The sequence below is a fragment of the Cryptomeria japonica genome, chromosome 6 (assembly GCF_030272615.1).
Source record: "Cryptomeria japonica chromosome 6, Sugi_1.0, whole genome shotgun sequence".
NCBI lineage: Eukaryota > Viridiplantae > Streptophyta > Pinopsida > Cupressales > Cupressaceae > Cryptomeria > Cryptomeria japonica.
The window spans coordinates 109836263-109908351 of NC_081410.1; positions in this window are offsets into that span (position 1 = coordinate 109836263).

A 72089-nucleotide genomic window follows, 5' to 3' on the forward strand; every position below is an offset into this window, starting at 1 on the left:
CACAAAAAAATTAAATTTAAGTAAATGATGTGTACCTATTGTTTATGGACCTAGGTGCACCATAATTGGCAACAGTGGATGCGGAAGGAAATATGACCTTCATATTTTTATCCTAAATGAGAAAGCATGGTGATTTTATAACCCAAGATAAGAAATAATACATTTTCCCCAAATGACAAGATTAATAAAAATCATAGAAAGAACAAAATGATATCATGTGTAACTATAATATGATGGACAAGAAAATCAAATGAAAATATAGAAAATATATTACCTAATAAATTTAGTGAAATAAAATTGATGTGAGTCTATCTCAGTGGACCCAAAACATGTGTCACAAAGATCAATGCATCCATGGGACTATCCTCTATAATGTATCCTACATAGATGACGATGTATGATCATAATTTTTTATTTGATAGTTCACTTGGTTGAAAAGGGTGCTAGGACATTTAATATATGACATGCCTCAAGGTGAGAAAAAATAGTGGGAAAAAATCCATAAAAATAAAAAAAATCAAGCCATTTAACCCCCTAAAATATTAAGAAAATTAGCAATACTACCAACTACCTACCTACTTTCCCTAAATGTGGGTTATGAAACCAAATCCTATCTAAGAAGGTCTAGGAATTCCAATAGGAAATAATGATCCCAATAAATTATTTCAACACCGTCCTCGTCCTTGATGCCTACACCTCTCTTGGCCACCCAATTAGTAATTGCATTGCTCAATCTCAAAACATGTTTAAACTCCATCCTCACAAAAGATAAATCCACCTCATTCTCTTCAAAGAGAATAGTATCCAAAATCCAATTCTTACAACCACTTTCATTGAGAACTTCAATGACCAAGTTGGAGTCCCCCTGAACCAATAAGTCATTCCAACTAGTATCTGTAGACAACTAAAAGTTGCACAACAAATTAAGTGAATTTTATTCATTTAATTATCCATATTTCTTCCAATTAATTAAATTAAGATTTAATTAATATCCCTATTCTTCTAAATTAGCCTATTAATCAAATTATAGATTTGATTAATATTTCCCTTCTTCTATCCTAGACATTTAATTAAATTTACTTTTAATTAAAATCTCCCTCATAGCCATTTAATTAAATTTGTATTTAATTAAAATTCCCCATCTAGCCATTTTAATTAAATCTACATTTTATTAAAACCCCTTTTGCATTTAAATAAATCTAAATTTATTTAAAAATCCCCCCACTTGCAAAATCCTACAAATGCAAGTTGCATCCCCTATTTGGCTAAAATAAATCTTTTATTTACCAAAATCGCCTATTTTCCCTCACCCACTTGCATTTTCCTACATCTCCCACTTGCCTCCTAAACCTCTTCTAGAGCCTTCTAGATTCTTTTAAACCATCTTAATTGGCCTAATCAACTCCTAATCATGTCCTTTCCCTAAGTTTGAGGAGTTCACTTCTCAAATTTGGAAAAAAGTCTTCTAAATGCATTAAAGACTTTATTTCTTCAACAAGCTAACTTGTTGAGCTTCCCCAAATTTGGATGGACCCTTACAAATTTGTCCCCAAAGTCTTCCAAACCATTAATGATTAATTCAACCTCCCTTCATGGTTAGAGACTTTCTCTCTAACTTAACCCTTATCTAACTCAAGGGTCTCATCTAACACTCATGGCTTTGACCCTAGTTGTCCTATCTAACCCTTGCACAAGAGTTTAACCCTTGGGTAAAATATTTATCCAATGGATGACCCTAACCCAACCTCAACTTTACCTCCTAAGGTAGCCTTCATGTCATCTCAGGCATTTAATGCCTCTTGCATCTCCTCTCAAGCCACCTCTTGTTGACAGTTGTCACCATTTCATTGGTGAAAATTGTAAACATGGATTGAGTAACTTTCAATCCTAACCCTTGTTGAGATTATTCAATCTTAACCATCAATTGCCTTATTTTCCCTATAAATAGAGCTCACATTCCTCATTCTCTAGATCAAGTTTTTATGCATCTACATTATAGTCTCATAATATTTAGCACATTATCTCTCTTTGATAGAATAGCAGTTTAGATTATTTTTTATAGCATTATAATCTTAGATATGTCATGTTAATCTCATATCATGTTAGCTTCATTTTAGTATCATTTTCATATTAGTTTTAGCTTCATATCTATATCTTGCGCCATATCATTATCTAGTTTCATATCTAGATCATTCGCTAGGATCATAGTTGCATCCATTTTGATCCTAGAATTATTTAAATCTCGTTCTCTAGGTTGTCATCTCGAGGATCAAGTGCTCTTCCAAGTGAGGGCCACCTTGAATCTTAGAGATCTTTAGAGATAGATGAGCATGGAATGATTTTAAAGAGTTTTGATTCATTAACTTGCTTTGTTTTGTTTTGATTTCTAACTCTAATGTAATGTTTCATGTGTATGTTTGAAGTGTTCTTCTCTATTGCAGGTTGATCCCACATTTTTGACATACATTATCTCTTACACTCTTCAAACCCCATAGAGCATCTGTATTTTTTTTCAAGTTAGAATTAATGCTAAAGTCATAGGCATGTATACTAATGGGTTGGCTTTCTTTGCTCATGAAAACACAACCACCGGCAAATTCCCCTAGAATTCATTTTCTTATACAATCAAGGTTAAATTTGATCCAACCTGGTAAGGAGGATCCCCTCCTACCTTAACGTTCATTACCTATCCCAAGCCAATACCATGCATAAGCATTTAAAATCAAGGTCAACAATCAATCCAATTATATTTTTCTCGAATACCCCACACCCCTTCAAGACATGACCTTCCTCAATCTATTTAAGGGTAGATTCAAAGACATCCCAAACCACCTACACTACTTTCTCAATATCCTAAAAATTGCATATGTGCACTCTAGCCAAATATTGTGTATCAATAATATAGGAGCACTAAATCAAGCTCAAGTGAGGATTCTTAACTCTCATATTTCATTGGAAGATAAAGCTCTAATAATTCTCTAGGTTTTCCCATTGCAAATCCCATTTGTTTAAGAACTAACTATGAAGATACAAGGAGAAGCAACAATGCAGAAATAATTGAACGTTGGTCTCCACTTGATTCTTACATAGTGAGAACCTTGAGGGACCTGATCTACCAAAATATTAAAGCCACTCCCAAGTAAGATCTTTTTGATAAATTACAAACCAATGAAAGGAATTCACCTTTTGTATACTTTTCACAACCCAAAGCTTACAACTTAAAAAGTTCACTAATCTCCTATTGTAGATAAGAAGATAGTGATGAACTAAGTTAATAGAAACATTTTCACTATTGTTCCAACCACATATCAAAGAATCAATCCTCTTATTGGAAGGATTCAACCAAATTTTTAAGGTGGATCTCAACTTAGCATAATGAATCTCAACTTTTGAGGTAGGGAAATCCAATTGTTTCTATCTTAACCCACTACTAGCTAGCTCACAATGATTCCTTAGCAAATCATTAATAGTGGCTTTAAATGGGAGTCCAAAGGCTTCAAACAATCCATATTAGTGAACTCTAAATTAATTATCTATTGATCCTTCTAGAAATGAATCTTATCTCAATTTCCCAAATTCCATCTAACATCATTCTTTATCAACTCAAGCTAGATTGGAGAAAATTCTAGATATTGGATCCATAAACAAGAGAGACCTCCTTGAAAAGAACATCCTCAACCCTCATCGAGATATATTTTACTTGGATGGTTTGACTACATAACTTATTATTTTCCAACTACACTTGCTAGGACATTTTCATACCTGATGCTTCATTCACCATTTTTTAAATTCTAAAATCGAAATTATCTTCTTTCTTAGGGAAAAAATTGTTAGGGTTTCAAGCAGATCCGAAGCAAATATGAACTAACAATTATATGTAGATTTAAATACAAAAGATAAAGAAATAAAATAGGACACAGATAACATAGAGATTTAACGTGGTTCACCCAAAATGGGTTACGTTCACCATACACAACCGTCTAATCTTTCTTATTATCCAACAAAAATAGTACATCAACATTACAATGCCTTAAGCATCCCAGCCGCTTATAACATGCATTTTTAGGGCAACAATCAAAGTCGGCCTTTTTAGGGTTTTATTACAATGTCAGTTTTCATCAACAAAAAAAGGGCAAAAATACGTGCTGAGTGTACAGTACTTTGTTGATCCGTCACCACATTTCAACAAAAATTGGCTTCCACTTGATTAAATTGTATTTATGAGTAGCGCAATGCCAAACTAGAAGAAGCTCATTTAAATCAGCTTGATGGATTTTATCACCTTACTAGGTATTTGAAAAATGGAGATGAAGTAAATCAAAATAGTGCAAAACAAACATTTAATCAAAGTGATATACCTAATAGGTGAATACACATGAAATACAAAATTTGAATATCGATGCAGCTAAGATTGAGTAAATTGAGATTGAGACTACAATTGATGTTACAAACCTAGATGTAGGATGCTAATGACTTATCACAAATTGGTTTCTTAAAATGACTTAGGGTGATGTCTTTGAATAGGAGTTCTAAGTATAGTTCAATATCTCTAACACATAAATCAATGAGAAACAATCATATTCTAGGAGATTTGACCTGAGAAGTAAGATATTTTAAACTTGAAACAAAAGGACCAATCCATTGACACAAATACATCCAAGGACATAAATGAGATGCAACGTAATCTAGGTAGGTCAAAACATTGGGAAATGGGTTAGTCATGAATTATAGGGATGGTTCAATATTAAGGTCATAGATTGTACCAAAGAAAATAGATTAAACATCAAGATAATACATCTATGACATCAACACAAAGTGACATGAAATGAAAGAATACAAATATAAGAGATATTTTAAACTTGAAACAAAAGGACCATTCCATGGACACAATTCTATCCAAAGGACAAAAATGAGATGCAACATAATTTAGGAAGGTCAAAACCTTGGAAAAATGGGCTGGTCATGATTTATAGTGATGGTTCAATATTAAGGTTATATATTTTACCAAAGAAATTATATTAAACATCAAGATAATACATCGATGGCATCCACACAAAGTGACATGAAATAAAAGAATAAAAATTTAAGATATACACTTTTACTCTCTACAACTACTAAGAAACACAAAAAAATATCATGTATAATCCTACATACAATTATTTAAAGCATTTTTTTAAAAATCAATAATAATATTAAAAATAAATTTCAGATGATAAAATCCTCTAAGAAAAAATGTATAAATTAATATAATAAAACTAGAAAAATACAACCAAATTGATTATTTGTAAATATTAAAGACCAGCAATTGCACTTGGTGTGCAATGGGTATACTAAAGAGGTGCGAAAGATCAAATAGGGAAAAAAATGGTTCATTTTTGGCATAATTTTGTGTAGTACATGAAGTCAATTGGTAGGCCATTTAAAAAATGATGTTGTTTATACAACAAAGGTCTCAATGGAGAAGTGATAGACTCAAATAAACTACGCTTTTATTTACAAGGATCCAATCATAATTGAAACAAGCTTTTGAATTGGGAAGATTATCAAGTTCCATTACCAACAGGCTCATGTTATATTTGCAATAGGTTGAGAGTGGGAGAGAGGTAGAGATAGGGATAAAAAGAGGGAGAGATAGAGGGGGGAAGAGAAAGAGGGAGAGGGGTATATAGATAAATAAGAAGAGAGAGAGAGAGAGAGAGAGAGAGAGAGAGAGAGAGAGAGAGAGAGAGAGAGAGAGAGAGAGAGAGAGAGAGAGAGAGAGGGGGAGAGAGGAATATAGAGGTAGAGATGAAGACAACGTGAGAGACAAAGAAGGAAAAAGTAGATAGAGAGATAAAGATTAAAAAATAGGGGGATAGAGATGGAGAGAGGATGAGAGAAATAGGAGGAGATATAGGGAGAGATAGACATATATTGGAAGACAAATAGAGAGAGATAGAGATATACAAGAAGAGAAAGGGAGAGCTCGAGGTGGAGATAAAGAGATAGGTAGGAAGATAGGGAGGGAATAAGGGAGGGAGAGATAGGGATAAATCTCTCTTTCTCTCTCTCTCTCATATATATATATATACACACACAAACACACATACATAAATAGAGAGAGAGGTATGTGGAGATAAAGATATAGGGGCAAGAATGAGATAAATAAGATGACATAGACAATTAATAGAGAGAGGTTTAGAGAGAAGGGGGGGTGAAAAGATAGAGAGATAGAGATAAAGATATAGAGTGTTTTTGAAAACGTGTTAGAGAGAGAGGAGTAGAGAGATATAAAAAGAGGGAGTGATGGGAGATGAGGATAAAAAGAGATAAAGAGAGATAGATAAGGATAAAAAGAGGTAGAGATACATATAGAAAGTAGAGATAGAGTTACAAATATAAATTGTGATACATATAAGGGGTGAGAGAGAGGGAGAGATGGAAGGAGATAGAAAGAGGAAGACAATGAGAGGGGTAGATAGAGAGATATAGAAAGATAAATATGTAGGAAGTAATATGTAGAGAGAGGTAGAGAGGAATACACACACACACACACATACACACACCTATATATGTATGTATGTATGTATGTATATATATATGTATGTATGCATATATATGTATGTGTGTATAAATATATATGTATGTGTATGTATATATATATATATATACATACATACATACATAGAGAGAGAGAGAGAGAGAGAGAGAGAGAGAGAGAGAGAGAATAATCAAATGACATGCTACCCTAAGCATAACTCCAAAGGAGAGAGAGAGAGAGAGAATAATCAAATGACATGCTACCCTAAGCATAACTCCAAAGGACTTGTATGTTATCCTTGAAGTATTGACATGACACAAGTAATCAAAATTTAGTTTCTCGCTCTTTTTTGTGCTCTATCACTCTAAACTTTTAATTTAGGTTTTAAGTTGAAATTATATGACAAGCCTAGCTCCTTATGGGCACAAATTATGTTTGCCAAATATTTAAATAGTGGACCAAGAGAGTACATTTTTAAAGTCTCAAATTTGCCTTTGGGTTCTACTATTTGGAATTTCCTTTGTAAATGTAGATCAGTTATTTTGCCTCATCTCTCATGGATTGTTCACAATGGTAGAAATGTCAGATTTTGGGATGAAGTATGGAATGGACACACACCTCTGGTGAATATTTGGGATTGGTCTCCTCTAATCACTATTCTTTCCTCCCTTTTGGGTGTTTTTGTAGCAGATTATTTTGAAATTGTGACTAGTGGACCCCTTAAGCTAGCTAGATGGAAGTCGATTGATTTCTTAGATGTTGATCAAAGTATGAAATTAGATTTTGGGAAGATTTTGGGGGATAGAATTGTATTTCTTTCTGATTTTGAGGATGAACTTATTTGGACAAAGAATATTTCTGGTAAGTACACTGTTAAAGATGGTTACAACTCTCTTATGGTTGCTAAAGATTTATCATTTTGGCCTTATAAATTGTTTTGGCATTCGGCTTATCTTCCTAAAGCTAGAGCCTTTGCTTGGTTGGCAGTTCAGGACAGAGTCCTTATAGGTATGAGACTTGATAGGCTTGGTATTACTGTTGTTTTCCCTTGTGTCCTTTGTAACAAAAATTTAGAATCTTCTTCACACTTGTTCCTACATTGTGATTATGTTTATGAATGTTGGCAGTGGTTGTTTGAGAAGTTAAATATATCCTTTGTTATTGGTAAGGATATCATTTCCCATTTTAGATCTTGGCCCTTTCTGTTTGCCTCATCTTTTTATGCATGCCTTTGGATCATATCTCCATCTATTGTGATTTGGAATATTTGGCTAGAGCGAAACAATAGGATATTTAAAAAAACAAGTTCTCTTGTGTCTAAGGTTCTATTAAAAATTGAGTCTTCAATCTCTGAGGTTGCTTTGTCGTTCATTTTAAAGAAATTGGACAATCTTACTTCTTTTTCGCACTGCGATAGTAGAGTTACTAGAGCTTGGAAGATGTTGTCGGTTTTACCCTCTCATGGTTCAATTTTAAAAAAGAATGATGCAATAGGTAAGAGATGCTCTGCTAGATGGAAACCTCCTCCATAGGGGCACTTTAAACTGAATTTTGATGGGGCCTCTCCTGGTAACCCTGGGCCAGCTGGGGTAGGCATGGTAATTTATGATCACAATGCAAATTTTATTCAAGCTAAGTGTCATGCTATTGGTTTTAAAACTAACAATTATGCAAAATTTCATGCTTTGTCTTTTGGATTGGATTGTTGGCAATATTACAAGGATATTGAGAAGGTTGTTGATGATTATGGACATAACTGATTAAAGATGTTTTACTATCTTGATATTTTTATTTTGTCATTGATGTCAAGAAATTGATTTTCTAATTTAGTATGATGTTGCCATATCATAAGAAATATGATATGAAGATTATAAAGAAGTCGGTAAAGACACAGGAAAGAATATGATGAATAAGGGGATAAGTTATTCAATGGGCAACTCTACCGAGTCAGACAATGATGAGATCTTGATGTTTTAGATTATTTTAACATCATACATATGTTGTAAAATGTAAAGGTTAATACTATACTATGTTATCAAGCAAAGAACCTAGTTGGTAAACCCTAAGGAACCTAGTCGGTAAACCCTAAGGTTATCGCAGTCGGTTAATGAAGACAGAATGTCTCCTGAGTGAAGTTTAGTATTCACTGAGTTGTAACCGAGCTAAAACAGAATGCATTAAATGTTTACATGTGATATTTAATGAAAGATGCTGATGAGCTAGAGCGGATCAATGATTGGCAAGTCGTAAAAGAAGTTTGTTAAACGAATCTAAGGCAAAGGAAAGTCGGCAAGAAGATCTACAGCTTAGATTGAACCACATTACCCTAACACAAGTTCCAAGGTGATTGTGCAAGTTCCAAGGTGGGGTAAAACATTTTCAGATCGAAAGATACAATGAACCTGGACAAGATTGAAGATCTGATGGCTATGATTGATCATGGGAAATGTGATCAAGGAGATTAAGCGGTTAGAAGATTGTTTATAAATAAGGAACTATTGATAAACAATGTATGTGGGCAAGTGTATGCATAGGGATGCTACATAGTGATTACCGAGCATAGATTGTATTACTATTATTTTGTGAAAGTGACAGGAAATCTCTTAACCAAGTGGACTTAACAATCTTATATGTAAATCCTCTAACAAGGTGACATTCTGATTGAGTGTTTGAAATCTTTTGACAAGGTCACTTCTAACAAAGTGAAGATCCTAACAGATCTGAGGGAAATCCCTTAACCGGGTCACATCTAGCAATGTGTTTTTAATCTTTAATAGGATTTGCTTTTTAACCGAGCATACTCTAGAAGAGTATATTTCTTAGTGGGTCCAAAATCCCACAGTGGTTTTTCCCTATTTGGGTTTCCACGTTAAATCTGGTGTTATGAGGTTTATATTGTTCATATGCTTTTGAGTTTGCATGTTTGACAGTTTTTGATTATATGACTGATATATGTTATCAAGGTTGAATCTGATATTTTTATGGATGATTAAGTTTGTATGATTCACCCTCCCCTCTCATCTTGTTGGCTATTGGATCTGTACTTATATTAAGTATCAAAACTATCAATTGGTATCAGAGCTTTGGACTCCAAAAGGAAAGTTTAAAGGCACTTGAGTTAAATATCCAAAGATGTATAAGAGGGATGCACCTAAGCTAAATAAGTCAAGTTTCTCTACATGGCATAAAATGATGAAGCTACATCTATCAGGAGTTGGAGAATATGCTATATACTATTTGGAGAATGATTTTGTTGCACTGAGCACCTATCCATTGACTATGGAAGAGATAAAGGCGAAGAAAGAACATATTCAAGCAATGATTGAAATAACATCTACATTGACCGATTCTGAGTTTAATGATCTAGAAGGCTGCAATGATGCAAAGGCAATGTGAACTAAGCTCATATCTGTATATGGAGGAGATGAACATGTTCAAAGAGAAAAAGTTGATAGTCTAAGAGGACATCTTGAATGTATGAAGATGAATGAAGGTGAGAACATAACCCAGTACAGTACAAGACCGAAGGACAAAAATGTAATCGGTACAAAGTGGATCTTCAGAAACAAGCTAAATGAGAAAGGTGAGGTCATTCAGAACAAAGCAAGATTGGTTTGCAAAGGTTATGCCCAAGAAGAAGGAATTGATTATGGTGAGACTTTTGCACCTGTTGCTAGACTTGAAGGAGTTAGAACATTGTTGGCATATGTTGCTTTCAAGAACTTCAAGGTATATCAAATGGATGTCAAATCTGCATTTCTGAATGGAATATTAGAAGAAGAAGTTTTCATTGAACAACCTGAAGGATTTGTTGATGACAATAATAAAGATCAGGTATGTAAATTGAACAAAGCTTTATATGGTCTGAAACAAGCACCTAGAGCATGGTATGAAAGATTGCACTCTTATTTGATTAAGATTGGTTTTATAAGGACAAGTGAGAACAACATGTACATGAAGAATGATGAAAATGGAATACTAATCTAGCCATATTTGTTGATGATATTATATTTTGTGGAAATGACTCTTTATGCAAGAACTTTGGAAATGAAATGAGCAAAGAATTTGAGATGTCATTAATCGGTGAGATAAAGTATTTTATAGGTTTACAGATACTGCAAATGAAAAATGAGATTTTCATTACTCAATCCAAATACATAAAGGAAATCTTGAAGAAATTTGGAATGGAGGATTCAAAGCCAGTAAGTACTCCCATGACTACCAACTGTAAACTATCAAAGAATGATGAATCTGCATCTGTTGATGAGACACTCTATTGAAACATGATTGGAAAACTACAATATGTTGTTCACAGCAGGCCAGATATAGCACATGCAGTAGGTATTGTTGCAAGATTCTCTGCAGATCCTAAGGAAATACACATGACAGCAATCAAAAGAATTTTCAGATACTTGAAAGGCACTGAAGATTATGGCTTAGTATATCAGAAAGGAAATGATTTTGATCTAAAAGTTTATACTGATGCTGATTGGGCAGGCAACATTGATGACAGAAAAAGCACAAGTGGAGGAGCTTTCTTCTTAGGAGAAAGACTAGTGAGTTGGCTTAGCAAGAAACAAGGATGTGTTTCTCAGTCAACAACCGAAGCAGAATATGTTGCAGCAACACTGAATTGTACCAACATTGCATGGATCAAACAACTGTTGGAAGGTATAAATGAGAAAGTTACCGAGCCAGTAACTATATTCTGTGACAATACTAGTGCCATTAATATTTCAAAGAACCTTGTTATGCACTCTAAGACAAAGCACATCTCTATCAAATATCATTATCTTAGAGAAGAAGCTCAAGAGAAGAAAGTGGTGTTGGAATATGTCAACACAAAGGAGCAAATAGCTGATATCTTCACCAAGCCAGTACCAAAGGACACTTTTGAATATCTCAGAAGTAAGTTAGGGGTCCTACCCCTATCTTTTACTCACTAACCGAGTTCGGTGAAAGCATCACTTCGATGACTCTATTAAATATCTTTTTGGGAGCTGATGCTAGAGTTATACACTTTAGAATGTTTTTCTGAAAGTGTATTGGAAATAATACTGGGATAATACAGAAAATGATACAGGGAATAGGAATTGTAAACAAATGCTCTGACCGAGACTCAGTTGATACACAACAACAGGAAATAACTTCTTATAGAAAGAAATTATGTTTGAGTTCTATTCTTTTTGGCATTGTTGTCAAAGGGGGAGAAGACCAAGAAGGAGAAGACCTACCCAGGGGGAGAAGACCAAGAAGGAGAAGATCTACCAAAAGGGGAGAAGACCTGAGAAGATTGAGAGAAGACTACAGATTGAAATAAAGATTGAAAACAGAAGAGAAGTTTGATGTATGGGGGAGAGCATTTCAGCATTTCAGAATCACAACAATCCGAATTTTTTAAAGGTCAAATCAATTGGTTTTGCCATCAATGCCAAAGGGGGAGATTGTTGGCAATATTACAAGGATATTGAGAAGGTTGTTGATGATTATGGACATAACTGATTAAAGATGTTTTACTATCTTGATATTATTATTTTGTCATTGATGTCAAGAAATTGATTTTCTAATTCAGTATGATGTTGCCATATCTTAAGAAATATGATATGAAGATTATAAAGAAGTCGGTAAAGACACATGAAAGAATATGATGAATAAGGGGATAAGTTATTCAATGGGCAACTCTACCGAGTCAGACAATGATGAGATCTTGATGTTTTAGATTGTTTTAACATCATACATATGTTGTAAAATGTAAAGGTTAATACTATACTATGTTATCAAGCAAAGAACCTAGTCGGTAAACCCTAAGGTTATCGCAGTCGGTTAATGAAGACAGAATGTCTACCGAGTGAAGTTCAGTATTCACCGAGTTGTAACCGAGCTAAAACAGAATGCATTAAATGTTTACATGTGATATTTAATGAAAGATGTTGATGAGCTGGAGCGGATCAATGATTGGCAAGCCATAAAAGAAGTTTGTTAAACGAATCTAAGGCAAAGGAAAGTCGGCAAGAAGATCTACAGCTTAGATTGAACCGCATTACCCTAACACAAGTTCCAAGGTGATTGTGCAAGTTCCAAGGTGGGGTAAAAAATTTTCAGATCGAAAGATACAATGAACCTAGACAAGATTGAAGATTTGATGGCTATGATTGATCATGGGAAATGTGATCAAGGAGATTAAGCGGTTAGAAGATTGTTTATAAATAAGGAACTATTGATTAACAGAGTATTGATGCCCAACAGATAGACAAGATTAGTTCTATGTCTAGATTGTATTAAACAAATTGGAATCTGCTTTAGCATTTCAAATGTGAAGTTGCAGATAGATTGTATTACTGTTATTTTGTGAAAGTGACAGGAAATCTCTTAACCGAGTGGACTTAACAGTCTTATATGTAAATCCTCTAACAAGGTGACATTTTGATTGAGTGTTTGAAATCCTTTGACAAGGTCACTTCTAACAAAGTGAAGATCCTAACAGATTCGAGGGAAATCCCTTAACCGGGTCACATCTAGCAATGTGTTTGTAATCTTTAATAGGATTTGCTTTTAACCGAGCATACTCTAGAAGAGTATATTTCTTAGTGGGTCCGAAATCCCATAGTGGTTTTTCCCTATTTGGGTTTTCACGTTAAATCTGGTGTTATGAGGTTTATATTGTTCATATGCTTTTGAGTTTGCATGTTTGACAATTTTTGATTATATGACTGATATATGTTACTGAGGTTGAATTTGATGTTTTTTATGGATGATTAAGTTTGTATGATTCACCCCCTCCCCCCCTCTCATCTTGTTGGCTATTGGATCTGTACTTATATTAAGTATCAGAACTATCATGGATATGGCAATTTCTTTGGGAATTAAGGACTTAATAATTGAAGGTGATTATTCAATGTGTTATGAAAAAGAAATCGAAATGTTGGAATTTGCAGTATATACTTGATCTAATTTTACAAAAATTAGAATTGTTTGAATCTTTCTTGTTATCCCATTGTTACAGAGAAGTTAATAAGATTGCAGATTATTTGGCAAATTTAGCCATTGATAGAAATGCTAATCAGCGAGAGGTGAGTTTTGAGGAAATTCCTTCTAGGGTATGGGAAGGTTTGCAGCAATAGTTATGTGATTTTCTTGAGTAACGTTGATTTAAAATTTTATGATGATAATTATTCTCGCTTTCCCCTTTCATTTCAAGTATTCATGTTCGTTGTCTGGAGGAGAGTTCAAGCTCATGGTATTTGATACAATAGTATTTTTCCAAAGTTTTTTTGATAATTTCTTTTTTGGCAGGATGGTTTTTGGCTCATGGGATTTGGCACAGGGCTTTGGAAAATTATGTCTTCTTCCATTGAAATCAACTATGGAGTCTACATTTGAAAATTATATGGGCTCTATGTAAAATTGACATTATATGTGTTGTGACCACATTTTGTATGTGGTTTTGCACGGGGTGTATAAACTGATCTATTAGATACTATAGGTTTATTTTATGAGCTGTGGCCGAAGGTTTTCTTCCCAGGGTTCTTTCCTCTGGTATGCTCTTTGAATCCTGTGTAAAAAATAAAAAAAATATATAATAAAAAAGTTTAGTGGAATAATCCACTTTTATTGAAAAAAAAAAAACTAATTCAAAGAAGTAGAATTAGAATAAAACTAATGAGTTGATTTAATTTTTTTCTTTCCTTAAAAAAATAATATAGAATATTCTAATAAAATAAATAATAGTAAAAGATATTCTTATCAAAAGGAGATAATAATAAAAGTTACATTTTTCTTATATGCATTTTTTCTAATTAATTAAATATATATATTAATTTTTTTATAATATTTTTTTTCGAATTTAATATAAATGTAAGAATACAGTTGAGATTAATTCTATCGTCTTACATCCTTCTTCTCAACCATTGATTTCAAAAAGTAGGTTGTCCATTTCATGTAGGGAATGCCTTCGATATAATAAAATGCAATACATTAAGACTAAAAAACCACATCGCCCTAAATAAAAAACCAACAATCCAACAAACAACATAAATAAAATAATAACCATTAACAAAACAATATTTAAATTATATGATTAAATATTTGAATAATCACCATTCTTCCCAACGCCCACACAATTAAAGAGGAGTTTATAGAAGCTCGAAAATGTCTTCTTCATGAATATATTGTAGGGCCCTCATCTTCCCATATTCCCTAAAGTGTCTTTAATCCTATTCATTATTAAATCCGAACTTCTTTAATTATCACCTACATCTTTTAGGTTAGTCTTTTGTCTATTACCACTTAATGCCATAATTAATGGTCTACATAATTATTACCTAAAAGCTCTTAAGAAATTTTTTTACTTATTATTGTATGTTTAATAAAATGTATTATTTACATTCATTATATATATATTAATGTATATATTAAAAAATAAAATTTAATACAAATAATTTAATAAAGTTTATCCTATTAAAGTGATAGCATTAAGTATTAATAGAGTCTATGTTTTCATTTATAACATGGGTAGTAGTTATTTTTTAATAAAAAGGTTGTGGGGTGGAAAAGTTTAAATTTGTTTTAGTTATTAAAGTATTAAAGATAAAAATTCAATTAATAGTATTAAATTTTATGATGTTAAAAGATATTAGATAAATAATAAAATTATTAATAAGATGTTGAAGCTATATGAATATGTTAATTATAGTTTGAAAAATATTATTTTGAATATTATATGTATGAAAGATAAATTGATCACACACATATATATAATGGTTATTAGAAGTAAGTATTTTTAGTTTAAGAAGAGACATAAAATTTGTCATCTTAATAAATTGAAGATGGATATCATTTCCTCTAACTTGTTCTAATGTAATAATAATAAGAGTACATTCACTTGTTTCATAACTCAAAATAATATTCAAGAATTTCTAACCTATAAGAAAGGAAGTGAATATAATACCGTAATTCCAACCATGTTTAATTATAAAAATAATGTTATAAATAAATTTTTAGTCCCCTTTCTATTTCATTCATTTGTATATAAATGACTAATAGCATTCTAGACACGTGATGGTGTAAAGGAACAAAAGAAATAAAAATACTTTGATGTAAGACTAATCACAATGATGATACTTCCACTTATAGATATTTTTTGAGAAAGGGATAATTGGAGGATGATAACTGCAAGAAAAGTAACTTTTTTTTAGGTTGTGCCAAGGCTTTGGGTTTTTCCCTTGTAGGTATAAGGTTCAACCTTCGCCAACTGGGTTTATTTGGTTGTTAGCTTGATTGGGTGATGAGGAGGCAACAAACTGGAAGGATAACCTTGAACCAACCAACCTCTAAGGCTCACAAACTCAACCAAAACCCTAACACCAAAGGGTCCTTACACAAAACCAAGTCAAGAAATGGTTCAATGACACTAAACAATGTCTTAGGAGACTCAAGGGCTCCAATATTTCCACTTACAAACAACAAACACTCTCAAGTCTTGTGTGACTACACACACCCTTGCATACATGAGTGGGCTACTACTAGGCTTTAGGGGTTTGAATGACCCACTTGACCAATTCAATACAACAACCCTTGGAGGGGTGTTCTCACAACACCTTAACACAAATGAAACAGGATTTAATGGTTTAGACCCACCAGAACATCAATTTTGACTCACTTGCCCACAAACAAAATCAATTGCAATTAGGCCTCCATTTGAAGGAATCGGGTGATAACTTTTGACACCCTAAGGATATAGGCAAAAAAAAATATTTTCAGATACCCTTTTGGGAGTTATCAACAATACCTCAGTTTCTGGTACTAGACCAACTTGTAGATATCCCAACCAATACTGCACTAACAGACCTAATAGGGCTATTAGGCTTATTTGACTGAACACCTGTCACAAATTTGCTTGGTTCTCCTAAAAGATGACTATCCCTGAACATGAAATGTTGTGTCAACCTCCAAAATACTCCTCTATCACATTCAAATCCCTTTCCAGTGCTCTACCACTCAATTCTCTCTCACTGCACTCATCAAACTAGTCTCACATAGAGATGCCAGACCTAGGGTTAGTTCTCCATCCTCTTCGCCCTGTTGTGTCCTCTTAATGGCTCTTGGAATTGACATATGATAAAGTGTCCTATAATCTCCTATAATGACAGAGTGTTCAGTTAAGGATTGATAGGCCAAAACACATTAAGGATTGATAGGCCAAAACCCATTATTACAATCAAACCCTAAGGGTTTGAGGGTTTTAGGCTACCCAGTAGAGATTTTCTTGTAGAATGGGGCAACGACAACTTCAAGGCTTCACACCAAATGCAAAACAAAGGTAAAAAAATCTAGTTTCAAGATCTATGTGATGACCATTCTTGCCAATCCACCTTCAGTATGCAATCAACATAAATTAGATGATTTCATACGTTTCCAACAGTTTTGATGCTTCAATTTCCTTCTCAAAATAATCAAATCAACACACACTTACATCTTTTGAGGTTTGGGGTCCTTAAAGGTGTCAACCAAAATGAACACAACCTCCTCCAACCATTTTTCAAACTAAACTGACTGTTGGAGAATCACGACTTACAAAAAGTGCAAAATTGTCATGACAACAAATTGACAATATGATAATTTTTGCATTACTCAACCAACTTAGACTCTAGAGTATCATAGTCCCCCAAAATGATTGGGTTACTTTCAAAATTTTGCTAAACCATGACCTTAAACACATTGAAATAGGTCCAAATAGACATGAACAAACCATTGGAACCAACTTTTACATTATTACATCAATTTGACCCATTTTGACTCATTTGCACAATATTGGCCAAATCAGGACCTTCCTAGGACCAACTAGACATCTTGATTGATAACTCAATGATGAATGTTGAGTACCAAACCGGTACTGAGAGGGGGGGTGAATCAGTATAGGTACAAAAACTTTTTCCTAACCGGTTTGATTGTAGACTGTAAATTACTGGCAATCTCTAACACCGGTTCAAACCAGACTACTACCGGTTAAACACAATGCGATTGTGAAAGACATGAACTGGTCAAACTTCTTAGCTTTCCACACAACCTACTTCCTCATTTCCATTTTGTCCTTATGCATAAACAAATAATCTATCATTAGAAATGTAATAACTTACTAGTATAACATGATTCACCGCTTGATAGAGAACAACAAAGCATCACATGAAAGAGGCATCACATATGACACACATATTTTTCACGTGGAAACCCAACTGGGAAAAAACCACGGTGGGGATGAATACCCACAAGCTGATTTGAAATTTTTTGAAGTCCGCTTTGTTAGAAGCCTAGTCCAATTAAAGACTGTTACAACAAGTTCTATTAGGAACCGATCCTGTTAGGGATCACCCGGTTCAGGGATGGCTAGAATACCCGGTTATGGGTTAAACCCTGTTAGAGGTTACCTTGTTAGAGGATTTTATGAACTCAATGGCTTTGAGTCACCCTGTTAAAGGATTTACAACAAGCTTGTAATGCCTCGCCAAGAACCCTAAAGGAAACAACACAACTAGGCAACTAAAGGGTGGAATAATTTTTTTTAAAGACTAAGTGCACTAACTATGACCATTGCACGTTTAATAACACAACGGAAGTCTAACATATGATTTCCTATGGGTTACCAATGAAGATTAATTCGTAGATTACATTAACACCACAGTTAATCCAATTGTCCATTTAATTAGATAAATTAAATGCTTAAGTTTAAAACTACACATACATCTAAATTCCATATTGAAGAAATGAAAGTACTCCAATGTATCCAATTTTCATAAAACAATTTAACATAAGATCAAAGCAACTGAAATAACATACATTCCACTGACATAGTATTACAATATCCATAAATACATGACTTCCAATAATGCCACAAATTACAAAGTTACAATATCAAGGTTACATAAAAGTTGATACAATGACCATAAGGTCTCAACTAAACAATGATTCCGAACATGAGTTGGTACATGATTCACGAACCAAGAAACACCAGCGAAGCCTTTCCTCGCCTGAAGATACAATCCAGAACATCCGATGGGAAGTGGCACTACCACCCGACCATGTGATCCTGAAATGGAACCACCCCACCATGCTAGGAGATAGTAGAAAACCCTCAAGCAAGCAAAGTAAGACAAATACGAAAGAACTACAAGACTCCACAAACATCCATGTAACTCAACTCACAAAACACAAGTGACTCTAAGGAGAGAGTGTTATCGCATGTCTTACGGTGGATACCATGGTACAGCCTCCATAGGTCCTGGCCCCCATCCTGGGTTTCTCCTGGTAACCACTCCCGAGCCTCCGATTCTAATTAAGTCTCATGCGGACCCTACCAATCCTTTCGTGAAGACAAGGTGGTAAGTTTGCCATTCCAGGCCTTCTCGTAGCATTATGAGCCCTGTACAAGCACTACACCTATGCACGAGGTATATTATCTTAATTAATATTTATCTCACTCCCCCCCAATATATTATTAGGTTATCACTTTTTAACTAACTTTCGATGGGTTATCCTGTCAACCACTTCAGGCACGGCCCCCACTTGAAAGCCACTCTCTCTCATAGAACACTAACAAGAAATGTCTCTCTCTACGAGAACTCTATGGTGAAACAGACAACCATAAACAATCCTGACAAAGCACAGGTGAAGGATACATAATCACTAGCCCAAGATTGACCATTTGAACAAACACACACAATGGCTCACATCAATAAGGTTATACAACAACACTTGACCAAGGAGAAATAATAACATAGGACACAACGACAATTCAACCAGAATTGCAATGAAATTAAGCTTGATTGAGAACACCATATACACAAGATCCTATTTCAGGCAATCTTTTCTTAAAACAGCCAAAAGCATAATACTTGCAAATTAAAAATTTCTAGATAACAAGAATTTACAACTATTTTAATACAAAGAAATCAAACTTGTCATTTCTCCAATAAAGTTAAATAAATTCACATATGAATTAATCTCCTAATGTGCTTACAACATAAATATGGAATCTAAAATTATAAGCTTTTCCTAGAATAACTAAATTCTAAATTAAATATTTATATAAACAAAAATATTCAATTATCAATTTCTCACATTTATATTTTACCAAAACCTCCTTTTAAATCCCAAAGCATAAAGAAATTATTTTAATTAAAAATAAGTTAAAGTAAAAACAACTATATATATATATATAATTTTATTTTATTTTATTTCTTTAAAAAAATAAAATAAAAATATATATATAAAAAAAAATTAAATTTAAATTTATTTTTGGCTACCCTATGGCAGCCAATGCTACCAATGGTAGTGTTGTTGTCATAGGTAGCAGCCGCTACCCTTGGGTAGCGCTGCACCTTTGGGTAGTGTTGCTGCCCTAAGGCAACAACCGCTACCTTAGGTAGTGCTGTGTGGGTAGAGGCAGTGCCTCCCCACAAAAATTCAATTTTTTTTTTTTAAATTTAGAAAAAAAAATAAAAAAAATAAAAATGAATTCCAGATTCATTAGAAATTTTCGACATCATAAAATGAATTTCCCATTTCAATAAAATTCTTTCCACAAAATTTTATTCTAATTTTTTTTTTTAAAAAATTTTCAGATAACCCAATAAATTTAATTCTCAATTAAATTTATTTCTAAAGTAATCAAATAATTTCACAAAGACGCCATTATTTAAAAGACTATCAGAACAAATTAAACAAGAGATAATATTTTCTCCAGTAAATACTATTTCTCACAAATCTTGCAATTTCCATGCATCATAAAATCTTGACAAATTTTCCATAATACTTTCCCTAATTTTCTCCAAATTAAGTTCTTCCCATAAACTAGAAATACACATCAGGCATGAATTTTAAAACAAAACTTTGAATTCACCAGAAGAAGGTTTTGGAATTGACAATAATTTACACACACATCTTTAAGAGAAAAATAGAAATATTTTCTAATAACCAAAAATCAAAGAAGCCATTCAATCTGGTATAGCTTTCCTGGAAGAAATTTGTAGAAAAGCCCTAATCTTTCCAATAAACTTCCAATAAATTTCTTCACCTAAATTTTTTGACCTGTTTCCTGTCTATCTAAAATAAGGACCTATTCCCCTATTTAAACTAAAATTCTAGGTTCAATAACTTATTTCTCAAAAACCTAAATTTAGAATAAAAGTAATTTTATTTTATTTTCTAATTTTATAACAAAAGATAAGCTAACATGCAATAATTAAAAATCATTATTCTTTCTTTTCTTTTCTCATGCAAATTAATTAATTTTCTAAATAAAGAAATTAAAGCAATGTTATAATTTAATGCATTCTTTTATTCATTTATTTATTCTTCCTTTTATTTATTTATTTATTTAAAATTCTAGGAAACAATAAATATAATTAATCTAATTTACTTTTCCACTAAAATTTTAATAAAATATATTTCTAACATCATGCAGCTTGCAACTTAATTTAATAATTTCTTTTTAATTAACTAAATTTATAATCTCAATGCATAAAATACATAATTCACAAGAATACCAACTATGAGATAAATCCATAAATTTAATTAATTAATTAAATCCACTAAACACACACAACTGAACAAACCTCAAGCAAATACTCATAAAAAGATCAAACGACAAAATACGAAGGCCGAACTAACTGATTGGACGACCAACTGACGACACTCACACGAGTGTAACTGAGTAAAATAGGGTCAACTACTATCTCCTCCACTTCCATCGGAAAATATAAGGCACGCTCAGACTTGTGAAGCCAGGTGGAGATGATACCCCGTACCTACCCGGTACTTGTACCTGCAATATCCTGCATCACCGAACCACACATGCATATATACAATATAGAAAACATGGTATACACACCGATGAAGGAGAATCACAACGTTCCCTATCTCACCGAAATGAGTGAAAGAAAATCGTCCCCTTGCATCCAATACACTCGCAAACACACAACATATAATTCCATATTGCATAAATAAAGTAAAATGTCAGTACATAGCAATAATCCATAAAATGCCATAAATCACAAGTACTGAAATACTGCAAATAAATTATGCATCTCATATCCAGATAAAGCATGAAATAATGTCATAAAAGTCCGAATAACACATCATGGTAATGTATCCACTGAAACTAAACAATAATAAAATATGAGTCTAATAAGTTCAAATGAGGAAGGGTACTACAAAGCTGGTTAAAGCTACCCGGTTAAGGGATTTTTCATCTGTTGAAGTAGTTAAAGATCAACAGGTATTACAATGATCTGGTAATAGCACTCAATGCCAATGCAGATCCGCTTTAGTTCCTTCCTTCTGCACACACACTATGCAGGTATCAATCCTCTCATCTGGTCTGGCAAGAATCACGTATCTCTGTACTTAGATACACACACAACATTTGCCAACATCAACAACATGAAACACAACATCGACCTTATAGAACATAGATAGGTTGGCAACATAAACCCTAAACCCTAAACACTTAGGTTGAGCAATTGATTGGTTCAATCCTGACCATTGAACACTTTGCATTTGAATACAACGGTCTTGAACAGATCTCAAGACATTCTCCATCATTCATTCTTCATCGCTTCATGGAGGCGATAACCCATCACGCGTTCTCCACCGTTTGCAAAGACTTCGCACATTCCTGAGGTAGATAGGATCAATCTCCTTCATGCAAGATCCTTCACGTGCACAAGACTGACGTGGCAACACAATCTGATCTCCATTATAATGCTAACTCATCACACAATGTCATTGGTTGAATCACACAGGCTTGGAACACTTCAACCGGAAACCCTGAAGCTAAGACTACCAACCGATAGTCCTACCACATTCCATGTACCGGTTCTCGTTTCGACATACTGGTTCACTTGGACAAGCATACCACTTCACGTGTTGCACATATACCGGTTTACACCACCATACCGGTTCTCTTTTCCAGTTGCTTAACTTCAATATACCGGTTCACTTCTTAGCATATTGGCATCAATGACAATATACAATATCATCATGTCATCATACTCTTGCACATATGCCAACATTGATTACATGAATAGTCAAATGACCTTATTACAATTCTATTGGTCTCATTAGACCTTATTTGACACAAGAAACCATCTAGAAATCAAAATGTTCATATTTGACCCCATATAGGTCATTGGAATCGAGAGGTACACTTGGTGCTACTGCACCATTGGGCCAGGTCTGCAGCCTAGGGGTTTATAGGGGGGCTTTCCTTGTCTTGATCCTACATGCAAGGTTAAATTTGAGTGGAGTTCCAAGCCGTTAGGTTATCCCTACTAATTTCCCCCTAATAAAAAAATCCTTCAATGCTTCTATGTATAACAAAAGAAAAATACATTTTGAATTGTATAATTGTATGATATATTTTAAAGGTATTGCACACGATATAAAAAGATATCAAAATTCATATTCGTAAAATAGTATCTTTTGATAGATAATATTTTAGATTACATTTAATATGTCTATATATAAAGAGAGATAAAAATATGTAAATATTTTTTTTCAACTTTTTTTATAAAATACTTTTAGGGAGGCTTTGTTGGGGTCAAGAGGAAGATTATTGAGGTTGATACATCATTTGATTATATAAAGAGAATAAAATATTAATTATTTGGTCCACATAGTGTCTATTTGCCTTTACATTAGCTAGAATAAATTTTTGGTGAGTTCTATATGAGCTAAGTATCTTCACTAGGACAATATTTAATCAAGAAATATGGCTTCACTAAAATTGTAGTTTATATTTGTATAGGATAACAATTTTTTATGGTAATGTTTCATATTTTATGTTATATTTAGTTATTTTATATTTAAATAAGTTTATAGATATTGTATTTATTAAAAATTGAAGTCTTTAAGAAGGTTAAATGAGTGGCTTGTTGGTTTACCCTATTATGGAAGAGTTGAAACTTATCTTTCATGGTGTGTTGACATGAATGTTTTTGATAGGTACCTATAATAAGATGGTTGATAGATAAATCATGTTATGCGGTAGAGTTAGATGGACAACATAGAAAAATAGTGAAGGAATGTCTAAAATTGATGATTTGAATTGCGATTAAATTAACATAATATAATCAAACACAAAGTTAACATTATGAAAATAAAATAAAAGTAATATCTTTGATTTTAAATGAATTCATCTCATATGGGATAAAATGACATAACTAAAAGCTCATATGAAGACTATAAATGATTCTTATTCATTCTGAATGTATGGAAGGTGTTGATTTTTTATTAGTTGACTCATACACTCATCTATTAAAGTCCTTATTCATTCTAAATGTATGGAAGGTGTTGCATTTTCTATTAGTTGACTCATACGCTCATATGTTAGCATGATACATCTGCTGGGATTTGAATTAATGAAATTATTACTTCTAAATATATTATTTCTTTATGGAAAGGTAAGGAAAGATTCTAGATATATAATTCTATAGAGAGAGTTGTCTTTAGTCATGCTAGTCTTAATCTATTACCCATTAAAGATAGAAATTAATTTTCATGCTTAGTGAGGATTGTTGGTTGCATGGTCTTAGAGGCCTTTAAATGGAGAAATCTTGTACAAACTAATGTTTATAGTGGGTTATTTTTATGAATTTTTTTTACATTATATTTAACTAAAGTAAATCTTTTGAATTATCTTGTATTTCTGTATATTATTTTTAATTATCCGTTCAATCATATTGTTAGAAGTTTCTAACACCCTAGACATAAGTTGAATAAATGATGTAAATGATATTATCTCTATTGTATTTCACCTGCCATGTTTCTTTATTTTTGCATAACACTAGTGAACAATAAATTCAATAATATAGGATTTATCAGTCATTCCTCTAAACAATCTATTAAGGGGCTTGCTTGCTTTGGGTGTTGGATAAATATACTAAGAAAAGATAAAAGTTAATTAAATTTACTATCATGAAGTTTATTCCCTTTGGAACTAATAATGAAGCCAAGATTATGGGTATCTTAAAAGGTCTCAAAGTGACTCATATCCTTAGTTTTTAAACCATTTAAATTAAAGAATAATTTCTTATGGTTATTTAGGATATGGTGAAAGGATAAATCACAATATGATGTCTTTAGAATTTAGATTTATCAATACCTTTGAAGAAAATCTATTAAAAAATTTATGTTTTAGACCACAATTTGTGATCCATTAATAGAATAGTGAAGGAAAATGTGATCCAAAATATTGATATAAAAATTGTTACAACATTTTCTCTAATCTTTGATAAATACATTTAACTAGACTATGAGAATTTAATGATAATAATATTAAGAAATCCTCAAAAAAGGTAACACAATGAAAATATTCAGATAAATATCCTACAAATATGGTTGAAGAGAAGCAAATAAATTATCTAATCTATTAGATATCAGAAAAGCTAATTTATCTTTAATAATTATTACCTAGATTTATTAAAATCATTTGACTCTTTTACCTCTTTATTGAAATTATTAATGATGATGTTTTTAAGCCAGGAAAGTGCTGACTTTGGTCACAATAGTGATGACTTTGGTCTAGTGTGAAGCAACTAAGAGCGTGATAAATAGGTTGAAGGCATGTAAATTAATTCACAGTATCCATCATTTGGAAGCTAGAAAGGTGGATTTTTGTTTTTTTAAAAGCCCCTAAAATTGGTACAAATTATCTATCTTCTACAAAGAAAAATCTCTAAGAACTATGGGCTAAATAGTATGATGAAACTAGGGAAGAACATGAAGGTGATTTGCTAAAATTGGAATCGGCATGAGAAACTTAAATACATTAATATTTTTTGTGATCACTCAAGAGATAAGGGGTCTCAATTTAGGTAGTAATAATTTGAAGTAAAAGTAGGATAAGACAAGGAATACACCCACCATGTGAAACTCCTCCTTTAGAAGGTTATTTATAAATTGAATTTCAATGGAGAAGTAAAAAGAAATTCAAGGTTAGCTAAAGAAATGTTTATGCTTTATATCTCATTAGGAGAAATGAAATATGGTGGATCATTATTTTTAGGCATTTTCTCTAACAATTAAGCAAAATGGGAAGCTTTGTTAGTAGGTCTAGGTGTTGTCAAAATGCTAAATAGGAGAAATATAATAGTTGTTGTAGATTCTATGATAGTAATAAATACATTGATAAAGAAAAAAAATGTCTAAGTTGGAAGCTTAATAGATTTGTGAAAAAAGAATTAAATTTGAAGTTTTTCTTTAAAAATATTTATTTTGTCCTTACCTTAAAAACCTCAATAGAATGATAAATTATTTAACAAATAAAAGCATGTTGCAAGCCACTTTAATGGTCATGCATATGCATTACCCAAGCTCTAGAGACAATTTTAATGAAATATCATCTTTCAAATACTCTTCATGGTAAAGGATTAGCTTCAAGTTCAAGGGATATAGTATTACTAGAGTGGCTATTTTTTTATGAGCAAAGGTGAAAAAGGTATCTAAGACCCAGGGTTAGTCACTGATAATTATTGAATTAGTATTTCTATTTATTACTCATTTTTTAGACATTATGATAAGGAATGTGGTACTTTGTTATACATGTGAAAGGTGTCGCTCAAATTCAAGACTATTGATCTGTGTGAGACATGATTTTATTTGCAAGTGTAGATTACTGACAAAAAAAAATTAGGATATATTATAGAGCTTAGAGTATAATTATATTTACTTCTTGTTTAAGGGTTTTTTATGTGCATTGGATTAGGCAATAAGTTTGTTGAGCAAGCCAAATAGAGGATACATCACTTGTCATAGCAGGGGATTGTTAATGTCATAAATTTTATATATAAGTATATAATGATGTTAGGATATGTAAATTTTATGTTCAGAGAAACAAATCTTAAAAATAGTTATTAGTAAAAGGTAGTATTAAAGAAAAAATTTAATAGTTAGTCTATCATCCCACTTGTCAAATTTTAAGTTTATTTTTTATTATTTTAAAAAATTATAGATCACTTTGTATGGATGATGGTGTTAGACTAAGTCAGGTAGTAAGACCTAATGTTACAACTATGGAGGAGAAGGGAGTGATCCTAGATCGACTCTATTCTCGAGGAATAAATTGAACAAAATAAACAATGTGGATAAAAATTCATGTTCTTATGGTGAATTGTAGTAATGTAGGTAGAGTTTTGTGTAGCCTACATGTTCACCATTATAGAGCAAAATTGGAGGAAGACATTAATTTCATGATCCTATATTTTATGGATCTTATGTCCATCACTCTCAATGTTGAGGATATTTAGAGTATAAGATTGATACTTGGTCATTTAACACCAACACATAATTTTGTCAAAACAAGGTATGCTTTTGAAGGGCTTGTTGGTGTTTCCAATTGATTCCATAATCACTTTTAGATATTAACCTAATTTCATGCTTAAAAAGAATTGGGAGGTTGGCTAATGAACAAGGAAAATTTTAGGTCAATTTCTTGTAGACTTCAAGCTCTACAAAACCTAGGTGGGTTGGACTCTTTTTGACATTCGTCAAGATGTTATGCCATTACCACTAAATGATGCTCATCAAATAATTTTTTATAGATTTCAAGGATTTGTAAAATATGTCACAAGAGTATACTAATTCCTTATATCGATTCAAATCTCGGTATGAGAAAATAAATAACTATGGATAAATTAGGTTAGTTTTAAGATTTATCATTTTGAATCTATTTTGACACTTGGGGAAATACTTTAATTAGAATGGTGCCTAATTAGGGATATAGAGACATCATATCCTAAAAATATTTATTTACAACAATCTAAACATATTCTAATGGTTGATTATAGAAATCATATCCTAAAAATATTTATTTACAACAATCTAAACATATTCTAATGGTTGATTATTTACATCCATTAAATTGTAATAATGTGACTTACTCATGAATAGCAATATGATCCTACTTAATAATTCAATTGTAATAAAAATATCCTCATCATTTTGACGAAAGAATTTAATTTGTTCATTAAACAAAAAGATAACAATGGAAACAACAAAGTGCAAGAAATTTGCAAGAGAGAATTCAAAAACCTTTGATTCTATTATTAAAAATAATGTTGCATTACAATTTCGAGACAATGATATATTGAAGCATGTTTCCATATTAGCTTCAACCAAATTGTACATTGCTACCGTAGAGACTTATTTACAAACTTTCAACACCATTTTTTAAAACACACTAAAGAATGAGTATTCCACCCAAAATTATAACTCTCAGATACCCTTACAAGAATGCTAGCTAAAAAGTAAGCACCCAAGAAAAAGAAGTAGATTGACACTTGTCATGTTTTACATGTGACAACCCAAAACTTTGTTGAAATGGAATGGTGTAACACCCAATGAAAAATAAATTATCCTTTTGTAATTGAAGCCAAAAAATATTGTTGGGGCCATTAGTGAGGATGTGACCTCGAATTACTAATGAAGACAAAATTTAGTGACCTAAATGGAATGACAAAGATAACTTACCCTTGATATTTCTCTACCCACAAAGCATACATTTCTTTGAAGTTGAGAGACGCTGCTACCATGTTTATATGAACAATTGCCTTGGCTTCTTTATTGAAACTATCCAAAATTGATTCCAAATTCATTAACTTTTCCATGGTATTATTCAATAAAGTTGAATTAACTTCATCACTAGAAAAAATTGAAGCACATAAAGAAGGAAAAGTATTGTTGAAATATTATTTGCATTGATTAAATTCTTTGATGTTTCTATTATTATTTAGTATCTTAGGCATCAAATCCTTTTCTAGTGCTTCAAAAGTGCTTAACTAAACTTTAAGTTGAATGTCCAAATTGGCCTAATAAGTTGATATGTCATTTAGTAATCCCAAAACTTCATAAGTGTTGGTTAATTTTAAGGGAATGCTAGGACAAAACTTTTCCTATATATATAACCTCTCATTGTCATCACACTAGGAACCCATGTTCTTAGTATATTGTTTAGATTTTCCTCATTTTTCAATTAATTGGAGTGTGCTTTCGTCAAGTTATTATAATATGCTCATGTGCCATCCATTTTGTGCATAATACATGACAATTTATACACCAACAAGTCATCAACAAAGTTGACTACCTTTTTCTTTCCCTCCTCTTTATCTATATTTGCGCTTCTTTGTTTTGTTTTAAGTTCTCCTTCAACTCTTTTATTCCTACAAAGAATGTCTCCCTATTCTAGAATTTTGTATCAATTCAACTCTGATTGAGATATAAGGCTCCAAGATAATTCTCTGACGAGGAGGGATTAAGGATTGCATCCTATTATATTCTTGCAACAACTTTACATGATCATTTTGTAGCTTGTAAAAATTAGCCTTCAATTTCCTTGTTGATTCATTGAATAAAGTAGTGCTAACAAATAAGGATGTTGCAAGAGAACTTGTATTTGTTATTCTCCTAAAAATAAGATTTTCCTCTAAGATCATTAATATCCCTTTTTACTTGAGGCTTATTTATTTCTATAGCAACTACCCATATTGCTAGAGTTTCAAACTTGGTGCTAAATCAAAATCCAAAATATAATTATTTAGCTTGCTCTTTAGATTTTAGCACATCCTTATTAGTGTCCTACCTCTTGATTATATTTATTTTAATTCTTAGAGCAATTTTCCAACCTAACAATAACAAGAAACCACTCTCCTGCACTACTTTTCTCCCACCTTGAAGTGTGATACTGTTGACATGAAATTCAACCTCTACTATAACCTTGTTGGTTACTTCTTCAACTTCTTGTGGTGATTCCGCTCCTTTTTATTTATTCAACTTCCTTAAGAAGAGCTCCATTTTGTTTTTGTTCAATAATTCCTTAAAATTCATTTGACTTAAGAAATTGGTTCCTTAACAAAAACTTAGTATTGTAAGGAATCTAAGGTAGTGGAACAACTTCCTACACTAATAGATGGTATAATTTTGTGTGAATTTTTAATTTTATGTTTTGAATCACTATCAATGATTCATCATTAGGAAGAGGAGTATTAAAAATTTTCCTACATTAATCTTGATAGGGGAGATGCATAAAAAATTCAAATATTTACAATAATTATAGAAATTAAATAGAAATACATTAATCTCATGCATAACACAACATAATGATTTACATGGGGAAAACCATTTCAAGAGAAAAACCACATAGTCAAAAAGCTACTCAATATATAATTTTGAAATCAGCAAGATTGCAATATAATTTCAAGGTAAGCTTCTCACAAAGTATCACCAACTAGAGATCTAGATGTAACTCAATAGTTTTCATACTCTCACAATCCATCATAATACCTAGTTGTAATACAATGTTGTCATAAAATAGGGTTGTCATCTAGGGAAAGCAAAGAAAACATAATACTACCATCATATCTAAGACCTAATGATGAATACTCCAAATTTACAATAATTAAAATGCATTTATTTAATATAATTACAAGTTTGAGACGCCATGTTTTCCAACAATTACATGCAAGGTCTTTGATATCATTTACTACAAGACCAAAATCCCTAAGGTATAATGCCCAATTTTTTTTGAAACAAAAACAATGCGTAAGCCATTTGAAACAAAATTTTAATGCAACAATCTTGAATTCCCTTCATGCTTAATATGATGTTAGTTGTGATTACTTGATGGTGTTACTATCACATTTGAATCAACTAAACCATTATACCACCACATCAAATAAAACAACAATGGAAGCAATAACACATATGGGCACAAGGGTAGGGAAAATAAGGGATCTACCTAATTTCATCTTCTTCACTTGAGGAAGATTGTTGTAGCTCCAAGTATCTCTCTCCATTCAGCTCTTCTTTCTACCTTTTCCCTTCTTCCTTTCTTATTATACTCTTCATTCTAAGACATGGACATCAAAACCAACAAAACTAAGGATCTTTTCCTCTAAGAGGACTTTTTTTATGTCTCATTTTTTGGAACTATGTAGAAGACTAGTCCATGTGTCACCATCACACTTGATCCTTTAGAAACCCTATCTACTTTTCTCACACATGCATGAGCACTCCTACATACCCACACCTTTCTCATCCTCTCCCTCTCAAGTGTGTGAACTTGAAATGGAAAAGGTACCCTTCCTAGAATGACTCCAAGTGTCCCCAACTTCCTCATGCCTCACCGTCTTACCCATGTGGTCAAATCATGTCACCTTTGAAAATAGTCATAGAAAATGGTATACAACACAAATTGATAAATTTAAGGTTCTCAAAATAGCCCCAACCCATAATCCTATGGTCTAGGAGATTAGTAAATACACGAGGAAGGTTAAAATAAAATAATAAACTTATTTAAACACAAGGTCAACATTAGTTTCACACAAACACTGACTGTCACATTTATCATTGAACACATTTTGACACAACCTTATACATCACATTCACATTTTACCTTATAAACGTTCCACATCACAACATTAACGTATAGCATAAGACCTTAGCCTCTCCAAATAGGCTAGGTTGGTATAGCTGGTTTAACACAAGGTCACCATGCTACCTCCCCATTCTCATTGACTATGGGTACCTAAGCACTCAAATTCAAACATTAGTCCATAATGAAACTATAATAGCCAAAGCAATAGATCATCAACAAGTAAAATTCACATAACCCATATCTATCTAATATTGCTAAATCTATTCGTCCATGATCAAATTTACATTAGTAATTTTGGTATATGCATTAAGTAAGTATCCATGTCAACTCATATATGAACGTGCACACCATAGATAACAAAATGAATTGCACACTACATTATAAATAAGAATCTCTAACAATCCTTAAGATTGATATCATCCATCATATGAACATATTCATCTTAAGTACTAACCAATTCTTGCATAATTTTACAAGCAATAACTATTTAAACTATACACAAAATAGACATCATCCATCCTATGAACATACATGTCAATTTCTAGTATTAGAAGGACCCATACATCACAATGTAACATATTCGAGTGTATCATTATTATCTATCGTCTCTATGAGACACTATCATTCTTTTGTTTCCAATCACATATTTCTAAGTTAGCTTATCATGATACCTCAGCCACATAAAGCTCATCATCATCCAAACCATCAAATTCCTAGATGTGCCCTTATTGGATGCATGTAGGTCATGGTTCCCCTTGAAAAATCCTAAAAAAATGGTCATCCCAAAATAATAGAGAATAGTAGGATTATTTTTTGATGACCAAATGCAACCCTAACACTTGAAGGTTGGTCTCACATAAGGTGAATCAACATCATGTCTTGAGGAGCATCAATAATTTGGACCCTTGGTGAAGAAGCAAGGACTCAATTCACCTTATCAATATCCATTAAATTTTCTCTCACCTCCTTTATCTTTCATAATCAAGTGAATAGTCAACCAAAGGTTGATCACCATTTGGTTATCTTGGAGTTTCTTTGGGGAAGCAAATTTGAAATTCCTATACTTTTTTCCATTATTTGTTGAGCTAGTTGTTCAACCTATTAGTACATTTTTTGTGATTTTATTTTGATATATCTTTGTGCATGTGGGGGAACCCTAGGAGCAACAATAGCAATATCATCTTAGCATATTTTGTAATTGAATGATGGAATTTGTGAATTCCCCTATATGCTCCTTGGTAGGCAGGATCAACTTAATTCCTCTTCTCTCCCCCCATAAGAATTGAACACCATTTTTATTTTCTTGCTTTAACCTCTACATTAGAGGTGCAATTCCTAATTACATCTATGTAATTATATCAAATTGATGGTAGACATTGGATTTCTTTAACCTTAGTCTATGTTGGTCTATGAAGTGCTTGGAGTCACAATTTATTTTCTTATCCACCATCATTCAATGTGCTAAGTTGGGAGTTAATAGCTCCAATCCCTCCTTGAAAGTGATTTAAAAAATAAAAAAATAATGGAGGTTGGCAAGAAAGATCCGTTCTCATGAGTTCTCAATTGAAATTTATCTGTCTCATTTAATTATGCAAAATTTCTAAGAATGTAAATCTATCAAGCACACTCTTTAGCGCTATATGTGGCTCTACTACTACACCATAAACTCATATAACTATTTTGTTTGAGTGGAGAAACCAATCACCCCAATTTTACGTCACTTATATTTGGATCTCAAGAATCTCATTATCATGTATGACAATATATTTATTGAAAGCCCAAATTCTTAATAGCTACTTGCATGAAACATTCCTCAAATATCATATAATATGAGAATTGCAATGCATGTCCCAAACGTATGTCCATCCCTAAACTAGAAATGGAACTCCCTTAGCATTATGCAAGTTCAGATGAAATGCAATAGTCTAAATATATTTTCCATTGTAAAAAATAAGACAACACAACAATGAATACCACTTGAAATACATTATAATTTCTCATCATTTTTTATTGTCATCAACTCCTTGTGCATTTCGTACGCAATGAAACCAACAAAGTCAAAACTTATGATGTTCAAAACCTTATGTTGAATGTTAGCTATCATCATTATTAGGTGAATAGATACCTATGACTTGAAGTCCACAACAAGACCTGGCATAAGGCATAATAAATGTCGATGAAGTAATCTTCAAAAATATCAAATTTGAAAGGTTCAACTTCATCTCCTCTAGTGAATCTCACAAGTTTTTTGTTTGGGGTCCTCTTCATATGATGAGGAAGCCACCTGATCCTGCAACTCTACTTGTCCCATGTATATTCTCTACACAAGAAATTGAAATCTATAGGAACATCTCAAGTCACATTTGATTTTAAAACTTTACATATAAATTATTTGTCCAACCTCATTAGAAGATGACTTATCAGTCAATATAACCTTGGATTATGACTTAGATCTTTTGGTAATTTCTCTTATTAGGTCCTGTAGCGTCCTAAAATTGTGACACTTGCAATTTTGACTGCATTTGGGTCTTCACGATGGTGATGCAACACGGAACCTGAATGGAGACCCCGAAACTTGTTCATGACATCAAAAACTGCATTTCTTAGCACCCTGGCCTGATCCTCCTTGCACCCTGCTGCCCCTGGAGGTGGGACCATGGCGCCCAGCGCCCCAGTCCTTCAGGACTAGGGCGCCTAGTGCCCTGGTCCCCCAGGACCATGGCGCCCAGCGCCCTGGTCCCTGGCCCTATTTTGGGCCCGGTCTCTTATGGGGCTTCGGGTCTTTAAGTTTGCAAATTGGAAAATAATGTTTCCTGGTCGGCCTAAGGTCGGGAAAATTAGTCTATCAGCCCTAATTGACAAGTATATAAACTACATTTCCTCTCCCATTCTGGTAGATGGAAAAAGAGGCGAAAGCAATATTCAAACATTCAAGCATTCAAGCATTCAAGCATTCCTTCAAGCAATTGATCATTCTAAGTCTCCATTCAAGGCTAAGTGTTGCATTCAAGACAAGGATTCAACCATTGAAGAGGAGATCACTTACAACACATTACATACTACATACATTACACCTTCGCATGTAAGAATACAAACATTCTTACAACAAGGTATCAGTACTTGTTTACATTACAAACATTTACATTTACAGCATTCTCATTTCTTGGTTAATTCCAAAACCGGGGTTTGACCTAAAGGCAAACCCCTCATCCCTAACCCCCCAATCGTCCTCTCTTTTCTGTGTGTAGGTTGTAGGTACGCGGCTGTAATTGAAGATCTGGAGTCCTTGTGCAGAGACGAACCGATCCCCCTTCGTTTCGCAGATTTTTCGGAGGACCGTGTGCACGCCGGGCGCCATCGTCCCGTCAACTTTCGCTCAAGTTTGTAGAACAGCACCGTCTCGACATTTGACTGCTAATTCCAGGTCCGCAGCTTCATCCCATATCCCTATGTCTGTTTATAAGCGAATCTTTCCTACTTTACATGCATTCCTAGTTCAATCTTTCTATCTACATTCTTTACAAAAGAGGGTATCCTTGATGTCTTAACCCTTGAAACTCATATAGAATCCAATCTTGTATTGCATGGGATTGGATCTTGTGGGTTTCAACCCCTCTTTTGAATGTAAAGTCTCCCCTAAGTGAAAACCATCAACCCTAGTGACTCTCCCTTTCTCTCTCCTTGGAGTTGGGGAGGGGAGAACGACTAGGGTTCGATTTTTCCGCTTTACAGGTCCACATTAAAGAAACATTTGGCACCACCAATGTCCCCAAATTGCTTCTTTTGTAAAAAAAAGTAAAAAAGATCGCAGTCTTGACTAAGTACAATTGCATCTCTTACAAACTCTGCTCTATCAATCAACCCATATGAAGGGATTACATACCCTTGAGCATGCTTTTCCCTCTTAGAATATCCTAGCAATGGGCTCAAAATATCCTCCTCCAATCCCCTTTTCATCTTTCTAGCTTGGGAGGTAGCATAGCTCATTTTAGGGTTTTCCACGAAAAAAGAGTTTTGGATAATTTAAAACCCTAACAATTGAAGCCCTCAATTAAAAACTACTTTGCAATATTTGGTCAAAATTTAGACTTATTCTTTGCACTCTAAAACCCTAATTTGTAGTCAAATCCTCTTAAAACATTTCAATAGCTTAAATTTCATTGTGTAATGCTCATTTTGATGCAAAACACAGTGAATTCAATCAATCATAATTAGAATCTGTAAAGGCTAGGTAGAAATTTGTAAACTCTACAACAATGGCTCACACAAGCAAAACTAGGGTGTCTCTTGCTAGCCATTCTTAGGTTTGGACATGGACCATTGATTTTGGTGGGATTTTATTTATTGATAACCATCACATTGTTTTCCATTTAAATAGAAAAGGTTAAAATTTCATTAACAAAGTTGCATTGTAAAGGGGATGCACATTGCAATATAAAGTGAATTCCTATCCCACTTGGGATAGGAATGAAGTCATTGGACCGTATGGACATGATGGTTAAATATGTCATACTAGTGCATTAGTGCATCTTTGAAAAGGTAAGTGTGAGGGAAACCACACTTCAAAGAATGTTTGTGCTCTAATAATATGTCACCACTTGTAGAATCACCTCTAAGTAATGGAGATAGCCCATGAATCTTTACTAGGTTCATGCACTGAGCTACACGTCAACCGAACTTTACATTGTGGCCATTGCATGTTAATTGAGCACATTAGTGTAGTCTTCAAAGACTCTTGCTTTAAGAAACTACTCTACAAAGAAATTCCACATTACAATGAGGAGTGGATATTTGGCCCCTAATTACTTGCCTACATGCTCATAAAAAACTATGAAGTCATCAGGGCCTAGTTTAGGTAAGTGATACATCTCACTATAGAATATTATTGCATGTTTATATTTGATGCAGTCAATGTAGGGAGATCCAATGAAGGACAACCCATCCTTGTAGCCTAACACAAACACCATGCAAAATATATCGGTAATACAATGCCATAAATAATAGAAAGAACAATCGATAACAACACAAAATACATAACTAGTAAACAATATGAACACTTCTTATTACAGTTTGAAGAATTACACATGCCACATGTTGGATCACAATCCATGATACAAACAATGCTTACAAAACAATTATAAGATCCGTAGATCATCCACATATCAGATCGGCCTCCAGAAACAGTTTGTCGATTCTACCCTAATCCGGACCTTAGCCCTTCCAGCTTCAGTCCACCAGACCAGAATCTTGCCGGTTCTACATCTTCACTCGATCTCTAAACTCCATCTTCTTCTACTCAAATGATTCACAAACCTCTATTTACACCATCCGCAAATCATAATAACTTGATCAAGTCGGCCCAATGACCAACCGGTTCATGAAACGTGTAACGGTAACATCTTAGCTCAAATCATTAAGAACAACTTCCAATGCACAAAACATCACGCGGTCTTCCAAGAACATCATACAAGACACAATAAATATAACTCCACGATCCACAAGTCACAAAGATAAACTGCAACCTGATCCAACTCCTCTCAACACACTGCTAGACTAACCGGTAAGAACATATCAACTGGGCCAATACCAAAATCGATAACTCATTGGGATTAAATCCAAATGTCATGAAACTCGAACATGACAAAGACCATGAACTCAAGGGATTAAACCCAAAACCACAATGCTAAACTCTCAAACATGAAGAAATTGCATGATCTCAAGCAATTCCACTGCAAACTGCTCAACCAGTAAGAACTACACGGGTGCTCTTGCATCAACATTGAACACTTTCTAATAAATTTCTCTACACTAAGAAAGTGTGTCATGAATAAGACACCACCACATGTACAAGTGTGGCCCCACATATGCATAGCAACCCAAAGAACTTGGAAGGGACACATGACAATATAGTCCATTAGTGCAAATTTAATAGGCTCAATCTTGTAAGCATTAGGTTACGATAGTCCATGTAGATGTGATTTGAGCTTTTGGATTTGGCTATGAAAACATGTATTGTGAAGAACCAACACTCTTAACAAAATGATGGCACCTCAGCATGGAAGTGGACCAAAATGCATGATGCAATTCAAAAAGAAAGCTATTGTGGAATCCATGTGTCTACGAGCATGTTAGTGCAACTTAGGATTATGCACATATCAAGAAGATATATTGTGAAGGGTAGATGTGCTTGAACAAAGAGTAACCACATGAACATGAGAGAGATCTACCATATAAGTTCATATTAAAAGAAGACTTAGCAATTTGTGAAGGTGTAGAAATAAATGGCTCAATTAAACACCAGGAAAAAGGGGTTGCTTAAGGGTGGTCAACGAGTTGAATTGATCAATAGAAAATCAAAACAATAAAGCATAGGTAAAAATAAAGGGTTTAAGGTTTTAGGCTTAAATGGACATACCTTAGGAAACTACACTAAAACACTAAGAAATTGTTAGTTTCAACAAGTCCTACTTAAAATTGCTATGTTTGGATATTTGTGTTGAAGTTGTGGTTCCTAAGGATGTTTGTTTTGTGTAAGAAAATGAGTAACCCCAGTTGTTGATAGAAATGCATGGGTATGAATATATCTATTTAATCAACTTGTGAAATGGAGAGATCTATGTAACTTGCATATCTGCCTCCTCCTAAATATGTGAACTTGTCCTTAAGGTGTTGAGTTATCACAATTTTCTCCTCCTATTTAAATTTACCATCAACTATTTCTAGTATCTAAATATAACTTATGTTTGGTTAAGATTTCTTTTGTGGATATAAGTATTTATATGGGGATCTAGTGAACTTTAACAAAAGAACAAAGGTAAACTAATATTAATCAATTTCATCTCCTTAGTTATTTCATTTATTACAAAAGTCACAATTATGCACCCCCTATCTAGAGTAGATATTAGGGATAAACCAACCATAATAGAAGTCTTGAAATTAAAATATTATTTTTCATTAGAGATTCAATGCATTAGGCTTACAAAAGGGTTTTCTACGTGTATAGACCATTTTATTTATTATTGTTAAAGATGAGAACTTGAGTAGTAAAAAATGGTATCATATATATTTTAAATTTGTTGAATGGTAAGAATGTATTTTCTCTCTTTGAAAGTCTTATAGTGAGAGGAAGAGGTCAATGTGGACAATGTAATAGATGGAAAGGATGTAGAACTAAAAAGTTAGTGATCCTCCCATCAAATGTCATGAACCTTATGGATCACCTTAGAAAGTTTTAATGAACCTACATTCAAAAAAAATGCAATCAAATTCATCCAACAATACTCCGGTGTGATGGAGGCAACAATTTCAATCAAAATGTATCATTTCAATCAAAGATTTGATGTTTAGTTGGTGAGAAAGATGGTATGTTCTAATAAATATTCACATTTTTTGGAGGTACAATCGGACCAAGTTAGATTGCTAGGTGATTTCCACTACCCCACTTATAACAAAAGATTATCTTCTAATTTAAAAAATATAATACTCGTGCAATATTATAATATGTTATATAAATATAATAATATAGATATACACACAACCTTATTACTCTTATTAAAAAATCTATATTATATTATAAAATCCTGTATTGTCTGGGAATTCATGTTTATTAAGGAATGGCGAAGAGTGTCCCCTGCCCTAAATTATTATGGAGAAGAGGCAAAGAGAAAATAAATATAGAATAATTTGTGGGCCACTAAGTTTTAGTTGTGGGTGATGGTACAGTGAATAATTTGTCTGTTGTTGGGGAGTCACGATCATTGCCATCACTTTTTCTTCACCGACATTAAGATTAGTCACGAGCACTAAATCCCCTTCATTTTTTATTCTGTCGGTGAACAATTGTCACAAGCTGGATTGCTAATTATATTACATTCAGCAAAACAAAAGAGGAGTCAAATACCAGCAGTTACAGTTGTGTAACAGTAAAAGATTAGTGCATGGTATTGAAAGTAAGTTGTATCATCGTGTCACTCGTCATATTACAAAGTTTGTGAAATAATTTAAAAAATATTATTAGTTTTATGGTTATTAAGTGAAATAATTTAAAAAATATCATTAGTTAAGTGAATTTGATTATGAGAGAAATTTTATGGTTATTAAGTGTTTGATTTGAAATAGATGACCTCCTACAAAATATTAGTTTTTAATTTGTTTGAGAATCATTGAAATGGAATAAGTGTCAAATAGACCAATCCTCGTGGTTTCCTATGAACCACTAAATATGAGCCATGAAGATTGACTATAGACAACTAAATATTGAAATGTCAAAAAGAAAAATAATTTTTCTTAGTGTTTAATCTAGATCAATTAATTAAATGCAACAATTAGGCACTAATAAACCTAGATTAATTGAGTTGCTAGAGTGGAGTGGATCAGATCAAACAATGTTAGATAGAAAGATAGAAAGCATAGTCATACCAGAAATGATAGTAAATGAAGAGAGAGAGATTGCTTAGCTTTGTGACCAAATAATGTGCGGATTGATGAAGATAATAGATCTATGTACCTCATAATCTAAAGATGTCTTACGTAGTTGTGTGTATAGATCATAGTCATAATATTTTGCCCTACTCTATGTTGGTTGCCTTCATTGTTTGGACGTAGTTTATGTTAGTGAACTCGCTCTATATCCATGAGCTTTCTTTGTATCTATAAACTTCATCTTTGATAATCTTGGATTTTAACCTACGAACACTTAGAAAATAGGCAATAAGGCAATAGTGATCCTTTTCTATCAAGCTGAAAATATTTAGAATACCTTGACATACCACACTTCTAACATGGACATAGATTCTTTAATGTTTTCTAGGTGATTCACAAGCACTAGGATGAGTATGATCAAATATGCTAAATTAATTATTTTATTTTAGAGTTTGAATACATGCAAATGATTTTTCTTGTGACAACCAATGATTATTTTTATGTAAATGAGTTCAAGTTGATGCATTTTTATACATGGACATAACACTAAAAATCAATTGTTTTAGCACAGCTAGCTTGGGACAAAAGTGTAAAAGGAGGCTAGTTGGCTAAAGTGTTTGATTTTAATTTTGTATTTAAGTGCATTAAGACTACGAGGATGACCTAACACCCACATACATGACTTGGGTAGACAAATATTTTGGATTAGAGGTAAAAAGTATTGGGTCAATCATTAGAATTACATAAATAAGGTAATTGGATTGGGATTGTTTGCACATAGGCATGGGGATACATAATATACATAGGGATAGGTGTAAACAAGGGTATGATTTAGCTATATACATGTGTCTAATAAAATTTCCCTAAAATATGCATGAAACATAATGAGAAATGCACCGAGGATACAGTTTCACCATTATATTTAACCCACTTTGAGGTCCATGTGAATCTCTAAGTATATGCATTCTCAAACATACATAACACAAATACAATAAATATGCAATCATGTAGTCTATAAATGGCATAGACTTATAACTTGCAAGATCGATTGAATACCAAAAATGAGAATGTTAGTGATCTTATATGCCAACCCTTTAATTGGTTGCTCCCATAGTGCGCACTTGGTTGAAGGAAGATCTTATTATATGCAACAATAATGAACATTAGCATATGGTAATAGATTGAAAATAGGATGTGAGATAATCATAATAATATTTATGTGATAAATCAATAACAAACGATATGCGCATGTAGGTGCCCAAAATTATCCAAGTGTTAAAATATAACAGTGATAACTAGAAGAGTGCAATATGAGAAGCTTATATTTAGTAGACAAGAGATGGAATCAGAGAAGGGATCATTGCTCACAACATGGGTATGAAAATGATGGTGCATCCCTTAGTGGCCAAAACACCTATGAATGATAAATAACCCTATGCAGCATTCCTGAGCATGGGTACAACTAGGGTAGGATCAACATGATAAACACGATTGATATAATGGTGATGTGGTCTTCTCTAGCCAATAAGACTCATGAAAGTACAATAAAAGGCCTAATGTGGCATCCATAAGCATGAAATTTATAAGGTAGGATCAATAGGATAAGAGGGATTAGTTGTGCACATCCCAATGGGATGAAAGGATTAATGACATGAAGGATTTTATAGGGGAAATCCCCAAATATAGCAAGTATGATTGTAATATGTATAGATCAATATAATCAAGTATAATAATATAGGTCATTATTATAAGGGCAAAACATGATGCCCCCAAATACAAGATCATGATGATAAAGGCGTGAAGAGAGATATGATGATGCAAATGTAATGTATAGGATCAAAGTGATATAACAATGTGACAAGACAATATAATCTCAATGTATATAGGGAAACAATATATGCTAAATTTATTTAGGGTAACTTGAGAACAATAGACGAGAGAGAATAACACATGCTCCTTGGTGTAATCATATTCAAGGATCAACAATAAATGTTCAGAGTAAGATCAAGTCATATATGATGTATGAAGAAAGATTGAGCCATAAGATCACAATACATAGCAATATGAGACCACAAGACTAGTTCTCTAAAATATGGTGAGATATATCAATGGTAGACCAAATAGCAAATGATATAGGAATGTAAGATTAATAAAATAGTATAAGTAGTGTGGCATGACAATGTGAGATTATTGTAAGAATACTATAAACTAGCAAGATAAATTAATAAGGGAACATTAATGTTCATAGTAGATAGAGAAAATAATGATAAGACATAGATCATAGACAATGATCTAGCAAGATATGAAAAGATGCGCAAAATGCTCAAATAACATATAATATTAATATAAACTTATTGGAATCAATGTAGGATTTAAGTTTATAAAGCAAGATAGATCAATGATTATTATAGGAAGCATATGGCGCCCCTTCTTGTACTATAGCAACACTAAAGTTTCATGTGCTAATGTAGGTTCAATGTGTAAGCGATAAATGCTAAGTATAATAACATAGATCATAAAATGATAAAACAAGAAATGTGTATGGCACATGTCATAAATGATGTAGGATCAATAAAATTGGATCTTATATAGCCCAAAAAATATGTCATGGTAAGTAGATAAGCCCAAGTACATGAGTCATGCATCAATGTAAATAATGTATGTCATTGTCCATGTGCTTGTTTTAGTTCATATGGCATGTGGAGATGTAAAATGTATCTTGAGTAATCATATTACATGTTATATATGCTTAAATGTAGTTTAACCTTAACAAGATGAATTAATAAATGGTCTGAAAGGGAATTCATAATTAAGATCATAAAAAACAATTGAATATGAAGCCTCATTAGGATATATAGTAGGTAAACTGCAGGGTTCTTTTCCTTTTCATTTTTTCATCTATTATGTAATCTTGTTAATTTGGTAGCCTATACCTTCTTGTTTCTTAGCTTCTTGAGGTACAATAATCTTTCTATATTCGTGTTCATGCTTATAGAGTCTAGTTCTTTTATATCCTAGACTTTTCATTAGATTATAACTAGGGCCATATATTTTCTTGAATCATTTCTTATGAGGTGATGGTGATTAGAGAGATCTATTTATTTCAAAATCACATTCACAAATGCATGTATCCATTGAATACAGATACAATTTAAGTGTTTCCCCATAAATAGAATGATCATATATAAATATGGAATATCATAAGCCTTAGAGTCCATGTGATACTTTAGAACACGACAAAGTGTAAAATATAATGGGTTGGTGGAACCTCTAAAAATTTCCTAGGCTCTTTGGATTGTCAAACCCTAGCAAAAAAATTGCCTAAGTATGGAAGCCCTAGTTCTAGCAAAAAAATTCTAAAGCCCTAAGCCTTGTGTTATTTTCCTATTCTCTTGATTTTCTCAATCACCCACCTTAAGTGTCAAGAGTCAGGCTCTTACTAGCCCCTTTGCCTAGTAACCGGTTGGCCCAATTTAGTTTTGATTTTTCCTAAGTCTTGGAGGACTATGTGATGGCCGCGGTTATTCTGGCTCCAAAAAATGCACTAATGTACCATGGAAAGTCGACTAACACGAAGTTACAGATGCATTATAGACTGTTCATCACTAAAGCTACATTGTGATTTATCGAAGGAATCAATAACATGCACAATTTTGGAGCCAAAATAGCTACGTCCCTATGTGATGAGGACTAAAATCAATGACTAACACACACTTTGTTAGAGTCAGGTTGTCGCACAATACTGTCATGTCTATCTAATAGGCTACATCCTCTCGCAAATAAGTGTAAGCATCGCATGCGATTCAACATCATTTGATTGGTTGTGCACCCTCGCGATGTCAAAAATGTATGAATCTACTTAGTTGTACGATGCTACAAGATCATGCCATGTGGAGTGGGCCCCTTATGGCCTAAAAAGTGAATATCTTATTGTGGTCCCGTAGTGTTAGATTGGTGGGTCCCAAATTCAACTATGAGAGAGCAGGATCATGACCCATGGCTATCGTGGAAATTGTTGTCTTGCATGACATGTTTTGATTGGTCCAAGTGTTTTCAAGGCATGTGAATTTTTTCAAATCTATCTTTCATCGAAAAGCTTTGGGTTATTCAAGGTGGGGAGGCTTTTTGTTGCTTCGTTGATTTCAAAAAGGCTTTTGACACTATCCCCAAGACAAGCTTTGGAATAGAATGAAAGAGATTGGAATTCCCAATGAGTATAGAGCGTTTGTTCGTAAGCTTTACAAGCAAGTCAAAGAAAAAATAAAAAGTAAGGAAGGATTTTTTGAATCCTTTGGCAGCAATATTGGGGTCAAACAAGGTTTTTCTCTCTCCCCTACATTGTTTGGTTTATATATTGATAAGATAGAAGAGTGGTTAAGCAACACTATGAGAGAGGGCATTCAGTTAGCTATATATGTGGCGAAGCTTCTCTTGTATGCAAACAATCTTATACTGATTGCAAAATTGAGAGCACTTGAAGGCTTTAGAGCTCTTTTTCCAAGAGATTGGGATGCAAATTAACACTAGAAAAATGAAAGTCAAGATCTTTTCCTTAAATCAACTTTATCTTTGAAGGAAACTCCTTGGAGGTAGTGGAAGAGTACAAGTACCTAGGAATTGATTTTCACAATAGGCTCAATTGGGAGACTTGTAAGACAAAGTGTAATGCCCCGCCAGGAAACCCCGAAGGGATTAAGCCAAATACAAGAATAGAGTGCAATAATTTTTTATTTTTTTTAAAGTTACGCCACATTAAGATACAACAAGATATCAAAGATTCAGATTACAAAGCGGAAGACATCAACTAACACCTAAAGAGTTTCCCAACGAGATTACTTAAATTTCACAGTTCACTTAACTCACACAATTAATCCAATAAGCTAACTATCTTAATAACGAGATAATTCTTAATCAGGATAATTTCTTTCAAAGGATGGAAATATAAATCACAAGCAATGACTCATCCATTAAGATCTATTCATAATCTTCATTCAAGCTTTTCATTTAAAACTACAAGCCATACATTTAATATTCTAACACACTAGAATTTCATCATAAACATAAGAGATCTTTTCCAACATATTTAATTTCCTAACCACAACTGAATAGATTTCATTACTCTAAGTTACATTCATTCATATTCCAACTTATTGCATTTTAAAAGACGATTACATACAGGCATCTATGATAAGTCTCATCTAAACCACTTATGCATTTGATCAACATGGCATACAAGAAAGAACTGCATATAAGCATTTAAAGCTAATTCCATTTATCCACTTAACCATTCTAACATAAGCTAATCATACATGATAAAGCTGAATAAAGGAAACATAAGAGAATACATCACATAACACCATAATGATCTCGGAGTTCACCCCTAAAGGGCTACATCTCCGGGTCTGCTCAACTGCAAGACCCCTCTGATAATTAATAAAGTTAAGAATACAAGAGGTTACACCAATTACAATCCAGCCATCAAGGCGAAATATAAATAATATACAAGCGATCGCATCGGTCAATCAATACATAAACGATCCCTGAAAAGAACAGGATCCAGCTGAACATAATCAAAGCTAAAACAAAGGTCCAAAAGAGCATCCACAAAACTGAGCCATCACCACCCAAGGTCTAACGTGAAACCGATACTCACAAGGGCAGAGACAAAAGGACGACCCATGAAGGTACTCCTAACAAGACAAAACGACAACACACTAGCGAACGTAGGGACAAGTGTCATCACACAACCTGGTATGGTTACCATGGCAAGTCTTCATAGGTCCCGGCCTCGTACACTGGGTTACCCTGGAAACCTAATCTGAGCTTCCGGCCCATCCAAGCCTCATGTGGACCCACACATCCTCTCGTGAAGACAAGGATGATGGTTTGCCATTTCAGGCCTTCTCACAGCATGTCGAGTCTATGTTAGCACTCGACCCATGTGTGAGGCACATTATCTTAATTAGAGATTACATTCTAATCTACTGTTAGGTTATCACTTATTAGACTCACTTTCGACGGGTTACCCAGCAGCCACTTTGGGCGCGGCCCCCAATCGAAAGCCACTTTCCCTTACGACACTAGACTATACTCAGACGAACTCAAAACCAAGGAATACACATGGTCAGACGAACGGAGTTCAAGAAGAGAGAAACAATCATCTGGTCAAACACGACTCAAAAGATGAACACTTACTGACGGTACTCTAACTAGAGACCCAACCAACAATGGTCAACCACAAATCGTCATTCGACTCACACACAGAGGATATGACCAACTATGACAACATCACAATACAACAGTCAACTCGGAATCGAGGACTGAAACAGGTACCTCAAATCATTCCATACGACAGGGTCCTATCAAACAAAGCACTCTTGCCATTTCATAATTAAAAGCGAATACAGCAGTTAAACTCGCAAAGGCAGTAAACAGAAAAGACAATATTCAACAGATGCAATCTTTCCGAATTGATCTAAACATTAAACGTAGATCAAGTTTCCTACAAGATCTAAAACAGATTACAGTTATCTACCTCATCAAGGGATAAGATGTTCTTGGTTTTCTAACTCTCTAAGGTTCAAAGCATTAAACAAACATATAAAGCCGTAAAGAGTTTTTAAACCAAATTCATATTAACAAAACTCAGACAACCATTAATCAACTAAAATAAGATATTTAATCTCCAATCAAAACGTCATTGACATACTGGTTCAAACCAACCTCTACAGTTTCATATTTTCAAACCCAGAAGCATAATACGGATCACGGAAATATAATTATAACAAGAGGATCTAATGAAGATAATCATTTCCAAAAGCACATCGTTTAAATTCAAATACCCAACGATAAATATTTCACTACTTCTCAATTACTCAAATGATATGTTCTAAGATAATATTAACATCATCAATTAGTAATTACATCGTATTTCAACGATTTTTCAATTACATACTATTCTCTATTATTTTTAAACAATACTACCTCAATTAGCCAAGTGCTCTAATCAACTAGAAGGTGAGATCTAGATTTATTAATCCAAGATCAATCAGAATATAATCAATGATATTCAGTTGCGAAGTTAACAGTTTTAGAACTTAATCAGGAAGGGAGCATAAGTCATGAAATGAGATTGAATAATTAATTCACCTATAAACTCCATTATAAAAAATTAATCAATATCCAAATAACATTTTTCAAGATAAATGCCACCATAATCATAATCAAGAAACTAATTAAAACTTAGTCATTAACAATAACTTACATTAAGATGATATTAAATACCACATGCATTTTTTTTTAATACAAAAAAAAAAATACATTAAAAAAAAAACATTTAAAAACTATGTTCTTTTTTAAAAAAAAAAAACGCATTTAAAAAACGTAGGCGAGGGCGGGGCCCACCTCCCAATTGGGATGGCTGGGCGCCCAACCCTAGCCGAGGGCAAATACTGTGCGGGCGGTGCCACTACGGTGGACGCAGGTCCCGCGGCGCCCTGCGGCCACCGCGGTCCCTGCGGCCACCGCAGTGCGCCAGCGACCGCCACGTCCAACAAACAGCGAGGGGGAATGAAGGGAATGGGGGAGGAGTAAGGGGAACGTGCGGGGAAGGGGAGGAGGAGTGGGTGGAGCTCCGCTCCCCGCCCTCCAAACCCCAACCAATGGTTTTTAAAAAAAAACCCAAAACGCACAGTTCGAATCCATATTAAAAAAAAACAATGCACAGTGATAAAAATATAATATTTTTCAAGGATTTAACACACAGGGGTATAAAATAGATATTTTACACAGTTCGAAATTCTCTTATCTTTTTTTTTTGAAACAACAACGAAATTTTTATATAAATTTAGGTTTATAATAAAATCCATTTTCAACGAAATTTGTTTTGGTATCAAGATTCTTGATGGTATTTATCCATTCCAAACACAAAAAGGGGTTTTCAAACACCCAAATAGAAATGAGGAATAACACACCTCAATTAAAATTTCCAGCCAAACTCATAATGAACAATCAAATTGATTTTTCAATAACAAATTCATTTCTTTCAACCAGAACAGTAAATTCTTTTAGCAACAAGAAAACAATTCAGAATCCTACCTTCACACGCAATCCTGGAATAGCTGAAGGAGAGCCCACCTGTCAGATCCAGCAAAACTTTCTTCCTAAAACCCCCAAAATTTCTTTCCAACCAAAATCTTCTCCAAAAATGTCCATCCTCCAAAATTTCCCCAAATTTTGGGTTATATGGAAGAATTGACCAAAATTCCATTTTGGAATTAAAATTTTTATTTAAAAATAATTCTCCAATTTAATACTTTTCTAACTATAGCAACACATTAACTTGCTTTTCAAATCCAAAATCGATTTCCTCAATCAATTCAATTTAACCTTTCAAATTTCAAAAGCCAACAGAATACAATCAATCTATTGCGATAAAAATACAAAACTTTCTTTTCAACAACATATACAAAATGCATTTAATATTCAAAATCAATCATTTAATCGAATTTACTCCCAATTAAAAATGAGCAATTCAATATCAACGAAAATCGCATAACGAAAACCCGATTAATTTAATCCATTAATCTTCAATGCACAAACGCATATTTAATCAAAATAATTACTAAGGACTAATTAATCAATTTAACCAAACACACCAAGCACGCAAATCGAGAAAGTCAACCAACCAGACAACTCGCAAACCCAAACAAAAAGGGATAACCGACGACGACTGGCGATGCTCACTTGAGCACGACTAAGGTCAACTAGGGTCTTACGACCACCTAATCCAACTCTAAGGATAAAAGAGGTACACTCAAACCTGCAAATCTAGGTGAAGACGAACCTCGCACTCATGCGGCGTTGTACCTGAAATCTCCTGCAACCAAGAGTCATACATGCATACATATATAAAATTTAATGAAAGCGTTAGCCCGATATTAATACCACGAAATAGGTACACAAAACAACTTGCATACAACTAGTGTGAAACCACATCAATAGCTATGCGTTAATTCAACATCTGACTATAACATAATATTACGATAAACTAATCAAGATTAAACCAAGATTAAAGATTGATTAGAGTAGGGGTACTACACAAAGAGGATCTAGGGGGGATGGAAAGCTTCTTACCTTCTTCAGAACAGATGTAAAAAAGTGAAACTATGAGATTGGAAGACCAAGAAAACACTTTTCGGTTTATTGGTTGCCCTGGTTGTCCTTATGGTTGCGAGGTTTTGGGGAGTATCATGTCAAACAACAAGTGGAGACAATTAGAAAGAATTCAAAAACACTTAATCACTATTAGCTTTAAAGTCAAATCAATGGTTCCATATGAGATCCTTTTAGCTGGGGCTAGTATGTTCTCAATGGAGGCTTCGGCTATAATCTGTTTGTTAAGTTACTTTAAAAAGGTTGAAAACATGGATGAACATCAATGGCCCAAAATAGTTTCTATGGAGGAGCTAAAACATAGGAAGAAGATGTGGAGAAAGCAAAATGACAAATGGATGAACAAATGGGACATTTATTGGCAAGATTGTCCTGATTCTAATGAGGAGATAAAAGTTTGGGTGCTAGAAAAATTTAGGATTGCCATGTGGACAAAGCATGATGGTCAAAAGAAGACACACAATATTAAAGAATTCAATCCTGTGTGGACACATGATGAAAATGCATACTTAAGGGCTGAAATCAAGGCTAAGGCTGGAATATTAATGGCTTAGTTGAGTGTCGAGTCACATCAACTTCGATGTGAAACGGGTAGATGGACTGTTATGTCTCGGAGACAACTGAGAGGTGGGGGGGTGAATCAGTTGTCTAATAAATTTAAACCAAAAACCAATTAACCAACTTAGTGCTTAATACTGGTAAACTAGTTAAGTGTGCCGGTAGACAGTGTTAACAGTAAATTGCTATACCGGTAGAGATTAATGCATGAAACATAAACATAGAGTCATCCACAACACATAACACCAATATTTGTACGTGGAAACCCTGTAAGGGGAAAAACCACGGTGGGAAACCTTACCCACAATCAGATGATACTACTGCAGATAGTAAGTGTACATAAATGGGGTCTGCACATGCAGAAAGGCCAACAGCCTAGAGCTCACTACTCAATCACAAAATGGGAGTCACATTGACTACAGTTGGATGGTTAAATCCAATAAGAAAGTACTGCACAAAATAACATCTTCATATGCTGGATTCAGTATCGGTGTAATGCTAATATGCTTCTACGAAAACCTAGCTTCACCTTCAAATGATGTCTTCGTGTATACCTCTGCTTAATTTCACATATACCTTCACACAATTCTTCTTCGCATTCCACATTCGATCTTACAAATAAGATCTTACATTTATACCATACCCTAAGACCAATTTTAGTAGGCTGGCTCTACAAGATATTACAATAAAAAACATTTTACATACAATATAATATCCAATGCAATAACCGATTGAACATGTCGGCTTAATGCATTTACAACAATAATAAATCATCTCTATAGCGTGCCATGCTGATCTGGAAAAGATAAACCTGCCGGTGTAACCCTAGATAACCCTGGACCTATTTGTCAGTAAAAGCAAATATGCAAATATGAATATACCAATGATTAATTCTTCAAAACAAAGTGTCCATACGATGTCTTCGACATTACCAAGTGTCTTCCATATCATTCCAAGTGCCGGTGAACATTATATCCTGTCGGTGAACCATATACCAGTAACTGTGCAATAGTTACTTGCTTGCCGGTGAATGTTGCTGGATCTCCAAAGTGCTAGTGTTTCAGTAGGTGTTGACATCAATGACAAAACCATACCAAAATACCAACATGGACAACTCCCAAAGAAGAGTGAGAAGAAATAATGTGTACCTTTTGCAATAATGGGTTTGTTGAAACTAAGTGGCATTTCATCATGGTGTGCATGGCGTATGAGGATATCCGTAAGCAGTTTGAAAATGATTGGAAGGTGGATAGTCTGAGTAAGTTGTTTGAGGAAACTAGGCTTCACAAAACTACGAATTTCTTAGTCAAGATGCATAAAAGGAGAACTGATCTGGAGAGAAACCTAAATTAGTGTAATTTTTGGAGCTCTTGGTTCCTTAGGCCGCTTGGTCTCGTGAAAGTTATTAAAATCCATTCATTCATTTGTTTGTTCGTTCATCTTGAACAATCATGATCATTGATCTTGTCACAATTTGATCACAACAATGACTCACATTCAAAGTTCAAACGACTAGTTCCAGACTCAATGTTCAAGCATGTAAGCAGTAGTGGTGAAATGACTGGTGTGGTTAGATTTTTGGTCATTTGAAGGAAATAAATACATTCATAGGATTGCCTCAACAAACGTATTTTTTTTGGTGATTGGAGCTCTTTGCAAAGTTTCCATTGAAACTAGGGTTTTCTACAAATTGGTGTGTAAGTGTTCATTCTTAGAAACATTTCACTTAAATTTTCTAAATTTGAAGTTCATGAACTTTTAATTACTGGTGAAATTTGGTTTTGTTGAAGAATTGGGTTATATTGCATAGAATTGGTAAACCCTAACTGTTCTCAAAAACCTTCTCTTTGTCGAGTCTACACAAATGAGTCAATAAACTAGACAACCTTCAACAACAAAGAGGGGACTTGATGAATATCTCTTCATACAATTCCCATATCATCAAAGAGACATGCCAATAAATACGGTTTGAGAGGTCCAAATAACAAATTGATTGGCTTTCTAGGAGTGTAGTACCCCTGCCCTAATCAATTTCTAATCTTGGTTTAATCTTGGTTAGTTTCTCTTAATATGATGTTATAGTCAGATGTTTGATTTAATGCATAGCTGTTGATGTGGTTTTCACGCTAGTTGTATGCAAGTTGTTTAGTGTTCCTATTTCGTGGTATTAATATCGGGCTAACGCTTTCATTAAGTTTATATATGTATGCATGTATGACTCTTGGTTGCAGGAGATTTCAGGTACAACACCGCATGAGTGCAAGGTTCGTCTTCACCTGGATTTGCAGGTTTGAGTGTACCTCTTTAATCCTTAGAGTTGGATTAGGTGGTCGTAAGACCCTAGTTGACCTTAGTCGTGCTCAAGTGAGCATCGTCAATCATCGTCGGTATTCCCTTTTTGTTTGGATTTGCGAGTCGTCTGTCTGGTTGACTTTCTTGGTTTGCATGTGTGGTGTGAATGGTTAAACTGATTAATTAGTCCTTAGTATTTAATTTGATTAAATATGTGTTTGTGCATTAAAGATTATGGACTAAATTAATCGGGATTTCGTTATGCGATTTTCATTGATATTGGATTGCTTGTTTTAAATTGGGAGTAAGTTCAATTAAATAGTTGATTTTGAATATTAAATGCATTTTGTTTATGTTGTTGAAAAAAGAAAAGATTTAAATTTAATTGCAATAGAATTAATTTAATCTTCTGGCATGTTGAAATAGTAAGGTTAAATTGAATTAAATGAGAAAATCAATTTTTAAATGGGAAAAGCAATTCAATTTGTTGTTATAGTTAGAAAAGAATTATTTTTGGGAAGATTTTTTTTAAATAAAAATTTTAATTCCAAAAATGGAATTTTGGTCAACTCTTCCATAAAACCTAAATTCTTGGAAAATTTGGAGGGGGGATATTTTTGGAAAATATTTGGTTGGAAAAAAAAAGATTTTGGGGATGAAATTTGGGGATTCTGGAAGGAGGAGGAATTCTTGAGCTTGCAGGTTGGGCTCTTCAGTAAATCTCTTCCAGGATTGCGTATGAAGGTAGGATTCTAAATTGTTTTCTTGTTGCCAAAAGAATTTACTGTTCTGGTTGAAAGAAATGAATTTGTTATTGAAGAATCGGTTTGATTGATTAATAGAGTAGAATGGAAATAAGATCTTGAATTATCCCTCCTTGATTTCATTCCTTGTTTTCAAATCAATTTCTGGTTTGCCAAGAATGATTTAAAATTAAATAAAATTGAAATTTAGTTGGGGGTTTGGCAAATTAGATGTTAAATTTGTGAAGATCAATCTTGTTTGACCAATATGCTGTTAGTTTTGGAGAAATTTCCCCCGTTCTTGATCTGGGTATTTTTTAAAAAGATTGCAATTTGGGTGAATAAAAATAATAAAAAAATTCATTATTCTTTAGTCTCTGGGAGACTGTTTTTTTTTAACTGTGTATTGCACAGTGATCAAATTTAAAAAATAAAAATAAAATAAAATTAAAAAAAGATTGGAAACCCCAACCACGTGGGAGAGTACCCCACCACGTGGAGGGGTGCTGCTTTCCCATTGGGCAGCAGCGCTCCCATGGGGGCTGCGTGCTCCCTTTGGGAACAACAGCGCTCCCATGGGGGTTGCGTGCTCCCATTGGGCAGCAGCATAAGCTCCTAAGGGGGGGGCCCACGTGGGGGTCCACGTGGGTACCCTCCCCCCAATTTATGTTTTGTTTTTGTATAAAAAAAAAAAGGGGAAAGAAAAGTTTTTTTTTAATGTTTTTAAAATAAAAATAAAAATTATAGTTTAATATTATTAAATTTAATTTTAAATTAAGTTTTTAATTATGTTTGATATTTTAATTAAGTTTTTTTTAATTATTATGATTAAATATTGGCATTAATTAATAATTCAAGTGTAATTTGTTATTAATTAATTGTATAAGGTTAAATATACAATAATTAATATTCAAATGTTATCTTATTATTAATGCATATTTTTTTGTAATAAAATACTTTAATTGTTAATTCTGTTATTAATTATTAATCTGTTATATTTAATTAATCGTGGATTATTAAATATATTCATTAATTAATAGTTAATTTTAGTAATTTTCTTTATATGCTCAAGGAAACAATTTGTTAATCTGGGAATGGACTTTCTTTATTTGACTTCCCTAAATATGTATATTTCCTTGATCTGTATAGTGTAAATTGGTTCTGGAAAAGACAAATGTGTAGGATTTATTTTGAACCAGTACGTCAATGATGTTTTAATTGAAAATTAAATATCTTAATTAATTGGTTAATGGTTGTTTAAATTATATTCTTGTGAAATTGGTTAAAGAACTCGTTATGGCGTATTTTTGTATGTTCGATGCAATGAACCTTAGAAAGTTAGAAAACCGAGAACAACCTGTATCTAAATGAGGTAGATAACTGCAATCTATTATAGATCATGTAGAAAACTTGATCGACTTTTAATGTTTAGATCCATTCGGAAAAGATTGTACCTGTTGAATATTACATTTGCGAGTTTAATTTCTGTATTCGCTTTTGCTTATATAATGGCAAGTCATGCTTGTTTGATAGGTCCCTGTCGTATGGATTTACTTGGGGTACCTGTATCAGTCCTCTGTTCCGAGTTGACTGTTGTTTTGTGGTGGTGTCATAGTTGGTCATATCCTTTGTGTAGGTGTCGAATGATGATTCGTGTTTGACCAAATGAGGGATGTTTCCTCCTTGAACTCTGTTCGTCTAACCATGTGTATTCCTTGGTTTTTGAGTTCGTTTGAGTATAGTCTAGTGTCATATGGGAAAGTGGCTTTCGATTGGGGGCCGCGCCCAAAGTGGCTGCTGGGTAACCCATCGAAAGTGAGTCTAATAAGTGATAACCTATCAGTAGATTAGAATGTAATCTCTAAGTATGATAATTGTGCCTCACACATGGGACGAGTGCTAACATAGACTCGACATGCTGTGAGAAGGCCTGAAATGGCAAACCATCATCCTTGTCTTCACGAGAGGATGTGTGGGTCCACATGAGGCTTGGATGGGCCGGAGGCTCGGATTAGGTTGCCAGGGTAACCCAATGTATGGGGTCGGGACCTATGAAGACCTGCCATGGTAACCATACTAGGTTGTGTGATGACACTTGTCCCTACGTTCGCTAGTGTGTTGTCGTTTGTCCTGTTAGGAGTACCTTTGTGGGTCGTCCTTTTGTCTTTGCCCTTGTGAGTGTCGGGTGTCATGTTAGACCTTGGGTGGCGATGGCTCAGTCTTATGGATGCTCTTCTGGACCTTTGTTTTAGCTTTGGTTATATTTAGCTGGATCCTTTTCTTTTCAGGGATCGTTTATGTATTAATTGACCGATGTGGTCGCTTGTATATTGTTTATGTTTCGCCTTGATGGCAGGATTGTAAATGGTGTAACCTCTTGTATCCCTAACTTTATTATTTATCAGAGGGGTCTTGCAGTTGAGCAGACCCGGAGATGTAGCCCTTTAGGGGTGAACTCCGAGATCATTATGGTGTTATGTGATGTTATTCTCTTATGTTTCCTTTAATCAGCTTTATCATGTATGATTAGCTTATGTTAGAATGGATAAGTGGATAAATGGAATTAACTTTAAATGCTTATATGCAGTCCTTTCTTGAATGCTTTTTTTGATCGAATGCATAAGTGGATTTGATGAGATTTATTGTAGGTGCATGTATGCAATCGTCTTTTAAATGCAGTAGATTGGAATATGAAAGAATGTAACTTAGAGTAATGGAATATATTCAGTTGTTGTTAAGGAAATTAAGTATTCTTGAAAAGATCTCTTATGTTTATGATGAAATTCTAGTGTGTTAGGATATTAGATGTATGGCTTGTAATTTTAAATGAAAAACTTGAATGAAGATTATGAATAGATCTTAACGGATGAATCTTTGCTTGTGATTTTTATTTCCATCTTCTGAAAGAAATTATCCTGATTATGAATTATCTCGTTATTAAGATAATCAGCTTACTGGATTAATTGTGTGAGTTAAGTGAATTGTGAAATTTAAGTAATCTCGTTGGGAAACTCTTTAGGTGTTAGTTGATGTCTTCCGCTATGTAATTTGAATCTTTGTTATCTTGTTGTATCTTAATGTGGTGTAACTTTTTTAAAAAAAAAAATTATTGCACTCTATTCTTGTGTTTTGGCTTATCCCTTCGGGGTTTCCTGGCAAGGCATTACAAGGAGGTTGCAAAGATATAGACTTACCAATGATTGGGTGGTCATTGTTTGAGCACTGGTACATGAAGAGGTTGGCTCACTTCCCTCTTCGTAATGGGTAAATTGGTGGTGCCAAAAGTGTTTGTCAATGCATATTCTCATAGTAATTGCCAAAGGTATGATGTGAAAACAAGGAGAATATAAGCATTAAATGGAGCTCAAATGATTTGTTTTCAAAAGATTTAATTTTAGATGTCTTGGTCTTAATATGGCACCAAACAAGGTTGTCAATTTTGATGCCTTCAAAGAGAAATAGAAAACACACAAGAGTGTGTATAGGTCTATTTATATCCCACGACATAGAGTAAAGGGTATAGACAAGAAATTAATCAAGACCTCACAATCTGAGAGGGAGCCCTTTAATTTTGACACCTTTGAGGACTATATTAAGACATATCACTCTTTGTGCAAAATAGTGGGAGAGGATGTAGAATTGAAGGTGCCCATCCATTTTATGTATATGGATGCAAGCATCGAAGATTCAATGGTAAACACAAAGTTTGACTTTGCTACATTTCTAGTAGGGGAGATGCATAAATAAATGGTGGCCTTAAAGGTGAATGATAAGAAGTTTGATTTCAAATAATACTCCATGTTGTATCACATGTTTTTGCATTCTGGTAGAGGTCTATGGGATAAAAGTCTATAGATCAGATATATTGATGAGCATAAGGTTCCCCTCCATGTTCAATGTTAGACATACATTTGGGACCAAGATTGTGAAAATGTTCTGTAATTTTTGAGGAACATCTTGTGAGAAAACTTCTAGTTTACTTTGGTGAAGAGTAGGTTAGAATACCCAAGGAAATAATGAATTTATTGAGACTTACAAAGAAGATCTCAAATCTTGGGATTTCACATAATTGGGGTGACTAGTTTTTGCATACCTACACCATTGCTTTCAAAGTGTATGGGAGTCCTGTGAAATAACACATTTTTTCAACAAATGTGCCAAAGAGAATTGTATGTCTACAAATTATTTGGTAATTGAATATGTCAGATAAGATTCATCTAAGAGGATAGAAGAAGTGGTATTTCTTCCTCACTTCTCTCAAGTTTTCTAACTTTTTGGCGACCAATAAGGATGGTCTATATTAAATTTATCCAATTTTGTAGTCCTACAAGATGTCCCCTAAATTCACAAGGATGTTTGATCCTAAGAATTTCATCAACCAAGTCAGGGCGAGTATTAGGAGACCTCCATTTTTTCACGAAGTGTTGTTTGATGAATATATAACTAGAAATTGCCTCACTATTGAGGAGGTGATGCAGAAGAGAAGGAAACAGGTAGGCATAATCAAGGGTGATGAGTTGATGATGAGATATAGCCCTAACTTTCCTAGCTCCTTTGCAAAGGAAAAGGATCCTATAATCAAAATTCAAAGGATGTCAGCTCATGCTAATTGATTGACTACCCCTAAAGAGTAGAGGCATGTAATTAAGAGAGATCATTTTACCCCAATTAAGCCATATGTTAGAGCACAAAGTGAGGACCCTAATGACCAATCTCAAGTTATCGTTTCCCTTAAGGAGCAACCTATTAAAAGGTAAAAGGTCATTGACCTGGAAGAGAATGGGAAATTTGTTGAGATCATAGATGTAGAGGATATAGTAGAGGAAATCACAAGACAAGAGACTTTGGAGCCTATATAATGCCCCGCCAAGAAACCCTAAAGGAAACAACTACAAACACTCGAAAAGAGTACAAAATATATATTTTTAAATAATTAGAATGCATAAACATAAAAGATAAACCTTACAATTGAAGTTGCACATGTGGAAGACTTAACTCAAACTCCTAAAGGGTTTCCCAATGTGAATTAATTAATTTAATTAATCTTTACTGAAAATCAATTAACCACTTGAGAATTATGTTTATCCATTAGAATCTTAATTAAACTAATTAATGATTGTTTATACTTTGATCAAGATAAGAATAGCATTACTATACTTTATTTATGATAACACATTCATTTACATTACAACAATGATTTAATTAAAGATAGAATTCCTAACATCTAACACACATCATAGTACATTTCTTTTACATTCCAAGGATAACTAGTATTACAATTACACTCAATACATCAAGTCTCATAACAATGCATAATGATTACATCAAATTACCATTGCCACGAAGGCATACATACAACATAAGATACAACTAACCACATAAGGGTCCAAGAGATACAAATATGATCCAAGGACACAAAGAGGATCCAATTGGTACTGTATATGGTGAAAATGGAAACAACAATATTGAAAGACTAAATGAATTCAACCACAAAACCCTAGCCTAACAACAATAAAGATCCACCATAACATATGAAGAATACCTAAGACAATGCAAATCGAATGAAATCACAAAGATTATACCATCACATGTCCAATAGGGTTTGGATCTCCATTCTTCCTATCTCCATTGATCTTGCTTCATATATTTGCTCTCAGATTTTATGTGTGCACAAGAGCTCAACAAAGAACAAAAATGCAGTTGCAAGTAGGCTTGATTGCATATACAAGTTCGAAAGTGTAGTCGGGGCTGAATGCATAGTGAGTAAGTCTTTGATAATGAAGGAAGCATCTCCTTATATAAAAGACACTCTAAGAAATGGAGGGATAAGATTGAGAGGTGTAAAAGAGGTCGGCTATGATTAGAGGGTAGGTAAAGAAAATAATAAAATAATAAGAGGGTAGCTAGTGTATGAATTAAGAGATGAATGACATGTGTCATAAGTAGAAAAAGCTAATGAATTAATTAAATAAATAAAGATTTATTTGATTAATAGAGGGAGTGGGATAATTAAATAAATAAAATATTTATTTAATTTAGGAAAAGGATAATTTAAATAAACAAATGTATTTATTTAAATGAGAAATAAGGCTAGAAGAGGATAAATGAATTAATTAAATAAATAAAGATTTATTTAATTAATAGAAGAATTAGGCTAAAGTAATTAAATAAATAAAATATTTATTTAATTAGACATGACAATTTTAGGTGTCTACAGGTACAATGGAATGAAATGAATCCAAGAGAAACATCTACAACACCTACAAAGATAATTCTTTGCAAGAAGGCACAAACAAAATACCTAATGGAAAGTGGCACTACCACCTGACCATGTGGCCCAAAAAGGAACCACCCCTCCATGCTAGGAGATAGTAATAAGGCCCTCGAGCAAGCCACAAAAAAGTATCACATGGTCTAATATGTACATCAGGTACTCACAAAAGGCATAAGCATACAAATAAGACTCCCACAAGAGTGCTCCAAGTAAAGCCAACACGTGATTGCACGCTAGTGAACATAAGGGAAGAGTGACATCGCATAGATGGTATGGTTTATCCTGGCAGGCCTCCATAGGCCCCGACCCCCATTGTGGGTTATCTTGGTAGCCTCTCCCAAACCTTTGGCCCCCATCCATGACTCATGCGGACCCAACAAACCTTTCATGAAGACAAGGTAGTTGGTTTTCCATTCTAGGCCTTCCCACTGCATCCTAAGTCTGTACTAGCACTCAACAATGAGCGGGGCATAATTAATCTTGATTAATGTTTGAAACCCAAACCCAGTTAATTAATTAAGTTATCACTTATTACACAACTTCTAAGGGGTTATCCTGGCAACCACTTTGGGCCCCAACCCCCACTTAGAAGCCACTCTTCCTTATGAAACTACACAACCTCCAAAGAATCCCAAGGCAAAACACAAAAGCCAACTAACACATGTAGTTCAAAAAAAATAAAACTGAAGAACAACTTGATTATTCAAACCTTCTACGAAGGTTAAATCACTGAAGGCATGAAATGAACAACTGGTCTATCCACAAGACAAGACCAAAACCAAAATAAAGAAAGTATGGACACAATCAAAACTTAACCGAATCAATTTGCACGATAGACTACATTCAACAATCATGCCATCATGACACGAAAAAGACTCTTTCAAATTAACACCAAAAATCTACCAATCAGAGTAAACACTCAAAAGGGTACACTTGCACTCTAAACGCATCCATGTTAAGGAATTATAATGACCACTCAAAATATAATAAAAAGATAATGTTATCTAATTACAACTCTTTCAATAATTGACTCTTTCACTTTAATAAAATCCACAATAGGGAATTAAGCATAAAAAAGGTCTAGGTGCGCATACACCCAAATAGACTTGAACAATACTTGATTTAAAAACCATACATCCTTTATAAGAATAAAAGCAACTCGCAAGCTAAATAAGACATCATTTAAACAAACATAACTCTTTTCCACTTAAAGCCAATTTAGCTATAAACAATTTCCATTTGAAACCAAATATCTAATTAATTAAAATAACTATTAAATACCTTTGCAACCTAAAACCGTTATTTAAATCAAAATAAATCTTTTCAATAAAAAGTCATATTGACTAAACTTAATGCTGACTATTCATAAAGCCTTTATTTCCACAAGAAAATTTACGATAGTATCGAATCAATCTCAACATTTACTTTATATTGCTAATTTCAAAATACCTCTACCGAATTTTTTATTTAACATCCATTTTTTTTATAAAAAAACTGATTTGCAAAATACGTTGAAGTTGCGACATATTGCTCTGTGTGGGGAGGGTTTATTCCCCCCCAACCACAAACATGGTGGGAGGGCTTCCACCCCCCACCCATAATTGTTGTGAGGGGACACCACAGTCATGGTGCCCTCTCCCCACGCTATGGGGTTTGGGCTCCACACCCCCTGCCCCCCCCTCCTCGCCCCATTTTCATTATTATTATTTTTTATAAAAAAATTTAAGTCCTCCTCTCTGTCAAATTCACATAACATTATATATATATATATATATATATATATATATATATATATATATATAATTCAAAATAATATTTCAATATGAAATTTACAAAATAAAGTTTCCAGCAACAAATAAAAACAATAGTCCTCCCAGAAACAGGGAATGGACATCTGCCAACAAATGGACTGATAGATCATTCAAAATACTAAATTAATAGTCTGATCCAAAATTCAAATACCAGAAATTCAAAAACAAACATTTCACAATCCCATAATTTTTTCCCAAAAAAGAATTTGACAAGAAAACTCAAAACCCCAAGAACCCATTTCACCCAAATAGGGAAGGAATAAACTTCTTCCAATTCACTTAATTTGATAGAATAATTAGCTATAAGAGAATCTCCCTAAAACAAATCCTTTCAACCACACCAAAGAAGAGGCAAAACAATTACACAATCACAAGAAGTTTTTTTTCTTAAAAAAAAAAATAGAACAAAGCAAGAAAATCAAGCAACCGACTTGCAAATGCTTTCCTGGAGGAAACTTGAGGAAGAGCCATCCTAATCCTCCCCAAAATACCAGAGTTCACACCAACCCCCATAACCAGCAGAGACGAGAAATTTTCTCTAGCATGAGAAGAATTCCCTTTTTCCAAAATTATAAAGCCCTTTTTCTCAGAAATCAATTTTAGGGCATAAATTCATTTTTTTTGAATAAAAGGGGTAAAATTTTTATTGAAACTCAGGAAAAACGATTACAAAAGAAACACAAAGCACTAAACTCAGCCAAAGAAAAAACCACAGTACCCAACATCAGAACCATCTATATCCTCCAGCAAGATCCTCTCTAGATCCTGGTGACAATCAAGAGACAGATTCCCCCAACCCTTAACCTTCCAATCCCCACCATGCTCTGAAGCCCACTTGGCCAACCAATCTGCAACCCTATTCCACTCACGTGGAATATGAAGGAAAGACACTTGCTCCATGCTAGAACTAACCTGCAAAGTCTGCTGAACCACCAAGGCAAGCTGCCAGTTGATATTAGTCACCTTCCTCTCATTCAACATATTGACAATAACCTATGAATATGATTCACATATAACCTTACACCATCCCAAAGCATAGGCCCTTTCAAGGGCGTAAAGAATAGAAAGCCCCTCCATAAAACTGTTTGCCTATTTCTCTTTATGAATAGAAAAGAAGAAAACAACCTTACCCACCCAATCTCTACCTACTCCACCAATCCTAGCCAGTCTAGGATTGCCCCTCGAAGAGCTATCAATGTTGATCTTCAGGAAATTCTCAGGGGGACGCAGTCATCTACCCTCCCTATGAACCTTCTTCTTTGCACGTCTACCCGTTCGAACACAAGTAGAGGCCAAAGATAATCCCGAAAAGCCCAGTCTATCCACAATATCAGCATCCCCTCTATCCAGAGGGAGAATCACCTCACACTTCTCTTCCACTGTCTCTTGGATCATACCCACAACTCGATGCCAAACTTGTGGGATCAGAAGCTTTACTCCCCTAAAGATTTTGTGATTCCTCTCCAACCATATCTGCCACAAAATAAAAGTAGGCCCAAGACACCACACAATCTGAAGAAAAGGAGTCAAGGTTAGAGGCTTACCCAAACTGTTCCAAAATTCCACCAGGGAAGAAGCATGAACTCAAGGGTGTTTCCAGACACCCCACCAACAATGCCAGAGCTGAAGGGAAAAAGGGAACCTAAAAAACAAATGAGAAGAATCCTCTTCTCCAGTACCGCACAACATACACATAGAGGGCCCTTGAAATACGTGCTTACGAATGTTATCCCAAGTAACACATTTGTTCAATGCCAAAGTCCAAACAAAGCAATTGCATTTTGGCCAAGAAAATTTGTTCCAAACATATTTCCACCATTGGACCTCCACCCCATTTAGCCTTTGAGACATTAGCTTCTGATATCCGCTAGCAATAGTGAAGGTACACTTAGGATTCGGAAGCCAAGCCAATCTTTCCTTCTCCTTGAGGGAGCTGTAATACCTGTGAGACAAAATGTTATACAACTCTCCACGTATGTAGTACCCCTTCCCTAATCAGACTCTTTTTAAACTTGGTTTGACCTTGGTTGACTTTTTAGTGCCTTACTTGGATGGTTGATATACCATGTTGTGATGTTAAATTCAGGTATTATGCCATGATGTGTTATACCTTGATTTACGTTTCAGTGTATGTTGTTGTGCATTATTTCCCTTAATGATGGTTAAATGTTATTGTAATGGATTATTGACATGGACTGACACATTTATTTCATGCATGAGTTGCATTATATACATGTTTCATGTTTGTGAGTGTATGGGATGCGAGGAAATGATTTTCCTTCACTCATTTCGGTGAGACAGGGAATGTCATGATTCTTCTTCACAGGTGTGTCTACTGTGTTTGCATATATATCCATGTGTGGTTCATTGATGCAGGAAATTGCAGGTACAAGTACCATGTAGGTACGAGGTATTTTATCCACCTGGTTTCATAGGTGTGAGCATGCCTTATTGTTCCGATGGAAGTGGATGAGATAGTCGTAAGACCCTACATTTTAACCCTAGCCAAGCTCAATAGTGAGCATTGTCAGTCGTCCGTCAGTAACCTATGTCTAGTATGTGGGTCAGGAGATTATCTGGTTTTCTTGAGTTGCATGTTATACGTTTGTGAAATTAACTATTAAATCTTAAGTGATTAATTAGTTAATTAAATATGTTTATCGTGCATTCGTAAATAAAAGTGATTAAATTAAATAGGACCACTTTTTGTGTGATCAATCAATAAATCAAATTGTTTAATTCATATTTCTAGCAAGTTTGATTAATGGTTATTTTCAAAATGGTCAATTAAATAAGTATATGCATTTTTTTATAGAAATTGCGAAAATTAGCTATGTATATGCATTTTTGTAAAAAGGTTAAATAGAATTGCAAAAGTAAAATAATAAAATATCTTCCCTCATTAACTTTTGGTAATAGAATTTTTAAGTTTTAATTTATTTGGAAAATGAAAATTTGGAGAGCAAAGATATTTTTGAATATTAACTTTATTGGAAAGGATTTGATTGGTAAAAAAAAAATTCCAACCTAAAATAGATTTTTAGGTCAAAAATTTCTTTTTAACCTATGTTTTTCATGAAATTGGGAGAGGCTATGTTTTGGGATTGGAAATTTTTTTGGGGGGCATCTTTGTTGAAGAAATTCTTCAGTTGCAGGTTGGGCTCTTCTTCAACTGCTTCCAGGATTGCTTATTGAGGTTGGTTCTTGTCCAATACCTCTGTGTTTTGAAAAAAATATTTGATTTGAAAGATCTTTGGGTGTGTGATTTGTTTGAAAAATCATTTAAATTTGTGGAATAAGGAAGAGTAGTAATTAAATTTTGAATTTAGACCCTCCTTGATTTCATTTCCAATCTCCATATCAATTTCTTATTTGTTCAAAATTGGATTCAAATTGAAATTGGGTGTGGCTGTTCACATTGGGTTTTTGTTAAAAATTTCATATGGATGCTTTCAAATTCTATTTTTAAAATGAGAAATTAGATTATGTATGGAAAAATTGGAGTGAGGAATGTTTGGATATTGTTAAATTCACCTTTGTATGCTGGTAAAATTTTCCCAGTTTTAGTTTTCTGAGACTGGTAGTTTAAAAAAAAAATTGGCATTCTCTTTCAATTTCTCAGAAAATTTTCGGAGTTTTTATGTTTTTTGAGTCACTGTTTAAAAAGAAAAGAAAAATTCTCATTATACCTTCTACTGTGGTGGGGGGGGTGTTTTTAAAAAAAATTAGAGAAGAAAATTAAATTTTTAGTTGTTAAAATTTTTTAAACTAAAATAAAAAAGAGTTTGTTGTGAAGACTCAGAAAACTTTTCTGAGTATTCATATGTCAAGGTAAATGCATTTAAAAAAAAATGTATTTAATTATATATATATATATATATATATATATATGTGTGTGTGTGTGTGTGTGTGTGTGTGGTAGTGGGGGAGCCCAAAGGCTCAACCCCACCACCACATGGGGAGCGTTGTCCCCAATGCATGGGAAGCAGTCTTTATGGGCAGCGTTGTCCCCATGCATTGGGGAGCGCTCAACCCTCATGGGTGGGCCAACCCCTCCCCCCCCCCCACGTAGTGCACATCATTATATATATATATATATATATATATATATATATATATATATATATATATATATATATATATATATATATATATATATATATATATATATATATATATATATATATATATGTGGTAGTGGGGGAGCCCAAAGGCTCGACCCCACCACCACATGGGGAGCCCCCATGTTTTGGGGAGCGTTGTCCCCAATGCATGGGAAGCGGTCTTTATGGGCAACATTGTCCCCATGCATTGGGGAGCGCTCAACCCTCATGGGTGGGCCAACCCCTCCCCTATATATATATATATATATATATATATATATATATATATATATATATATATATATATATATATATATATATATATATGGTAGTGGGGGAGCCCAAAGGCTCGACCCCACCACCACATGGGGAGCCCCCATGTTTTGGGGAGCGTTGTCCCCAATGCATGGGAAGCGGTCTTTATGGGCAGCATTGTCCCCATGCATTGGGGAGCGCTCAACCCTCATGGGTGGGCCAACCCCTCCCCCCGCCCACGTAGTGCACATCATTTTATAAGTGCTTAAAACAATAAAGTTTTTTTTTTCATATTATTTTTTAAATAAAATTTTAATTAATATTTAATTTAATGATTATTAATTAATAAATGTTATTTAATATATATATATATAAATTTTTTATTTTTAATTAGTGGATTTAATAATATTTTACTAGGGAAATTTGAAAATGTGAAATGGAAAAAAATAGATATGTTGGAAAATTAAATAACATTTTTTTTTTTTCATTTTAGTGAGATGTAAATATTAGATGGTTAAATACATATATTAGTTTATTTTTTTATATATGTATAGTTATATAAATGTTAAATATGGTTTTCAATTTCATGAGTAATGTTGAAGTTTAAATATTGTATTTTGAAAAGTAGATAAATTAGAAAACCTTGGCCAAATTGTATTTTAACGAAATAAAAATAAAATAAAATAACGTCATTCTAAAGTAGCAAAAATGGGTGTTTTTTATTTATTGTATTTGCATTTATTTTCAAAACTGCAAGTCCTTGGTTATGTGTATTGGTGCTTTCATGTGGTTGCATTCGTAATTGGTCATGTCTCTAGTCAGAGAATCGTCAATTAGTTATTTGTGTGTAAGGGCTTGTTTGGCCAAGTGGTTTTCTATTGTTTTGAACTCCGTGTACTATTTCATATGTATACCTGGGTTTTGGGAGTTCGTCGGATTTTTGGTTAAGTGTCATATGGGAGAGTGGCTTTCGAGTGGGGGTCGTGCACAAAGTGGTAAGCAGGATAACCCATCGAAAGTTTGTCTAAATAAGTGATAACTTAATAAATTATTAGGGGGATTGGTAGATGAAACATTAAGTAAGATGATTGTGCCTCGCTCATGGTTGAGTGCTAGTACAGACTCATGATGCAGTGAGAAGGCCTGGAATGGAAAACCAACAACCTTGTCTTCACGAAAGGATTGTTTAGGTCCATATGAGACTTGGATGGGGCCAGGGGTTCGAGAGAGGTTACCAGGATAACCCATGATGGGGGTCGAGACCTATGGAGGTCTGTCAGGATAACCATACCAAGCTATGTGATGACACTCTTCCCTTATGGTCACTAGTGTGTAGTCTTGTTGGTTTCACCTGATTTTGATGTGGAGTCATGTTCTGTGAGTGTTACTTCATGTGAGTCTCTCCAATGTTGTGAGTTCGACCATGTGTGTGTGCATACTTTTAGGTTGCTAGTGGATCTGATTGTTTATGCTTTTTGTGAGTACCTAATATTCATGTTAGACCATGGGATGCCTATGGGATGCCTATGATGGATTGCGAGGAATTAGTTTCGTTGGTGCTCCTGTCCTTCTCTTGTAGTTACTCTATACCATGTTTCAGATGGATCCATTTTCTTCTTCTCGGATCATTCATGTATCTCTTGGACCCTATGTGGTCATATGTATCATTTGTTTATGTACACCTTGATGACAGGATGTAATTGATGTGAACTTTATGCATTTTTCACCTTTTATTTAATAGAATGGTCTTGCACTTGAAGCGGACCCAAATATGTAGCCCATTAGGGGTGAACTCTGATATCAACTGGTGTTGTATGGTGTGTGTTAATATGGTTCCTTTTCATTTTGGATGCATGAATGACATTATGGTTAAAATGTATTATGTAGTTTAGATGATATTAATCTTAAATGCATGTATGAAGTCATCAATTAGATGCAGTAATATGGATTATGATGAATGTAGCTAATGTCAGTTGTATATATTCAATCATGCTAGTTTAACCTCTTATGGAGTTTAATTGCAGTTCTTGTGGTAATCATTCTATCATGCATAGGTATAATCAATCTCATTGTTAATTGGATTAATCTAGTAATTTTTGTTGAAAACCCTTTAGGTGTTTAAGTTAAGTCTTCCGCTTGTGCAAATGTTATTGCAGTGTTTATATTTATGCATTTTTAAGTTCATTAATGTTAAAAAAATAAATTATTTGCACTTTTTTTCAAGAGTTTTAGTTGTATCCTTTAGGGTTTCTTGGTGGGGCATTTCATTCTTCCTCCCTACCAACTGTAGGCCATTCACTAGGAGCCTTCCATCTTGCCACCTCAGTCTGCCCATTCTGAGAAAAGGACTTGAAATCACTCACTCTTGACCAACCAGCCTCCAAAAATTGTTGGCATAAATTTAACAAATTAGGATACTGGGAAATAATGGGATGAGAGTCGTCCCATGAGTCTGCCCAAAAGAGAGCCTTCTCACCCTTCCTACAAATCCAAAATAAACCTTCCTTAATCAAAGTAGCTCCTTTCTTGAGTGTATTCCATATCACCGAACCCTTCCCAACAAGAGGATACCTAGGGATATCCTCTTTTGGAACTCTCGGAAGGTACTTATGGGCCAAAATCTTGGCCCAAACTTGGCCCTATTTCACACACCACTGCCAATACAACTTAGCCGCCAATGCCAACCCTGACAAAGTAGACTTCCTTAGTCCAAGACCCTGCAACTACTTCGGATGACAAACAATCTCCTACCTAACAAGGCTCCATTTTGAAGAAGTCAAATTGCCCCCGCCCAAAGGAATTGTCGAGCCAAAGCATCCAACTCCTCAACAAAGCCCATTTGGGCCACTTAGATTGAGCATCTGTAAATAGGAAGCACTTACACCACCGAATTGAGTAACTGAATATGCCCAACAAAAGATAACCACCTATGAGTCCATTGATTCAACTTCGAACGAAACTTGTCAATAATGTATTGCCAAAACTCCCTAGGTAGATTCCTTTGAGAGATGGGATACCCAATTATTTCAAGGGGAGAGAGCCAATCTAAAATCTCAAAATCCAAGCAATCCTCAAGTCAATAGGCCCTGGTGTATTGAAAAAGAAGATAGAAGTTTTATCCTTTTTAATAAGTTGTCCCGAACCAACCAGGTAAACATCCAAAATGTTACGCAAATTAGTGGCTTCCCTTTTTGTAGCGAACCCCATTAAATTAGTATCATCCACAAACTAGAGGTGAGACTGCGGGGGAAAACCATCTCCCCATCTCCACCCTTTTATAAGACCCCTCTCCACACTCAGCTTCAACAATCTCCCCAACCCTTCAGCAAAAAGAATAAACAAATAAGGGGAGAAGGGGTCCCCTTTCCGTAGACCCCTAGAAGTGCCAAATAGTTCAGTGGGCTCACCATTGATCAAGACTGAAAAGTAAGTAGAAGTGACGCAACTCATAACCCATTGGATCCAATCCTTAGCAAACCCAAAGGCACCAAGAAATTTCCAAAAAAAGAACCACCACACTCTATCATATGCCTTTGCCATATCCAGTTTAATAAACATAGCCTTGCCAATGGAAGTTGACATTGAGTGGATAGTCTCTGTAGCAATGACAACCCCGTCCAAAGTCTGTCGGCCCTCCACAAAAACACTCTGCTCCTCCAAAATAAGATACTTTATCCACTTTTTCAATTTTTCAGCTAACAACTTGGAGATAACTTTATAAATGACATTGCATAGGGCGATAGGGAAAAACTAACTTAACTGATCACCACCTTCACATTTAGGGATAAGCGTAAGGAAAGTGGAGTTTAGGGCACAAAGCATCTGCTTGTTCCTTTGGGACTTCTGAACCACCTCAAGTAAATCCATCTTGATAATATACCAAAATTCTTAGAAAAACTCAATGGGAAAGCCATCCGGACCCGAGGCTTTCCCTTTCTTCATTTGGAAAACAATCCTCTCCAGCTCCTAAAGAGTAATATTGCCCATAAGATGTTCATTCGTCTCTCGAGTGACCAAAGTAGGGATGCAAGCAAGGACTTGGGATTCCTTCTGTGAACCCCCTGAGGCTCGTCCCTAAAGAAAGAAGCAAAGCACTAAACAATCTCTCTAGAGATATATTTCAAAGAGGCCAATTGTTCTTCCCTATCATTCACAAGAATAGGGATAGAATTGCCATGTCTCCTAGCTTTCACCAAATGAAAGAAAAAAATAGTATTTTTATCACCTTCTTGCAGCCACTCAATCCTCGCCCTCTGTTTCCAGTAAATTTCCTCCCAAATCTCACATTCTTCCAGATTCTTAACTGCTTTAGCTTCCTCTCTACTTAGGTCCTCAGTCAAACTAAGCTCTCCTATCTCCCTAGTAATGACATCCAGCTTCGACTGGGCAACAACCTTAGCATGAAAGATATTTCCAAAACACTAGCGATTCCAACATTTAATTTGATACTTAACATATTGCAATTGTTTGGCGAATGTGTACATCGCAGTGCCATAGGAAGGTCATCCGTTCCTCCACCACAACACCACAAAATCTAGAAGAGAGGGATCTCCTAGCCACATAAGCTGAAATTTGAAGGAGGGGGATCGGGAGATATGAGCAGAAGAAGCAAAGAGCTTAATCGACTAGTGATTCGACCCCCGCTAGTCCAAGATCTCATAAGTAGTAGACCATCCACCTCCAACCCAGAACCAGGACACGAAAAAGTGATCAAGCCTCTCAGAAATGCAATTCTCCCCAATCCTCCTGTTATTCCACCTAAACTGACCATTGTTAGGTTTGATATCTACTAGGTTCAATGCCAAAATATTATCTTGCATCAACAAGGCAGAAGGCTCTAGCCGCATTGCTCCCCCATGTTTCTCCACCAACTTTAGAATTGCATTAAAATCACTAGCCAAAATCCACTGATAGAGGGGCGCCAAGCTACAGACAAAGGTGATATAGGACCACACTTTCCATTTTCCTTGTAAGTCAATAGGCGCATAAATATTAGAGAAGAGAATAGATTCCCCTATCTCAAGACTGACTGCAATCATCGATAAAGATGATTTGGATGACATCCACCAGAGAGGGTGAACCTTTTGAGGGTCCCATAGGCAAGCCACTCCCCCTAAAGAACTGTTAGCTCCAATACACTGACAATCTCCTCTTCCCCACAACTTTGGTATCAAACCAATCATACCATCCATAGATAATTTGGTCTCCTGTAGAAAAAGAACATCTGAAGAATGAGTTCTCACCAAGTTTCGAACAACTTTTTGTCGAGGGCCACGGTTCAAGCCCCTAACATTCCAAGAGAGAACTATCATTTCAAAGGGTTCAAAAAATGAGAATCTAGGGTCTTCACTGACCCTGACTCAACCAAGTTTTCCCCCATTAGCTTAATCTTTTCCAAATCCTTCTTTCTACCTGCCTTAGATGTTTTATGTGATGATATTTTCTTCTAGTCCCTCAGGAGAACACCCAACTGGAGAGAGGCCTTATTACCCTTTACCACCTCTAAACTTGTTTTAGGCACCGAATTATGATTATCCACATCATCCATCTTCACTTCCACATCAAAACCCTATTTCCCCTAAGTCACCTGCTGGGTATCCATGTCCATTTGCAAAATATTAGGATCCTACAGGGCTTGAATAGCCTCTACAACACCCCCCTCTTTTCCTAAAGCCACAGTATTCTGGTCCAAACACAACAAGCCCAGATTGATCTCCTACTGACTAAGATCATCCAAAACATCAAATATGTTGAAAGTATCCTCTTCCCGTCTCTCTTTCAAATCTCTCTTGAGAACCCTATTCTTATTATGAGCCTTGGCAGGAATCAATCCATCAGCCCTAGTGGCAACATCAGAAGTAGGGGTCTTACTGTTATCTGTTGCTAGAGGAACACTGGGCTATGAGGAAGCTTGAGGATCACTGGGTTTAGATCTAGGACATCTACAATGTAAGTGTCCATATTCATGACAAAGACGATGTACCTAAAGGGGAGGGTCTCATAATCCAATTGTTGCACCCATGAATAAGGTCCAACACATATATCCATTGAGTCTGGCAATGGCTTGGTTAAATCAATTTAAACACAAATGCGGGAAAAAATCATTATATTTTTTAACCAAGTCTGTTGGGAAGGGCCAACTGGTTTCCCTAGGAGCGAAGCCACCATATGCATGATGTCGTCCCTCTAGCATTCAACCATAAATATGAGGAGACGAACCCACACCGGAACCCAATTCGGCAGCTCCTCTTAAGGGTTGAAGCCTACGTGCCATGCTTTCATAAATAAGTCGGTCTGATTATGGAAGTAAGGCCCACCTTCGAACACTCTATTGTGATATGCCATACAGTTGAGCATGACCATAGAGTAGTTATTTGCGAAAATTATGATGTTCATTTCACCCTCTGACGACCACATATGTTGAGCCCAAGTTTCCATAAATTGCAATGAAACCCCCAATCCCAAAAACTTGCAACAATAAAGAATGCTCTGAATAACACACATCTTTAACGATCCATTCTGGTAGGATGACTAACATTGGTCTCTCCTTCGATCATTCCAAGCACCCATTAACCTTTGAAATGTGAGAACCATTTGAAGCACCCATCCCAAAATCCCCCAAATCAAAAGAAAATAAATTGTTATCAAACCCCCTTACTATTGGGGAGGATGCCTTAGCTCCAAAAGTTGCATGAAAATCCAAAATATGGGAGACTCTAGAAGTCTCACCTCAGACCTCTTACATTGACATGATCAGACCCTGCATGCAATCACAAACCCCTCAAAAAGGAGAGGCAAGGCCCCACAAAACACTTGTGCACCATTCGCACGCAGCCAAACCCATACCCTTCACAGCCAACCCCAAATACCCCACCCGCAATGGAACTACAAAAACAATGGAAGAAGAGCACAAGTGTCTTTTTGAGTCAACATTACAGAGATCAAAAAGAGATCTCAAGGCTTTTCTTCGTCCTCAACTAGACAACACAAGATATAACATATAAAAGAAAGGAGATACAAATAGAAGAATGTCACAACAAATTCAATATCTTTATTACCTTACACAAATAGAGTAACAAGGGTCATCCAAAGAGAGCCTTACATAACACAAAAACATATCAAACAACACATCATGAGGGAAACACATTATGAACAATAAAACACACAAAAGAGGATCTACGACACAAATGAAGCTAATCAAGCAAATCATCCACCTCCCAATCTTTCTAAATATCATTTATGAATGGTGGAAAAGATGCAAGAGGAGCCACTTTGAACACAATAGATGGAACCACTGCAAGTTCCAAACAAGGACCATGCTCTAATGATGAGTCACTTTGTTTGTCACTAGGAGCTAGGGTTAATGCTTTTGAAAAATGTGAAGTCAAATCATGATTAACATCAATAAGCTCATAAATATCATCAAAATTGTTAGAATCAATATTGTTAGCATGAACATAATCATCATCCATATTATCATCTAGATTAATAAAAATAAGATCTCTATTGCAAAA